The sequence below is a fragment of the Salmo trutta genome, chromosome 20, assembly GCF_901001165.1.
Source record: "Salmo trutta chromosome 20, fSalTru1.1, whole genome shotgun sequence".
NCBI classification, from domain to species: domain Eukaryota; kingdom Metazoa; phylum Chordata; class Actinopteri; order Salmoniformes; family Salmonidae; genus Salmo; species Salmo trutta.
This window is the reverse complement of record NC_042976.1, coordinates 24,697,007-24,769,095: the sequence shown is the minus strand read 5'-3', so window position 1 is coordinate 24,769,095 and position 72,089 is coordinate 24,697,007. Positions and strand designations below refer to the sequence as shown.

Below are 72,089 nucleotides of genomic sequence, written 5' to 3'. Positions count from 1 at the left end.
AAGTAAGCACTAACACTAGTCTGAAGGACCAGTAAGTAAGCACTAACACCAGTCTAAAGAACCAGTAAGTAAGCACTAACACCAGTCTAAAGAACCAGTAAGTAAGCGATGTAAGTAAGCACTAACACCAGTCTAAAGGACCAGTAAGTAAGCACTAACACCAGTCTAAAGGACCAGTAGGTAAGCACTAACACCAGTCTAAAGAACCAGTAAGTAAGCACTAACACCAGTCTAAAGAACCAGTAAGTAAGCGATGTAAGTAAGCACTAACACCAGTCTAAAGAACCAGTAAGTAAGCGATGTAAGTAAGCACTAACACCAGTCTAAAGGACCAGTAAGTAAGCACTAACACCAGTCTAAAGGACCAGTAAGTAAGCACTAACACCAGTCTAAAGAAACAGTAAGTAAGCACTAACACCAGTCTAAAGAACCAGTAAGTAAGCACTAACACCAGTCTAAAGGACCAGTAAGTAAGCACTAATACCAGTCTAAAGAACCAGTAAGTAAGCACTAACACCAGTCTAAAGGACCAGTAAGTAAGCACTAATACCAGTCTAAAGAACCAGTAAGTAAGTGATGTAAGTAAGCACTAACACCAGTCTAAAGAACCAGTAAGTAAGCACTAACACCAGTCTAAAGAACCAGTAAGTAAGCACTAACACCAGTCTAAAGAACCAGTAAGTAAGCACTAACACCAGTCTAAAGAACCAGTAAGTAAGCACTAACACCAGTCTAAAAAAACAGTAAGTAAGCGATGTAAGTAAGCACTAACACCAGTCTAAAGGACCAGTAAGTAAGCACTAACACCAGTCTAAAGGACCAGTAAGTAAGCACTAACACCAGTCTAAAGGACCAGTAAGTAAGCACTAACACCAGTCTAAAGGACCAGTAAGTAAGTGATGTAAGTAAGCACTTACACCAGTCTAAAGGACCAGTAAGTAAGCACTAACACCAGTCTAAAGAACCAGTAAGTAAGCACTAACACCAGTCTAAAGAACCAGTAAGTAAGCACTAACACCAGTCTAAAGGACCAGTAAGTAAGCACTAACACCAGTCTAAAGAACCAGTAAGTAAGCACTAACACCAGTCTAAAGAACCAGTAAGTAGGCATTTCACTGTTAGTCTACACCTGTTGTTTATGAAGCATGTGACAAATACAATTTTATTTGAATGTACTGTTCCATAGCGAGGAGGCTTTTTTTTTTAACTCTCAGTCTTTTTATGGCCCAGCATACAGACAGACACACACTCTTCCTGGCACATCAAACCTCCCAGACTCAGGACAGGTGGCCAGAGAGGAGGGGGGAGAACAGGAGGATACTACCATTATAAAACAGACTATGTGACCCCTCTCACCCCCAGCTACAGACCCCTGGCCCTTGACCTCAGAGGCACCTGCACAAGCTGGCTGTGAAATGTGGTCAACATGTTGCCATTGACTGCTGTCCGCTGACTGGTAGGTCACCACTCAGGCTGCTCTGGACACCGGAGCTCTCTGGGATGACCTCCAGAGACCAGGTGACTGAGCTGTCCATGACACCCTCAACACATCGGCATGCTCTGTATGTGTACACAGACAGTACACCTGCAGTACTGGAGCAGTATTTCACATGGACTACATGTAGCAGCAGTACCAGTCAAATTGGAATTGAAGTAGAATTTGGGGCTTAAACAACTATTTGGATTTAATGAGACATAAAACTGAATACTCCTGAAGAGTCAATATAAAAATGGTTAAAACCAGTCTTTCTCTTTGTTTTAACACCAGTCTAAAGCCATTCATTTGAATATCAGGTTCCACATATCAAATGAATAAATCCAAACAGAGAGGCCAATTCCATTGCCAAGAGACTCCCCGCTGTCTTTCTCATCCCGACTCATTTGGATGTGTGACTGGGAACGAATCAAAGAGAATTACTTTTTACTCAACTGACAGGCATCTCACACGCTCACACTCACACATGCACGCTCATGCTAACACACACAAGTATGCCCACACACATGTATACGTGGTACACCACTAGCTAATGTCTAGGCTGTAAGTGGAGCCTACGTGTTTCTCCAGCAGCAGTCCGATCCCCTGCTGATAGACAGTGTATTTACCTGGCAGGCCTGTTGTCAGAGGTGAGAGGTCAGACACTCATGCTGAGCTGCACAGAGCTCCAGTTTCTAAATGACTTCTCTTCTCCTTCTCTCCTCTTTTTTCTTTTCTAGAGGTTACTCAGGCAAAAAGCAAGTTTAGCTATAAAAAAAACGGATAAAAAACTTGCATCACAGAGCCTCTCCTCTGTCTAAAGATCTAATTTAACTGCACTGTATATATAAATATCAAATCAAATCTAATTGTATTAGTCACATACACCAAATACAACAGGTGCGGACCTTACAGTGAAATATCAATATGTATAGTGTGTAAATAGTGTCTTTCCTTGTTGTCTTTCCTATATATACACTTTAACTCTTATATTATTCTTTATTTTGAATTGAATGTCATATTTTATGTTGTTCTTGTCTATTAATGTTCTGTACTGAGTCATGTATTTGTATGTTTGATGTGGACCCCAGAAAGAGTAGCTGCTGCAAGTGCAGTAGCTAATTGTGATCCTGCTAAACTAAACTAAACTTCCAACCAGTCCTCCATCTCTTTGATGTCAGGGTTGAAGCCCATTCACTGCTAACATGGTAAATTGTCTGTACTCATATCTGTGGCTACAGCCAGAGGGACAGCTGTGCTCACGCATACTCTCTCAAATCTCTCATGAGGAAGAGGCAACTTGTATAAAGTAAAATAAAGAAACTTAGCAAACACGCAAAGATCAAACGCTTGAAGACCAAACTCTTCAAAATGACTTATCAGGTTCATTACAGAACCTTGTGCCACAACTTCACGTTTCCTAAAGCCATTAAAACTGTTACCCGACGTCACCCTCTCATCTCAGACCTTGCCCAATGAAAGACAGACTGTAACCAGCCGTAGCGACTATGCAGCGGGCCCCTTCGGATAGAGGGCGTGATTTTCCACCCTTTTTCCTGAGATGGATTACACACCATGCATTTTCTAGAGACTTTTGGCTCCTCAGTGTGTTCCTGTTGATGAAACGGTGCTGGTAGCTATGCCGTAGGTACCCACTTCCCTCCAATAGTGACTCAGCAAATTCTTAAACACCCCCCACCTACCCCATCTCGAGGTATCACAGTAGGCCCACATGCTCAGACAGGACACAAGCTAACTCTGAGGACACTGCCATGTGGTCATGCTTTCATTTTGGTGTCACGCTGATGTCCCTCACTCAACACTAGGATGATCAGGCACCCTCTCATTGGAAGACGTTACTGGTTTCCCCTGCTATTCCCAAACACTGCTCCATGCAGCCACAAGAAGGGAATGGTAAAATGTCCTTGAAGGAGATGAAGTTGATGTCCCTTATTAATAAGCTAAATGGGATTTGAGGATCTCCAGTCATTGACCCCAACTCATTGCCTGTTACCAGCTCATTACAGCCATGGCTGACTGCTGTTGGTTAATTGAGTAAATTGTCAACCAGTGGACAGTGGGCTGATCAGCTCAGCTCTGAGCTCCCCTGGATGCTGTAGTTGTTAGAGCTTCTTCTCTTGACAAAACCAGCTTGGCCTCTCAGTGGCAAGATAACGATCTGTATGTCTGACAGGTGTGTCGAGATTAGAGAGGGCTGTTCCCTCACTCCTCCTGTACCCCCTCCCCCCATCCCTCGTACAGTAACACCCCCACCAGCCTGCCTGGGCCTGGCCACTCTCAAGAAAGAAAGAGAGCATGTTTGACATAATTAATTGGCTCTCTCTATAAAGTGTGTCAAAGCGATGAGAAGGGTTATCAGGCTGAAATAATGAACTTGGTCCGAATTCACTGACAGTTGGCTTCTCTCAAATAATTCACCTTTTTACATTTTCTTCATTTATGCATTTGAAGAATGAATGGTGTAGGTCCGATACTGGGAAAATGAGAGGAATTGAATCAAATATGGCTAAAAAGGAATTTAATTCATTTGAACCTGAAGGGACGATCTTAGAATGATATATATTTTTACATAGATTATTCTATTATGAGGCTAATGTATTCCAATCAATTCCAAATAAAATAGGAACTTATGAGTTTTAATAACGATGAGGGTGGTTACACACATCTACTCAATTACCATCCATATAGTCTCATACCCATATCTTCTCATCAGAGTAATTAACGGGCTGTGAGAAGGGCTGTTATGCCAGTCAGTGAAAGACCTAGGTATCCCTGCCTGAAAAGGGATGAGTCATTCAGAATGAGAATGAAAGGAGATCAGTTAGGTCGCTGATTTTAATCATTGGCTCTATTTTGTAATTCCCAGAATGATGTGTAAAACTGAAGTGATTTTGCCAATATATTCATTGAAAGACTTTCCAAGTATTTCTTTGTCCATCTTCCGTTTTAACTGTCGTTGATTCAAGATTCATAGGGTAAGTGTGTGTGTGTCTCTGTGTGGGTTTGCTCCATTCTGGAACACTGCTATCACCATTAGCACAAATGATGCTCTTTGTTGAGTGGACAAAGGAGAGGTAATTGAATCCATCAGCACATTTACTGCTTGGAGTCTCTAACACAACCAGGCAAAACACTGCTTGGAGCCTCTACCACAACCAGGCAAAATGCTGCTTGGAGCCTCTACCACAACCAGGCAAAATGCTGCTTGGAGCCTCTACCACAACCAGGCAAAATGCTGCTTGGAGCCTCTCCCACAACCAGGCAAAATGCTGCTTGGAGCCTCTACCACAACCAGGCAAAATGCTGCTTGGAGCCTCTACCACAACCAGGCAAAATGCTGCTTGGAGTCTCTACCACAACCAAGCAAAATTCTGCTTGGAGCCTCTACCACAACCAGGCAAAATGCTGCTTGGAGCCTCTACCACAACCAGGCAAAATGCTGCTTGGAGCCTCTACCACAACCAGGCAAAATGCTGCTTGGAGCCTCTACCACAACCAGGCAAAATGCTACTTGGAGCCTCTACCACAACCAGGCAAAATTCTACTTGGAGCCACTACCACAACCAGGCAAAATGCTGCTTGGAGTCTCTACCACAACCAGGCAAAATGCTACTTGGAGCCTCTACCACAACCAGGCAAAATTCTACTTGGAGCCTCTACCACAACCAGGCAAAATGCTACTTGGAGCCTCTACCACAATCAGGCAATATGATGCATTAGTAAAAAGGATTCAGTACATTTATAATTCTGAAATACCCATACATACTCTCACCTACCCTATCTGAATAATGAAAATGAACCTATTGATCTAAAGCTTGTAATGAATAATCAATCAATTTGTGTTGTCTGCCTGACATTCTTTGCTTTTTTTTTCTTGTCCCTTAAAAAATTGAAAATGACAACGCTGAAAGTCCTATGCCAAATACAAGCATTACAAGCAGTTCTCCCTGTCTTTTGTTTTTTAAACATTTTATTTTTCATTGAACTGCAATCTGGCACTCACTCTGGCTTTTGAGACTAAGAACAGGCCTCTTTTGTAGAGATTCAACCCCAATCTGTTACCATGACTCCATGGGGAGACCCAGTGCTCTCTAGGGGCCCTGCGGAGGCTCCTGGACTAATCAACCAGGACCCAATGGAGGGAACACCCTAACACCCCCTCTCTCCCTGAGGACCACACCTATAACTAAAATTCAATGTTCCCTATAGAGTTCAGAGCTTGTTAAATAATCTCATTAAGTAGGATGGATTGGCCATTATAGGTCAGCAGACATGACACCTAAAACAGTTGGTCCCTTAGTTTCTCTCATAGATGACTCCTAATGGTGACTCAGTCTACCATGACTCCCTAATGTCTTCTTGATGTGTCATTAACATTTATTACACTGTCGAGATACGGGGTCGACATGCACACACACACACACACACACATTTAACATTCTTACAAACACACCCCATGCATGAAGGTCCTGATATATATGGACACGGATAGTCCAATCAGAAGGGAGGTTATTGATGATGTCAGAGGTTTGTTCAGGGTTGTTTTTAAACGGTTAGTGAACACACACACACACACACACACACACACACACACACACACACACACACACACACACACACACACACACACACAATCAATGGGTATGGACTATGAGCATTGATGTATGGTATAGGTGGTCTGTGACACTGTATGTCTCAGTGATTTATTCATCCTGTGTGTTTTCCCCAGACCAGCCCTAAGACCCCCAGGATACCCCTGAGAGTTTGTGTGTGTTGATGGTGCGCTGCTCTTCACAGCTCTAAATCACATTCTCTCCCTCCTCCTTAACAAATTAGAAGCAGAGTTTTGTCTTGAAGGTCTGCAGAGAGAGAGAGGGAGGGAATGGGAGAGAGAGAGAGAGTGTGAGTGAGTGAGTGAGAGAGAGAGTAAGAGAGAGAGAGTGAGTGAGTGAGAGCGAGAGAGTGATGGGAGAGAGAAAGAAAGAGAGTGAGTGAGTGAGAGAGAGAGTGAGTGAGAGTGTGAGAGAGCGAGAGCGTGAGTGAAAGAGAGTAACAGAGGACTAACATGTTGGAGCCGACCAAGCGCAATACATTTCAATATTTTTGTCTTCTCACATGGCTTATCTTTTCAGATACATCATCACGTCAACAGGGTCATTCACCACTGTATAGCCTTATCAACCTAACTGCAATCCATCCAAGGACATTGCTTATTTTGTTCAGGGGAAGTCCTGAGAAGTCCTGAGAACTTGCAGTATATGTTCCCCTTCCTGTGCTGTCTACGCTGGTCCACTCTGTAAAAATAAGTTATTGGATATGGTGTCCTCTGCCAAACCAGGGACAGCAACAACATAAATCCAGATTCATAATGCATTAGTCTTCGGCTCACAATGGAGCCAGTGAATGGAGCTCTGCTCTCTGGAAGTGGCGATTGCTAAGAGAAGATAAATTATAAATTGCTCCATGCTATTGTGTATGGTCATGGTGAGAGGCTGCACAGTGCATTGGCTATGTCATCTTCAGACCCTTTGGTGTGAAATCTGAAGTTTGGGGCGCTAATACGACTGCCAATATGGCAGCTATGGCCGAAGCAGTGTTGGTGTAACCAGTGTCTTGATGTCCACTGACTGGCTGAACATGCATCCAGAAGCAGTATTAACAAGACAGAGAACACATTGAACTCGAAATGAACAGTTCAAAAACATACCTCTCTCATTTCTAAACAGAGACATTGTTCTAGACAATATTGTAACGAAATAACATTTAAAAAGTAACATTAAGATTATTCATGTACAAGAATGTGTCGAGAGAACCCCTCATAGCCTGGTTCCTCTCTAGGTTTCTTCCTAGGTTCTGGCCTTTCTAGGGAGTTTTTCCTAGCCACCGTGCTTCTACATCTGCATTGCTCGCTGTTTGGGGTTTTAGGCTGGGTTTCTGTACAGCACTTTGAGATATCAGCTGATGTAAGAAGGGCTATATAAATACATTTGATTTGAATGTAATTCCAGTCCTAACTCAGAAATGTAGAATGGCTCCGAATATATTTGTCCACGCAAATCAAGACTTGTGCCACTTTGCCAGGCGTTTTCCTTGGGTACAGTCATCCTCAGGGGGAAGAAGACCTCCCAACACAGAGAAAGAGAGAAAGAGAGAGAGATTTTCAGCTGCTGTCAGCGACGCTGTGCCAAGCCTATAAAACAGTACACATCTGCTAATTACACAGACTGCTTCTGTTCACCAGCTCTCAGATTAATATCGCTTGTAAGTGCTTACAAGAAACAACAAATCAATGAAGGGATACAACTATTTTTTGGACGAAGAAAACATTTTTGTTGTTGTTGAAAAAGTCATAAAATGTATTCTAGAAAATTATAAATCACTTCTGTCCTTTTAAGGTTATGATCATGTGCTTATTGTGTCATGTGTCCTATATGTGTGCAGAGAATACATTTAGATATTAGACTAGAATGATGGAAACATTTGGAGCTGCAACATTAATATGCAGTGGGTACATTGTCTGTGTTACATGTGGCCATATTAATTTTTATATAATATATATTTTTTACATTCCAAAAACAAAAATAAACGTATATATACGAACGACAACTTACAGACACACAAACAATGCCTACATCTCATCTGCCCAGCCCAGCCTGCTCACACCCCCATCCCTAGTTTTGTCATATTTATGAAAGATTTTTAACCATGCATTGTGAAATTATAATTTAACTCAATTCATATGGTTGGATAGTGACAACATTTCATTTTATCACCAACAAACATAGATCTGGGAGGATTAAATAGGTGGAAGCAGCATGGTGGCATTTCTACCAAGCCAATCAGAAGGTAAAATGATGCTATTACTACAATCTCCTTTCAGGTCTAAAGTAGTGCCTATAGGTGTAAGGGCTGGGGGTCGGTTTGGAATTTAGCACTAGGCATCTATGACGTGGCAGTGTCTTTTCTTTATATTATAATAGGGTGATTAGAGTAATTATATTGACGTACTAGCAGACTGAAAGTCATACTTCTATGTATTATGTGTCAGTATATTTAGGACAAATCTTCAGATATGCTTCATCGTGTGGCACCCAGTTATTTACTCTTATTTCGAAAGGAAGCTCTGAAAATGAAGTAACACTGTTTGCCTGTCAGCCTGTACATCGCTCCTCCTCAGGTAGTCATGTAACCAACCTGCACCACGGACCCCATAACAAAAGAGCTGTGTTTCCACCTCACAGCACCACACACACGCACGCACACACCCACACACACACTGTGCCAGTTAGAGAGGCATTCTCTCCACGCACGTTTGCCTTCTAATCGGGGGTGTCAGAAAAAGTGAGAGCATCTCACAGGAGACACAGGCTGCACACCGCACCACATGCTCACGGCTTTAACTCTATATATGAGCAGCCGAGTGTCGCAGAGACGAGCTACCTGTCAATCTGGAGGCACCCGCCTGTGTAAGGCTGGCTGTACCGGAGGAGGAAAAGACCATGTGGTCTGAGATCGTTTACACACTCCAGTGAGAGAGACTGGTACGTCTGCAGCTGGAACAGATTGTTATATGTGTGTTCTGAAGGGTAGGAATTATTTGCAGTAGGAATATCTGTTACCTATGCAGCAGTAGCAGCCACGGTTGGTCTAGTTCAGTCCCTGTTCTGAATCAGCTAGCTAGGCCATGGCATCCGTGGTTCACACAAAGGGTTGGTCTAGGTCAGTCCCTGTTCTGAATCAGCTAGCTAGGCCATGGCATCCGTGGTTCACACAAAGGGTTGGTCTAGTTCAGTCCCTGTTCTGAATCAGCTAGCTAGGCCATGGCATCCGTGGATCACACAAAGGGTTGGTCTAGTTCAGTCCCTGTTCTGAATCAGCTAGCTAGGCCATGGCATCCGTGGATCACACAAAGGGTTGGTCTAGTTCAGTCCCTGTTCTGAATCAGTTAGCTAGGCCATGGCATCCGTGGTTCACACAAAGGGTTGGTCTAATGCGGAGGTCCTTCCTGGTTCAATGTTACTAGACTTCTAAATAAAGTAGAAACACAACAAGAGAGAAGAGTTCAAATTGGATGGAGAGCTTCACCACATGTCCTCAGAGAGACAGCAGAGCAACAGACAGTTCTCATCAAGACTGAAATGAACAAGACAATAATTAGATAGGCTTACATTTAAATCAATAGTTGTTGTGTGGCCAATCTCCAAGCTCTACACACACAATCACAATTTTCCAATTACCCATGGTCTTATAAGTGTGTTTCAGTCATCAGTCAGCGAATTAAAGCTCTTGAGTGGTCGGCCATTTTGTACAAGTTATCTGATCAAATGCCTTGTTATTGGCAACATCTGTTGAAGGGTGTATGTCTTAGATATGATCAGGCACAACAATTAGCCGATATGTTTAAAATTTAGGCTACCTCATTGTAATAATTCGTACATTCTGTGAGTCAAGGTACAGATCAAGCCTAGTTAGCAGACAGAGATCTCCCCATCTATCCATCCATCCATCCATCCATATCTGGAGAAAATGATTGACAGGTTGGGGCTTCATTTCCCTGGTGGTACCGCTCCAATCCCCCCATCCTTCTCTCCACTCTCTACAGCCTTATCTCATCTCTGTGCCCTGTTCATAAGGTTTATCTTTTTAATTATGTCAAAGCTAACCGGCTGAAGAGGCTTGCTGAGGGCCTATCAGGCCTATCAGTGGCCTGGTCTCTGACCTCTCTGTCTGTTCTCACCCCCAGTCCCCTGGCACCACTGTTTTTACACATACAGAGCAGCACCTTTATTTTTGGAGATCTATTGACTGCAGATGATCACCTGTCTCTGTCACAACCTCAATTATACAGATTCTCTCTCTCCTATCTCGCCAAACATTCTTAATTGTTCATTTCTCAGAGGGGTGTAGACAGCGTTTCAACCAAAGGGGTGTGGTCAAGGTGCAGACAAAAATGACAAGAACATCAGTAAAGATCGTCAGGACTCTCAGGCTCACTATTAGAAGCTGTTGATTTCATTACACAAGTGTGTGCTACTTGAGGCATTGGGGGGGATTTCACAGCTCACGGCTCACAGTTCACAGCTCACAGCTCACGGCTCACAGTTCATAGTTCACAGTTCACAGCTCACATCTCACGGCTCACAGTTCACAACCTCACAGTTCAGAGTTCACAGCTCACGGCTCACGGTTCACAGTTCACGGCTCACGGTTCACAGTTCACAGCTCACAGCTCACAGTTCACAGCTCACAGCTCACGGCTCACGGTTCACGGTTCACGGCTCACGGCTCACGGCTCACGGCTCACGGCTCACAGTTCACAGCTCACAGTTCACAGCTCACAGCTCACAGTTCACAGCTCACGGCTCACGGCTCACGGTTCACGGCTCACGGTTCACGGCTCACGGTTCACGGCTCACGGCTCACAGTTCACAGCTCACAGCTCAACATCAGTCAATCTGTTCCCTTCAGATACCTCACATTTATGTGGACAAGTTGTGGCTGCGGTGGCACCTGGTTGGTGTAAGGGGATCTAGAGCAGGAACTCAGACTCTGTATATGTGGGCCGTCCCACACAACAACTAGTTCCTGGAAAACGTTACCTATTTTGACCCTGTGTTAATTTCCCTCTCAGCCTGATGATTTGTGGGACCTGCAAAAGGTGTTTGAGCGCCAAGTGAGAGTTGAGGCCAAACTGCTTGCCCATATGTTTAGTTTCAAGGCCTTTTGCACTCACTGGCTCAACGTTTTATTGCCCTCAGCCTCTTGAAAAACTCAAATCACAACCTACTCTATAGCCCTGTCTGCCACAGAGTTCCTACAATCCTCTTTAGACAATATCAATAGATAATATAAACATAATAATGTTAATGGATATATATATATATATAGCACTTTTCCACCAGATGTTCAAAGTGCTTTACATTTTATGGGGGAAACTCCCCTCATCCATTCCCAACATGTAGCCCATAATCTACCCATGCACATATGGTCATGACTCCATGGCTGTAATATTTGTTTATAATAGTATATGACCTTTCATAGTCCATTGTAAGCCTTTCAGTACGTCTCTTTACCTTCAATATTTTGTGTACAACACCATATCTGTAGTCGATAGCACAGCGCACCATAGTTGCACACAATATAAGGGATGAATGTGGGAAGTAATTGATTTGACTTTGGCAGCGAGAGATACCCCAGAGGTTTGAACCTGAACGGAGGAGGAGCAGCCATGTGGTATGTAATCACTTGGTATCCATGACACCACAGACAAAAACCCCTCTTAATAACCCTACTCTCCATTATCAGAGGGTCTGTGTGTGTGTGAACACAGGAAGGCTAAGTAAATGCAGCTCTTTTGTGGAAGCTAAATCGTTTTTTTCTGGGGGATTATGGGAGATTAAGCGGTGTTAAAGGTAGACTCAGCGATATGATGTAGAAAGTAAACAGCATAATGGGTCAATTTTCGCAACAGTTAAGAGTGTTGAAGCGCGAGGCTCAACTTCTCTGCTGTTTTGGTCCCGTAACTACCACGCTGTAACAGCGTGAAGCGAAGCTGTGCACATGAGCAGATACTGTGTGTGACTGTGAAGTCTAGCATCTCACTCATCTCAATATCTGTGATGCTGCTCATGGCAAAGTCATTTCACTGAGTCCACATTTAAAAGTTCAGGAATACCAAGGTATTCATGAATGCAGGACATACACACTGCATGTCAATCTGTGTGTGGGTAACTAAGTAATAGCATGGTAACGCTAAGTGAGAAAGAAGACCACTACCGCAATATTAACATTGCCCATATTTTTCATTTAGAGCTATTAAGAAAATATAACTATGAATTTGTTAACAAATGTTGCACTGTAAGTTGCAGCAGGCCTCTGAGCTCAAGTGCTAGAGTGGACCCTGACTGCTCCTCTTTGCTGTGGGTTAGCTCATCCCATGACCTACGGCCCACACACCACCACAGCTCATGTATGGCTGCTTTAGTACCTCTGTTAGGCTGTGATATGTCGGACCACACACACAGTCTCACACACAGCTAAGTGGATTACACACTGATGATTTGTGTTTGACCAAAAGCATTTCGTCACGGAGCGCACAGCAATTCAAACCCAGGATTAGGATTCTAGCATGTCATCCGTTTGGTCAGCAACCATGGCTAATGGTGGGGGTGATTTAGCATGTCATATGTGTCTGTCATCGTGTAAACTAACAGGATGGGATAGATAGAGACTGTGTACTGTCTGTAATGTATGAGAGAGAGAAATATGAACTCAGTCTGAGGGAGGTTGAATTGAAGTGCTCTGCTCTGGTCTTCAGTTCAAATTGACACCAGATGTAATGACGTGCCGCAAAGACAGAGTCAGTATGAAAAACTCATATAAACTCAGCAAAAAAAGAAATGTCCTCTCACTGTCAACTGTGTTTATTTTCAGCAAACTTAACATGTGTAAATATTTGTATGAACATAACAAGATTCAACAACTGAGACAAAAACTGAACAAGTTCCACAGACATGTGAATAACAGAAATTGAATAATGGGTCCCTGAACAAAGGGGGGGTCAAAATCAAAAGTAACAGTCAGTATCTGGTGTGGCCACCAGCTGCATTAAGTACTGCAGTGCATTTCCTCCTCATGGACTGCACCAGATTTGCCAGTTCTTGCTGTGAGATGTTACCCCACTCTTCCACCAAGGCAGCTGCAAGTTCCCGGAAATTTCTGGGGGGGAATGGCCCTAGCCCTCACCCCCTAATATAGGTCCCAGACATGCTAAATGGGATTGAGATCCGGGCTCTTCGCTGGCCATGGCAGAACACTGACATTCCTGTCTTGCAGTAAATCACGCACAGAACGAGTAGTATGGCTGGTGGTATTGTCATGCTGGAGGGTCATGTCAGGATGAGCATGCAGGAAGGGTACCACATGAGGGAGGAGGATGTCTTCCCTGTAACGCACAGTGTTGAGATTGCCTGCAATGACAACAAGCTCAGTTCGATGGTGCTGTGACACACCGCCCCAGACCATGACGGACCCTCTACCTCCAAATCTATCCCGCTCTAGAGTACAGGCCTCGGTGTAACGCTCATTCCTTCGACGATAAACGCGAATCCGACCATCACCCCTGGTGAAACAAAACCGCGACTCCTCAGTGAAGAGCACTTTTTGCCAGTCCTATCTGGTCCAGCGACTGTGGGTTTGTGCCCATAGGTGACGTTGTTGCTGGTGATGTCTGGTGAAGACCTGCCTTACAACAGGCCTACAAGCCCTCAGTCCAGCCTCTCTCAGCCTATTGCGGACAGTCTGAGCATTGATGGAGGGATTGTGCATTCCTGGTGTAACTCGGGCAGTTGTTGCTGCCATCTTGTACCTGTCCCGCAGGTGTGATGTTTGGATGTACCGATCCTGTGCAGGTGTTGTTACACGTGGTCTGCCACTGCGAGGACAATCAGCTGTCCGTCCTGTCTCCCTGTATCGCTGTCTTAGGTGTCTCACAGTATGGACATTGCAATTTATTGCCCTGGCCACATCTGCAGTCCTCTTGCCTCCTTGCAGCATGCCTAAGGCACATTCACGCAGATGAGCAGGGACCCTGGGCATCTTTCTTTTGGTGTTTTTCAGAGTCAGTAGAAAGGCCTCTTTAGTGTCCTAAGTTTTCATAACTGTGACCTTAATTGCCTACCGTCTGTAAGCTGTTAGTGTCTTAACAACCATTCCACAGGTACATGTTCATTAATTGTTTATGGTTCATTGAACAAGCATGAGAAACAGTGTTTAAACCCTTTACAATGAAGATCTGTGAAGTTATTTGGATTTTTACGAATTATCTTTGAAAGACAGGGTCCTGAAAAAGGGACGTTTCTTTTTTTGCTGAGTTTACATGTACACTCTTAGAAAAAAAGGTGCTATCTAGTAACGGAAAAAGGTTTCTTCCGCTGTCCCCATAGGATAATCCTTTGAAGAACCGTTTTTGGTTCCAGGTAGAACACTTTTGGGTTCCATGTAGAACCCTCCGTGGAAAGGGTTCTACATGGAACCCAAAAGAGTTCGACATGGAACCAAAAAAGGTTTCTACCTGGAACCAAAAAGGGTTCTCCTATGGTGACAGCCAAAGAACCCTTTTTTAAAGGGTTTAGGCTACTGATAGTAGGCTACACCTAAGACAGCAATGCCAATCCATGATGAAAAGGCTGTGCTAATTACTAACCAAAAACAATTCAAAGATGGAATGAAAGCAACAAAATTGTGTCAAGATGAAGTTGGAAATGGAAAACTATCTACAGGGTAAACAAAGTGTCTGGGTTGGAAAAAAATAATCATTTCAAATGGTGTTGTAATTCTAGTTTGTCATGTGTGGTTGCAATATCCCTTCTCATGTGGACCTATTGGGATTGAAGACTAGTTTTGTAACCACTACCCTGCATGCTACCCATGCCTTTCCTACAATGGAGAGCTTTATTTTCCTTTGAAATGTAGTTTGGATCTTTCCTGAGGGAGATGTCGTATCAATGGGACCTTACCTTAATAAAAGTAATTCATTCGATATTAAGGACTGATTCTCTGTGAAATGTTAGGGTGGATTTAAAAAACACACCATTTGTGATGGGCAAACACATTCAATTCATTCAAAGACCTCTGATTGGTTTCAGCTACAGGGGTGGAGTAGCTAGCGCCCCCTTTTCCCTACATCGTTCCAGATGCTACCCGGTTGCCATGACAAAATGGTGCCACATACAGGAAAGCCTTTGATTGACAGACATGCTCCCTGCCAAAGGCAGTTAGCGGCCACAAAACAATACAGGAGGAAGTCAGCCATTAGTCTGGTTACAAGTCTTTAACCTCTCCTTGATCTCTCCAGGGATGCAATGTTTAGATCTAGCTCTGCCTGTGTGTGTGTGTGTGTGTGTGTATATGTGTGTGTGTGTGTGTGATATTATATATGTTATATTATATGACAGCAGCCCATTCACCAGAGTGGATGTGTAATTTATTGATAATGATGATGACAGTGAGGGGAAAGAGAGGGAGGAGGGGGAGGATGACTTAAGATATTTCAATCCACACCATTGGAAAATATATGCTTTCAATATACGTTATATTATTTTATATATTTACAGAAAAATATATAAAAAAGTGGAACAGGTTAGTATGATTTTCATCTAAGCTCATTTGTTTTGTGTAGCCCTGAACAAATGTGACATTTTAAATAAATTAAATGACCTTTCTATACATGGGCCTATATAAATCTATAATATAAACTAGATCTACAGGGAAACAATAATACACACACCAACTTGACAACAGAGCAAATGAGTATGACACAGATCAAGGTTGGTGTAATAATCGTGTAGTTTTGTGCCCCCTTCTGGTCATTCAGGTCCCATTCACAAAACAAGGTGAGAGTAAAATGAATCACTATAATACTAATGGAAGACCATAACATGTATCAACAGATATGGAATATTGTAAGACAACCACACTTGTATCATCCCAACAATGTGTTCATTTTGTGCTCAGATATTTTTGCAGTTGACTTAAAAACCCTTGTATCCATAGCATAATGAAATCAAAACAATTAGTTGCATTCAGAACTAAACATCAACCTATAATGTCCCACTTGACAAGGCCAGTTTTCATAATTTCACTCCCTTGGTTCAAGGCCTCTTAGGAGTCTTTCTTTCACTGCCTTGTGTTACCTTGAAGAGAAGCTGACTAAGCAAAGCCATTAAATTCCATAGCTGTAAATATGATATGCCACAAAACTCTATTATTACCTGTGCTGTCCCTGCTACAGAGCTGCTAGGTAGATGGGAAGAGTGGATCGAGACACTGGTGAAATAGTGTGATTGTGATTGATGGCTTCCCATTAGATAGTGTGTTATCGCTGCAGGTGGAGAGAACCATCCAGCCACTGGGTTATAATACAACACATTACCTGCTACAGTCTCCAGCAGCCTCAGATGTTTAAATCAAATATAGACCCTATCATGAGATCCTCGTTCCCTGCTCCAGGCACTCTGACTAGCTGATTTCACGTCAGCCTTGATTTGCACAGCATTCCCACTCAACAAACACATCTAGTATTCATATTATCTAGCTGGAGTTTCAGTTCCCTGCAGGAGCTCTCAGCAATGTACTGCAGCTCTCTGTTCAATCATCTCAGTCGTGGATAATATCTGGTGTAGCCTACCAATTGTCAAAAAAAAAAATTCTTCCTGGTGCTCCCAGGAGGTGATAGACTGTGACTGGTGCACGGTGTCCTGCATTACCTCAACAAATGATCTGGCCCTCGATGGCAGACCTTGACCACAGAGAAATCAATATCTCACCATTAAAATCTATCAGAGTTAGTGGAACCTCTGACAGCTGCTGCCCTATCACGTGGCCACAACATTGAAATCTTACACTGGCCGTACATGAGTAATCAATATACAGTGGTTCACAGATCATTTGTGGTCACTTTCGCAGCTGTGATGGATGTCTGTGGAGCCCGTGATTCATGTGACACCATTTAACAGGATTCTGCTCCGATTTAGATGGTCATTCCTCAGAGACATACAGGCAACGTGGCAGTGGAGCCCACACACTTTCAATTTCACTGAGACATTATGGATTTTGTGCCCTGCCATGTGTGAAAACACCTCAGTGTGCAAGGTTAAATCTTGTCCTACAGTTTTCAAGTGATGAGCAAATACAACAACCATAGTTAACAGCAGCCTTGCTTTGAGGGGTGTTGGACACAACTGTACCATACTGGATCAGTGTAATATGGTACTACTGGGTTCAATACCAGCTACACTGGTGTCAGAAGTGGGAATAGCTAATATGTGGGCAACGCAAGGTGAACGTTCCAAAGGAACGTGTTATGACAACAGCTCTCTACTGCTCACCATCCACTACCATGCTAATGAGCCTGTTGAATGGTTGGGCAAAGAGCCATCTTACTTTTTCCTTGCAGTGTATTGGATTGCTCTCAAACTTGCCTCCTGACCCTCAGTCTCTGAGAGGAGATAATTACTTGTCAGGAATAAATAGATATTAATGAATTCATTAGCAGGAGGGAGTTTAGGTTTCACAGCACCACTTTCTGCTATGACACATCACGCCTATTGTTTTAGCTAGTAAGCCTTGAACAATAACATTCACACAGTAAATTGCCGCATACAGGACCGTAAAACCCAAGAATAAAACATCCATATATGCTGGAATTTAGCAACCATGCAAACGAAGGCTTCTTAACTCCAGATGATTCCTTATATATGTCTATATTAGCCTGTTATTGTGGGAGGCTGGTGAAGACGGGAGACTTTCACCCACATTAGCAGAATACACCAGTTAGATTGGCCAGCCTTGCCATAGCAGGCACTGTATATTTGGACTGCAGCACTAGTACAGTATTTTCACGTCAATACACATTGATCTAACCACGTAGAATAGCCTAAGCATCATGATGAAGTGTTTCTCTTAGAGATGAAAACATCCCAGTTCAACCAGTTAATCCCTCCACTTCACTTCCTGAAGAGATGCATTAAATAAAACTAGTTCATCATATTTATAGAAAAATTCCCCATAGCTTTAACGCTGACATGCTAGGACATTCAAGTTAGTTATTGTAATATTGATCACGCTCTTCCCTATGCAGTCATTGGCGGGTTGTTCACATTATCATATCCAGTAAAATGAATCTTTTACAAAAACACTGCAGACACACTTATTTCTAAAAACATTGAGCTTCCTCTAATTCAACCCTTCATGTTAAATATCGAATTTTACGGTTTTCCAAAAGTATTATATAAAAAAATAAATCACACATTGCCACAAATTCGAGATATAGGATGCCATCCCTTATTTATTGCTCTCCATTTCCAATAAGACTTGGAAACGAGAAGTGAGGTTCCTCAACTCGAATTCAAGTACAACTGCATACAGGAATGTAACACTGTATTATATCCTTGTAGTATATCTGTTTAATGAATCAAATGTTATATTTTTTTCAATGCAGAAGTCAGTTCAATTATTGTCTGTGTGCTCAATGCGCAGTTTTCCTATAGATAAATCAGATCAAGCTCAAACTGTGCGATGTAGTAGGGAGTTGTAGTTTCCAACAGGCCAATATTCTACATAGTTTAGTGCAGAAAACTTGGTAATTAACTACAATGACCCATTCCACACCTACTTGTCAGGTTTGTGTGTTTATTTTACCCCCGCTATGCTATGTTAGTGAGGGGCAGACACAGAGGGAGAATGGCAATTGAGAGGGATAGATAGCAGTTGCTTCGGGAGGTATCTAAGTGATTGATAGTTGGTATTCAACAGTCATGAAAGTATGCCTTATTTACTTTGATGAACTACTAAAATAGTGAGTGTGTTAGACATCAGCTCTATACAGATGAGATGCTTGGAATGAAATAAAAGTAATCTAATAAAACAAATGTAATAAACACAACTGAAATATTTTTGTAATGTGAGAAAATGTTAATGTGTGATATGCAGTAATGGGCAGCCATCAAGGGACATGTATTATTTTATTCTGTAATATTACAGCATTCAACCCACAACGCATTTAACCTTTAAAAATAATCATCAAAACCGAAAACTTGGGTTTGAATGTAAAAAAACATCCAACTCAATAAGCACTAATAGCTTACCTCTGACCCAAGAACCCACTGCTGATGTGGATACTTGTGTGCACCTGCTGTATGGACAATGAAATGGGAAGCCTGGTCTCTGACTTGAACTGATCAGGGTTTAGGTCAATTCGGTTTTCAATTCAGGAAGTGAAATTTGCCCATAAACTTCTATGAGCATTTTTTTCCCACATTTAAATTAGTTTTTTTTAACAAAACAGCCATTTTAATTTCAATTGAACGGACCCTAAATGGTCAGGTGTAAAAAAGCAGGGGCAAGTAAGGCTGTTTGAAATACCGACAGGACCCTGTATGCCAGTTGCCTTGATATCCCGCTAGGATGTCACAAATAAGTGCAACAACAAACACTTCACCCCTTCTCATGACTGCCAGCAAATAGACATTATCAACATGTAACAAATAACAAAAAACTACTATATGCATGTATATAATTGTACATTTTAAAAGCATGAAATAAATGTATCTATACATATATTGGCTATATAGATTCTACTAATGTATCAAGGATATAAAGAATGGATGAATATAGAAAATAATTCAGATAATCCTGTGTGTAAATCTGTTTGGCACGATGGAGCCAAAAGTTTCACACCACTGGTGCTGAGGTGCCCTGAACAGCAGCAGAGCGACACTAATATTGGTGCCTGTTGAGTTGCAATCACAGATTGCGTTGTAGATTGGGCCTACCTACCACACACACACGACATCGGCAATTCTTGTTATTCCTCTCATTAGGCCAGCCATTGAATGCTTATAATAAAGCTAGCTGTTGTCCGTCCACCTAGGCCTTAAAAGAGGCACAAAGGAATCAACCAATCGAAAGTCTTGTCCTACAGCACTCAGCAAAACAGAAACACATAATTGTGCATGACTGCTCCGCCTCCGCCTAGATTGACCAATCCCCATCAACGCTGCATACAGATGTCCTTTTATATCCTCCTTTTGGCTTTTTGTTGCAATTTTTTAAATATTTTGAGCAAAAGTTTGATATAGCCAGAAGTTCTTTCAGTCTTGATGAGTCTTTCCTGACATACGTTTGCATTCATACTGGAAAAAAGAACAGGGACAATGTAATGTGCCAGTTGAATAGTCAGTAAAAAGCTCTGGTTTTAATGAATATATACAACCTATGACAATTCTTAATTCAGCATAAAAAAAAGATCCTCACCAGGGCTAGCTGCCGTCCTATGTTCCCCATGGTTATCACACCAGCGAAGAAGATGCAAGGCAACCAGGAGCGAATGTACAGGAAATCTGGAGAGGTATATCTGAAACAAAAACAATAGAACAGCTATTAAAACATAGGACAATCCCAAAATGAGCATGAAATTCAACAGAAATATCTCCTGTCTCTTGAAAAACAAAAACATGAATTGCAATTATGTCCCTAAAGTAATATTACATTTAAAATGCAGTGTATACCATACCACGCTTTGATTGTAATGGAGGAAACAAAATTCTCCCAATGTTTAAGTAGGCCAACTTCAATGTTCTTGAAGTTTAACACACACACACACACACACACACACACACACACACACACACACACACTTAAAGCTTCAGGCATTCTAAATTCCCAAAAAGATATTGGCTCTATGGATACAAAGAGCATTTAAACCTGTCCAACAATGCTATGAATTTAACAGAAGAAGACAATAGCTCAGCCAGGTCTAAGTTCATGTAATACAGCTATTATATTTAGCTTACTTCAACATGAACTATTTACAAGATGCGACTACTTGACTTACGATCATTTTCTTAACTCTTTAGACCTGTGAAATAAACAGTAGCTAAATTGAATGGATGTCCTAGTCTGATTAAAATCATTGTGGGAAGTTAGCTAGAGTTAAATCAAAAGGCATTCAGCCATTGCATTGTAAACATTCATTTGGATAGCTAGCTAGCTACTTCTGTACAAATGGTGTTTTTGCTGTTATCTAAAGAAACATCTGGGAATGTGTTTATGGTTGAATTTTCTGTTTTCCTTAAAAATGGTTTCTCTGAACTGGCGCGCATTGGATGTTTGAGACAGACAGCACTACATAACATCAGCTGCCACAGAGTGCAGTGTCCGTGCGGAATAGGGTCCGTGCATAAACACGTGCGATTAAAAAGAGAAATGGAGATCCGATTAACGGCGTACATTTTTTAAGGCATAAAAAATGTAACGCGTTATTAAAGTTATAACAGCCCTTATTATAATATATGTATGTCCTGTAAATTGTATTGTAAGGTACTGTAGTAGTACTCACTGAAAGACTCCGTTGTAGACCAGGAGCTGAGTGGACAGAGTGGCCAGCAGGGCGATGACCACCCCCAGGCCAAAACCGGAGCGAGACCGGTCAAACGTCCACCACAGGCCGATGGACAGGGCTGCCAGTGTCAGGGACAGCTGCACGTTGTTCGCAAAGTCCACTTTCTGAGAGGGCCTGGGTTAAGGACAGCTGAGCTTGTAGTAGGATAGTCCACACAGGAACTATGGTTTCTACTCAGAGTAAGGTGCTTTCTTGTAAACAGAATATCACGTTTAAAAACCCACCCTTTTAGCTTGGTAATCTTATTGTTTTACACATCCTTTGTGTTTTATGCACTTTACTCATCCCCTTTATTGCTTCATTTGATTTTACTTCTTTAATTTGATTGTAAAGTGTGTTGCAATTATAAATACACTTAGTTTTATTTGAATGTGGAAGTGTCATGGGATGCTTTTGCCCCATGGTTAACAGGTTTTTACGTACATCTTGTATTATGGTATGCACATCAATTCAGTGAGTGTCAGACAGGCAGGTAGACCTAGAGGATACAGCGCTGGCATGGTTGATGCCTACGAACACGGCCACACAGCGCATCACACTGGACCACTCCCGCTTGAACTTGTGGGGCTCGCCGAGCCTACTATCAATGCATGGATACAACAGACCGATCATTGCTGGGAGAGAGCGGTAGATGGAGAGAGCGGTAGATGGAGAGAGCGGAAGGGGATTGCAGAGTGAGAGGGAGCAGAAATAGGGAGAGAGGATCAGAGATCAACAATAAGCTTTATTGCTGCAGCAGCAATCCGTGCCGTACATTCCTGTTAGTATTGTTGTGGAGAGAAAGGCTGCCATGCCAGCCCACCACATAGCATCAACGCTATTCTGATGACAAAAAAAAAAAAAAAAAAAACTCTTCAGGTTGGCCCCCTTTGAAAGTTATAGGTTCAATATTACACAAGAACTGTCCAGACAAGTTAAAGTAACTATGTACAGTAAACATGAAGTGCTGCTCTGGTCTTGACTAGTCAATAAAACCCAATAACTACAGCATGATGCAAACAGCCCAGTGTGCAGTAACAGCGGAAACCTCCAACTCCCCCAGGCTGAGCAGTGGAGCACGGGAGTCTCAGTCTCAGGGGGAAAGAGGCCTGGGGCTGTTGTGCCCTTCTACTGGTCCACTAGGGAACAGCAGCTACATCTACTCTCTGTGCTGCAGACCCAGGGGACAACAATTTAATCATTCTAGAAGTCAAGTCTGGCGGGCAAAAACCTGTGTATGTGTGTTCGTCCTACCCGAGGCGGTTCCACAGCAGGGCGGCACCCACCATGCTGATGAGAAGATGCTACTGATGACATCAGGGGGGAACAGAGTGACGTTCCTCTGTACCTGCAGCAAGTGAAAACAATCAGGAGCTACTTTAGTACTCTGTCACCTCCTTCAATGTTTTCTTGCTCAAGAGATGCATCATTAAAAGGACAAAAACAAACATGGTCCACCTGCAGCAGATTGAGCACCAAAGCCAGGAACACTCCTATAGAGAACAGCATGAACCCGCGGATCACCAGATTGGTGTTTCTGTTTGTGATCACCGCGATGTATGGTCCTCTGGAAGGAGTAGTCTGACTGGGTCCGGGCGGCTGCTGGTCGCTGACCACTGTAGAGTCGCCCATGGCTGCCAGGGCCGGGGCGACCGTGGACGCCAGGACAGGAGGAAAAAAGGGAAACGCTAACTTTATCCTCAAGTGATCGTACTGTCCACTGACATCACCAACACCCTGAAACACAAGAACATATTTATGTATTCAAGTGTGGCTACATGATCCAACAACCAACCACAGACAGCCCAGAGGTGTGGACTGTGAAATCTGTGGACAAGAACAGTGCAGATGTAAAGTTTGGTAACAGAATGACAGTTTGTGCTGTTTATGCCATCATTCTGTCACCAAACTCTGCATCTGCACTGTTCAAGTAAATGTATTTTTGTAAAAAAATCAAAAGGAAATATTAAGAGTCGTCCTTGTGCATAGAGTTGTATGGTTAGTCGTCCCCCAAGAAGAAATTGGGGAGGGCACAGTGCATCTGTCTCCATCCAGCCATATGTTAGTCACGCAATCTCATAGCACTGGCACGATGATGACGAAACTTGGGTGAATGATGCATCTTGCCAGAGATCCGGCAACTACAAAATTACACTGATTGGCCAGATGGTGGAGCTATAATAAGTTTTAAAATGCTACTTTTGAAAGGTCATGCCCATCACCCTGATTGACCTAAGTCATGAAATTTGGTACATAGGTCCCTCTTGAATTGAGAAAGAAAACACTTAAAAACTGGCACCTAATGACCAATCTGCACAAACCTTGATATGTTGTATCTAGGTACAAAGGTCTCAATGCAATTTTTTCTAGACTAGTACCTAAAACAGCATCTATTGACCAATAAACATTCACATGGGGGTGTGGTCTGGCACATAAATGCATATAAATCAGTGAAGGATATTCGTATTGTAAGACCCTTTGGTACACGTTGCAAACACTGTCTAGACTCAACATATGCAAGAACATTCTTATGGACCACCCGGTGACGCTATAATGGGCATGTTTATCTCTCTTGATCTGTTTGACTCTGAACGTGGCACACACGCTAAGGGATATGGAGTGTATTTAATCCACTCGATATCAGACACCACTGCCCCGATTTTGACTAAACTTGGATAAATGATGCGTCTTGTCATAAAGAGCTGGTATTTACAAAATGACATTGATTGACCCAAGGGTGCCTTCAGAAGTATTCACACCGCTTGACTTTTCCACATTTTGTTGTGTTACAGCTTGAATATAAAATTGATTAAATGGAGATTGAGTCACTGGCCTACATAATACCCCATTATGTCAAAGTGGGATTATGTTTTTAGAAATGTTTACAAATTCATAAAAAATGAAAAACATACATGTCTTGAGTCCATAAGTATCAACTCCTTTGTTATGACAAGCCTAAATAAGTTCAGGAGTAAAAATGTGCATAACAAGTCACATAATAAGTTGCATGGACTCACTGTGTGCAATAAGTGTTCAGCATGATTTTTGAAAGACTCTGTACCCCACACATACAATTATCTGTAAGGCTCTGCAGTGGAGCAGTGAATTTCAAACACTTATTCAACCACAAAGACCAGGGAGATTTTCCAATGCCTCGCAAAGAAGAGCACATTTAATTTTCCTTTGTGCATGGTGAAGTTATTAATTACACTGGATGGTGCATCAATACACCCAGTCACTACAAAGATACAGGCATCCTTCCTACCTCGGTTGCCGGAGAGGAAGAAAACTGCTCACACGGAACCCAAACCGGCTGTGCACATGCGCTATCGTGCATAAATGTATTTTGTCCCCCTACACCAAACGCGATCACGACACGCAGGTTAAAATACCAAAACAAACTCTGAACCAATTACATTAATTTGGGTACAGGTCGAAATGCATTAAACATCTATGGCAATGTAGCTAGTTAGCTTGCACTTGCTAGCTAATTTGTCCTATTTAGCTAGCTTTCTGTTGCTAGCTAATTTGTCCTATTTAGCTAGCTTTCTGTTGCTAGCTAATTTGTCCTGGGATATAAACATTGAGTTGTTATTTTACCTGAAATGCACAAGGTCCTCTACTCCGAAACTGAATCCACACATAAAACGGCCAACCGAATTGTTTCTAGTCATCTCTCCTCCTTCCAGGCTTTTTCATCTTTGAACTTATATGGTGATGCATCTACACTTTCATAGTATTACCACGACAACCGGCAAAACAGTTTGTCTTTCAATCCCCCACGTGGGTATAACCAATGAGGAGATGGCACGTGGGTACCTGCTTCTATAAACCAATGAGGAGATGGCAGAGGCAGGACTTGCAGCCTGATCTGTGTCAGAAATAGAAAGGAGTTCTATTTTAGCCCGTGGCAACGCAGACACTTGTTGGCGTGCGCGAGCAGTGTGGGTGCAATAATTGATTAACATGGATTTCTAAATTTATTTTGCGACGCTCACGCACGCGACGTATCCGGTCTGGTCAGCATGTCAGGGATTTCACCATAAAGCCAATGGTGGCTTTAAAACAGTTACAGAGTTTAATGGCTGTGATAGGAGAAAACAGAGGATGGATCAACAACATTGAGTACGTTTACATGTGCAGGAATAATTCAATATATAGTCATGTAAACTCCTTATCCTGCTTATCTTTGAATCGGTGTAAGGTCAAAATCAAAGTAAGCATATGCCGATTTAAACACCTGAATTCTGAGCAATCTTTCAAATTATTAGGACATGTAAACACCTTAAAAAAAAACACAAAAAAAGAAAATAATATCAGCGTTCCAGCTGTGTATTTGACCTGCAAATGTGAAAGCACCGGTAGCACAAACCTCCCTCTTTAGCGCGAGTGAAGTGAGTTCGGAACAACTGAATGTCTGCATCTTAGAAATAGTTCTCACATACAAACGTTATATGTCCAAACTCAGAATCAAATATACTTTCCAAAAATAACATGGTCGCTGTGGTTGAATGTTTATTTTGAGGAGTGATTTCCTGCATTTATGAAAGCGCCATCAGGCAGCTGGATTTCAGATGTGTCCATATAAAAAAAATGATTATTAGGGAAATTATTCTTTGTGCAAAAATCTGACTATCCATAATAAATCACATTATGTGCATACAAAATAATGTGGCAAAAAAATTCACTTTTTGTATTCAGGACATAAAGTTATGTTTGGGGCAAATCCAGAAACACATCACTGAGTACTACTCGTCATCATTTCAAGCATAGTGGTGGCTGCATCATGTTATGGATATGCTTGTCATTGGCAATGACTAGGGAGTTTTTCTTAGGATAAAAATAAACGGAATAGAGCTAAGCACAGGCAAAATCCTAGAGGAAAACCTGGTTCAGTCCGCTTTCCATCAGACACTGGGAGACAAATTCACCTTTCAGCAGGACAATAATCTAAAACACAAGGCCACATATACACTGGAGTTGCTTACCAAGACGACATTGAATGTTCCCGAGTGGCCTAGTTACAGTTTGGACTTAAACCGGCTTGAAAATCTCTGTCAAGACTTGAAAATGGCTACTTATCAATGATCAACAACCAACTTGACAGAGCTTGAAGAATTGTTTAAATAATAATGTGCAAATATTGTACAATCCAGGTGTGCAAAACTCTTAGAGGCTTACCCAAAAAGACTCAACTGTAATCACTGCCCAAGGTGATTCTAACATGCATTGGCTCAAAGGTGTGAATACTTACGTAAATTAGATATTTTCGTTTATCATTTTCAATACATCTAAAACATGTTTTCACTTTGTCATTATGGGGTATTGTGTGTAGATTGGTGAAAGAAAAAAATTCAGGCTGTAACACAAAATGTGGAATAAGTCAAGAGGTATGAATACGTTCTTTAGTCACACGCGATCTGACACCACTAGCCCGATTTTGATGACAGCTCGGTGAATTATGTATCTTTCCATAGAGATATGTCATTTAAAAAATTACAATGATTGGTTGCTTTTTCAAATTATTTTTTAATATCATACAACCAGCTGTCATAAGACAAAACGTACTTACCAAGCAGTCACAAGCTGCATTATTCCTGGGGGACAACATGTTTAATGTTGCCTTGTTTAAAATTTGCAAATCATTGGTTTTTGTTTGACAAACATTTTAAAATGAAAAATCTGAGTCTCAGCATCCCTTTTACTGTGGAATTTCCCCTGGCTAGCTAGTCAATTGAGCCCCACAGTGGAGGAGTCGTAATACCCATAAATCCTAGCGGTCAAAACAGAGAAATGGTTCCAATCGTTTTTTCCACCATTCATTTTTAGAAACACTTAAAATAAAATAAGCCTGTATTTCGTGGAGGTTTACCCTGGCGTGACGTTTTGATAACCATGTAAATCTCTCGGAAAATGTGACTTTAATCAACATATTTCTGCTTTATTTACTCTCAGATTTGAAAATGCTATTAGCATCAAAGTAGACATCATGCAAGACTACAAATCCCTGTAAGCTCCAGCATGTCATCTCTCGCAGACAGCTTTGCTAATAGGTATTGTGTCAATTTAAAACTTGCACAAGACGGTTCACAGAAAGGTCCATTTAAAAGAAACGTACCACATTTGGCTAACAGATAGTTAATCCAGAGATACTTACCTTTGCCTCAATTTGGCAGTCTCATCCACATCATTATGGCATTTGTAGTTTATGATAGCCACATTGGCAGCTAATTAGCGTTTCATTTTGTGGGGTAAATACAGAAGAATATATTGATAAAAAAGTCACCTTGTCCTCGAGATTTACACGGTTATCAAAACTTCACACCAGGGTAAACCTACATGGAACACAGCCCTTATTAAGAGTTAACATTTTTTTTTGGGGGGGGGGGGGGGGGGAGTATGGTGGAAAAAACAACTGGAACCATTTCCCTGTTTGACCGCAAACTTATGGGTATTATGACTCAATGTGGTAATCTATGTTAATGCATTAACTACAATATTCATATTCTACAGTTAATTTATTTATAGTCTCAAGAAGAGTAAAATCTAATTGCATTGGTCACATGCACCGAATACGACAGGTATAGACTTTACAGTAATTTGGCTTTACATACACCAAAACACACTACATGGCCACTGGTATGGGGACACCCCTTCAAATGAGTGAATTCATCTATTTCAGCCACACCAGTTGCTGACAGGTGTATAAAATTGAACACACATCCATGCAATCTCCATAGCGAAACATTGGCTTCAGAATGGCCTGTACTGAAGAGCTCAGTGACTTAACGTGGCACCGTCATAGGATGCCACCTTTCCAACAAGTCAGTTCATACAATTTCAGCCCTGCAACAGCTGCCCTGGTCAACTGTAAGTGCTGTTGTGAAGTGGAAACGTCTAGGAGCAACAACGACTCAGCCATGAAGTGGTATGCCACACAAGCTCACAGAAAGGGACCGCTGAGAGCTGAAGCGTGTAGTGTGTAAAAAGTATCTGTCCTCGGGTGCAACACTCACTACAGAGTCCCAAACTGCCTCTGGAAGCAACATCAGCACAATAACTGTTCCTCAGGAGCGTCATGAAATTTCCATGGTCGAGCAGCCGCACACAAGCCTAAGATCACCATGCGCAATGCCAAGCGTCGGCTTGAGTGGTGTAAAGCTCGCTGCCATTGGGCTCTGGAGCAGTGGAAACGCGTTCTCTGGAGTGATTAATCATGCTTCACCATCTGGCAGTCCGACAGATGCATCTGAGTTGACGTCAACCCAATCGAGCACATGAAATGGAACGACGACTGCGAGCAAGACCTAATTGCCCAACATCAGTGCCCGATCTCACGAATACTCTTGTGGCTGAATGAAAGCAAGTCCCAGCAGCAATGTTCCAACATCTAGTGGAAAGCCTTACCAGAAGAGTGGAGGCTGATATAGTCGCAAAGGGGGACCAACTCCATATCAACGCTTATGATGTTGTAATGAGACGTTAGACAAGCAGGTATCTACATACTTTTGGCCATGTAGTGTATGCTTAACATCAGAAAATGATTTAACACATCATGTTTGTCATATGGCTCGCTACTTTAAGACCTAGCTAACTACCTACATGCATAAAACGTTTCATCTACGAACTGAGAGCTGATACAACAGTAACGTGTGTCAGAATTTGCAGAGCAACGTAACATTAGTAAGCTACCTAGTTAGCTAATTGTGATGACCTTAGCTATCGAGCTACTGTAATGCTAGAAGATAGCCAGCTAACTACTGTAGCTAGCTAGCATTATACTTTTCAAAACAATGTTGGATACAAACAATGATTAGTTTACGTTAGCTAACTATATCGTGTAAAATAACAAACGATTTTGTTACTAAGTAATTTGTACATAGCTGACTGACGATAATCAGTAAACACATTTTGTTGATAAGCATAGCTAGCTGACTAGTTAGCTAGTCAGCGAGCTTCGTCAGTCAGCTGATGTGACTGATATCCACAAGCTATTTGCCTTTAAATAAATAAGAAATCTTACCTTCAACTTGTAAAAAGTATATTTTCTAAAATTGTAAAGTACACATTCCACGTTATGTTTTTATGTAGTTAACAGGAGTTTGAGACCTAGCTTCGAAATGAACCTTCTCACTAACTTCCGATGAACCGGATTCAGCTTCTAAAACCAGAGATACTTTCAAGGAGATGAGAAACTTAATTGAAATCATATTAACTTCAACTGTGTGCGTTGCCTGTGCGTCATCAATGGGCTACATAATGCATTCTGGGCTATTCTGGGACAAGGAGAGCTGTCCTTCAAGGGTTGAATGAGAGTCAATTGAGTGCAAGCTCAAAACCCCAACAAAAAGTACAACATTACAAATATTTTTCAAGATATGAGACAATTAACTTGTTCTCTGTAATATTTGCTAGCTTTAGAATTTCTCGACTCATACCCTGACTTTGAGAAGGCACTGCGTGACGACATGCTTAGCAACCTGGTGACGTAAAAACGACAATGGCAACGCGATTGGTCGACAGTTTGCTGAGTGGGGCGTTTAACGTTCCACCAGTCATTGCTCAAAGAGACGTCCATCTCCTTTCTCTAATATCTCTGCATGTATACCATGACGTAACCTCATGTACACATTGACCAACCGACACGTTGTTCTAAAACAATGTTCAGCGCACAGGAGGTTGGTGGCACCTTAATTAGGGAGAACAGACTCGTGATCTTGATTGGAGCGGAATAGGTGGAATCGTTCCATTTGCTCCGTTTCAGCCATTATTATGAGCTGTCCTCCCCTCAGCAGCCTTCAGTGGTTTAAGTACTTAAGTAGTACTTTCAAGTTTTTTTTACTTAAGTAGTTGTTGAGGGTATCTGTACTTTACTTTGCTATTTATATTTTTGACAACTTTTACTTCACTACATTCCTAAAGAAAATAATGTACTTTTTACTCTGTACATTTTCCCTGACACCCAAAAGTACTCATTACATTTGAATGCTTAGCAGGACAGAAAATTGAAATTGTCAAATTCACGTGCCTATTTATTATTATTATATATATATTTTTTTAAATGTTCACCTTTATTTAACCAGGTAGGCTAGTTGAGAACAAGTTCTCATTTACAACTGCGACCTGGCCAAGATAAAGCATAGCAGTTCGACATACAGCAACACAGAGTTACACATGGAATAAACAAACATACAGTCAATAATACAGTATAAAAAAAAGAAAACAAAAAGTCTATATACAGTGAGTAGAAATAAGGTAAGATAAGGGAGGGAAGTAAATTACAATATAGCAATTAAACACTGGAATGGTAGATGTGCAGAAGATGAATGTGCAAGTAGAGATACTGGGGTGCAAAGAAGCAAGATAAATAAATAAATACAGTATGGGGATGAGGTAGTTGGATGGGCTGTTTACAGATGGGCTATGTACAGGTGCAGTGATCTGTGAGCTGCTCTGACAGCTGGTGCTTAAAGCTAGTGAGGGAGATATGAGTCTCCAGCTTCAGTAATTTTTGCAGTTCGTTCCAGTCATTGGCAGCAGAGAACTGGAAGGAAAGGCGGCCAAAGGAGGAATTGGCTTTGGGGGTGACCAGTGAGATATACCTGCTGGAGCCCGTGCTATGAGTGGGTGCTGCTATGGTGACCAGTGAGCTGAGATAAGGTGGGGCTTTACCTAGCAAAGACTTGTAGATGACCTGGAGCCAGTGGGTTTGGCGACGAGTATGAAGCGTGGCCAGCCAACAAGAGAGTACAGGTCACAGTGGTGGGTAGTATATGGGGCTTTGGTGACAAAACAGATGGCACTGTGATAGACTGCATCCAATTTGTAGAGTAGAGTGTTGGAGGCTATTTTATAAATTACATCGCCAAAGTCGAGGATCGGTAGGATGGTCAGTTTTACGAGGGTATATTTGGCAGCATGAGTAAAGGATGCTTTGTTGCGAAATAGGAAGCCGATTCTAGATTTAATTTTGGATTGGAGATGCTTAATGTGAGTCTGGAAGGAGAGTTTACAGTCTAACCAGACACCTAGGTATTTGTAGTTGTCCATGTATTCTAAGTCAGAACCGTCCAGAGTAGTGATGCTGGACGGGCGGGCAGTGATCGGTTGAAGGGCATGCATTTAGTTTTACTTGCATTTAAGAGCAGTTGGAGGCCACGGAAGGAGAGTTGTATTATCAAGAGAACAACCCTGGTCATCGCTACTGCCTCTGATCTGGTGGACTCAAATGCTTTGTTTGGAAATTATATCTGAGCGTTGGCCCCTGGCTATCGATAAATAAAAACTAGACAATTGTGCCACTTGGTTTGCTTACCATATTCAATTTGAAATGATTTATACTTTTACTTTGATATATTTTAGCAATTACATTTACATTTGATACTTAAGTATATTTAAAACCAAATACTTTTAGAATTTTACTCAAGTAGTATTTTACTGGGTGACTAACTTTTACCTGGGTCATTTTCTATTAAGTTATCTTTACTTTTACTCAAGTATGACAATTGGGTACTTTTTTCACCACTGAAAATGTTCATAATCAAGTGGGAAGGCTTAAATTCATCTTCTTCTTCTTTGGTATTATGGCAAACAAATATTATAGGTGCATGTATTGTCTGTGTATTAGCCTATTATTCTGTAGTATGAATTCAGTACACTTTGTGAGAAAAAACAAACATATTTTAACTGTTCTGCTGTAAAATCTCGTACACTCAATATCTTCTCTGCAGATACCACCACAACATCTATCCTCTGCGGTTTACATTCCATTCCATGCGGTACAATTGACAACCATGGCCATGAACGCCAAAAAACAACCCTACAGAAGCACATGTTATTCCTATCACTCTCCATTGGCCTCTGCCTCTTAAATTAAGAGGATCCCTCTCCCTGGACCCATCCTCTTCTACTACTCTCTTCAGTGCCTCAGCATATGACACCTTCTGTACTACTCCCATCCTGGGAACCTCAACCTGCTTTTCTCTCACCTGACACCTCTGATCTCCAGCACCATGGGTACCCCTACAGTTTACACACACACACAACTTTTTCCACCGATACCACACAATCCTTTGTCTCATGTCCTCCTGCACACTTCTCACATCTAGGAATCTCCTTCCTACACACTGCTAGCACATGACCATAAGCTTGTCACCTAAAACACCGTAATGGATTCAGGACAAAAGCTCTCATGGGATAACTGACACATCTTAACTTGACTTGATCTGGTAAAGACTGCATCACAACTCAGTAGTACAGACAGTGTCTTCTCTGCTTCGCCATGCTCTCCACCACGTCTGTGTCGCATGAAACAGCAGACGTCACAGACCCCAGGAACCTTCAACTTAGGTTGATCCTCCTCAACACTTAATGCAACTCCAGTTATCACTCCTTTCAATGGAACCCTGCTCTATAGAGGAAAGCAAGTCACAGTTCTTGTCCCCAGTTGCGCGGTGCACACACTCCCTCTGGATGGCAGAAATGCAAAAAATCATCACGATTCCACTTAGTTTCACTTTCCCCGGCTCAACATTTCCCAACCTCTTCTCAACCCAACATGACACCACATATGGATCTGCCAGAAGGCAAGGATCCATTCTCTCCAAAAATCTCACTCCCACTGGGCCAGAATCATCTTTGTCATCACCAGGACGAGGCTCAAACTTGGCAGTCTTTACCACATCTGCCACCGTAGTTAATTCATCCTCACTCTCGTCACATTAAATTTCCTTCTGTAGCTCTTCTAAAAGTTCTGTGTGATCCACCTCTCTATATTCACTGAAAACATGTTCCACATTACTCACTTTTTTCCTGTCCGCCATATTCTCCATTATCAGATCTTCCAGAAGGCTTGTGCATTCCCACATTCCATATTTATTTATAATATGTTCCACTTTTCTCCTTTTTTTCCTGTCCACCATCTTACCCACACCTCATAAGGTGGAAATTACCAGTTGTGAAGTCGTAAATACCAGTTGCATGCACATGCTTTGAACTTGTTGAGAAACGCCGATTGGCTAATGTCCAATAAGCTCCGTCGTCAACCATAAACTAAAAGTACAGCTATTGTGTTTGTTAATAAATTACAGTGTTCAAAAAACATATTAATATAATGCTTTAAAAAAACCTTTAACTGCTGAAAATGCTGTTATCGGGGTCATTTCCTGAGTAGGTGACATCAGAGGTCAGCATGTGATGCTAGTGGGAACTAGTAAACTCATAAATGTCCAACTTGTGATTAACTACAACCAGTTAGCAAGTCAAACATTTCCCAGTTTCCTAGTTCTGACTAGCGTGTGAATGCGGCATTAGAGAAGCTGGAGCTCAGGGATGATAAACGAGTTTCCCACTAGTAGCTAATTACCAGTTGGAGTGGCGTTCAAATGGATTTTTCCCAGTCTTATCTGGTAAATACCACCTTCCCACTTGGTTTTGAATACAGGGAAAGCCCAAGCTCTGCCCAGGTAGGATAAAAGCAAAGCCTGTCTTTGATATATCACACAAAATACACAAAAGTGGTTTAAATTAAAATACATACAGTACCAGTCAAAAGTGTGGACACATCTACTCATTCAAGGATATTTCTTTATATTTTACTATTATAGCTAAGCTATTAAAACTATGAAATAACACATATAGAATCATGTAGTAACCAAAAAAGTGTTTTAGATTTTAGATTTTTTAGATTTTAGAGAAAAATAGATTTTAGATTTTAGATTCTTCGAAGTAGCCAACCTTTGCCTTGATGACAGCTTTGCACACAGCTTTTGACAGCTTTGGCATTCTCTCAATCAGCTTCACAAGGAATGCTTTACCAACAGTCTTGATGGAGTTCCCACATATGCTGAGTACTTGTTGGCTGCTTTTCCTTCACTCTGCCATCCAACTCATCCCAAACCATCTCAATTGGGTTGAGGTCAGGTGATTGTGGAGGCCAAGTCATCTGATGCAGCACTACATCACTCTCCTTTGTCAAATAGCCATTACACAGCCTGGAGGTGTGTTTTGGGTCATTTTCGTGTTAAAAAATAAATGATAGTCCCACTAAGTGCAAACCAGATAGGATGGCGTATCACTGCAGAATGTTGGGGTAGCCATTCTGATTAAGAGTTCCTGCAAAGCACCCCCACACCATCACACCTCCTCCTCCGTGGTTCATGGAGGGAACCACACATGCAGAGGTCATCCGTTCACCTACTCTGTGTCTCACAAATACACAGCGGTTGGAACCAAAAATCACTAATTTAGACTCATCACACCAAAGGACAGATTTCCACCGGTCAAATGTCCATTGCTCTTGTTTCTTGGTCCAAGCAAGTCCCTTTTTCTTATTGGTGTCCTTTAGTTGTGGTTTCTTTGCAGCAATTCGACCATGAATGCCTGATTCACACAGTCTCCTTTGAACAGTTGATGTTGAGATGTGTCTGTTACTTGAACTCTATGAAGCCTTTATATTGGCTGCAATCTGAGGTGCAGTTAACTCTAATGAACTTATGCTCTGTAGTGGAGGAAACTCTGGGTTTTCCTTTCCTATGGCGATCCTCATGAGAGCCAGTTTCATCGTAGCACTTGATGAAACTTTCAAAGTTCTCAACATTTTCCGAATTGACATGTCTTAAAGTAATGATGGACTGTTGTTTCTCTTTGCTTATTTGAGCTGTTCTTGCCATAATATGGACTTGGGCTTCTACCAAATAGGGCTATCTTCTGTATACTACCGCTACCTTATCACAACACAACTGATTGGCTCAAACGCATTAAGAAGGAAAGAAATTCCACATATTAACTTTTAACAAGGCACACTGGTTAATTGAAATGCATTCGAGGTGACTACCTCATGAAGCTGGTTGAGAGAATGCCAAGAGTGTGCAAAGCTGTCATCAAGGCAAAGGGTGGCTACTTTGAAGAATATCAAATGTAAAATCTATTTTTTTTTGTTTAAAACTTTTTTGGTGTTAAACAAATTTACAAAATAGTAAAAATAAAGAAAAACCCAAACACAACAAAAGTTCCAACCGCCGTGTGGGGGTGCTTTGCTGGTGACACTGTCTGTGATTTATTTAGAATTCAAGGCACACTTACCCAGCATGGCTACCACAGCATTCTGCAGCGTTACACCATCCCATCTGGTTTGCACTTAGTGGGACTATCATTTGTTTTTCATCAAGACAACGCCCCAAAACACACCTCCAGGCTGTGTAAAGGCTATTTGACCAAGGAGGGCTATGGGGTGCTGCATCAGATGACCTGGGCCCCACAATCACCTGACCTCAACCCAATTGAGATGGTTTGGGATGGGTTGGACCGCAGAGTGAAGGAAAAGCAGCCAACAAGTGCTCAGTATATGTGGGAACTCCTTCAAGACTGTTGGAAAAGCATTCCTCATGAAGCTGGTTGAGAGAATGCCAAGAGTGTGCAAAGCTGTCATCAAGGCAAAGGATGGCTACATTGAAGAATCTAAAATCTAAAATATATTTTGATTTGTTTAACACTTTTATGGTTACTATATGATTCCATATGTATTATTTAATAGTTTTGATGTCTTCACTATTATTCTACAATGTAGAAAATAGTCAAAATAAAGAAAAACCCTTGAATGAGTATGTGGGTCCAAACCTTTGACTAGTACTGTCGTTCAATTTATATATCTTAGCAGTGTTGATTAAATAATGTATTTAATATAGATCACATCTGACTTGTCATTAGGGACTATTTACATGGTTGGTCTATCCATTGCATGAAATCCAGAGTTGTAGTATTAAACATAACAATAAATCATAGTAAACCGAGTGAGCGTGGATGGTCTGTGAAACTTTGAGAAGGCATCATGAGAGGTGTATAATCCTTTAAACCCCAGCATGAGCACTAGGCCATGAATACTGAATACCAAATTCAAGTGTAAATGTGATTGGGGATTGACTATGATCCACTCCACACTGTGACTGCCTCACCTCCATAGCATAAGCCTATTAGATCACATGCTGGAGCAAATCGAATGTGTTGAGTGAACAGTGATAAGAAACTTGAGAGGAGAAGTTGTGCAGCCATCTTGAATGAAAGATGACAGGGGAAAGAAGGGGATCATGTTACTGATTGAGTATGCAGTGAGGAGCAGGACAGGGATATTTGTCTGCTATACTTTGGGGGACACAACAGCCTTTTGACTTATTTGACACAGAGATAGTTGAAAGGATTTAACAAAAAAATTCTCACATACAGTAGGAAAAGCTGTCACTAAACTACTTTCCAGCACACCAGTGTAAACACTTTCAACATCAACAGTATCTTTTCCACTGGATGGCTAGAACATAAAGTCACATAGAGGAGAAGAAGAAGAGCACGTGGTTAATTCATTTAGAACTGTTATCATCTTGGGTTTTCTGGATTCAATTGGGTGACTCTACAAGTCCCATCCACTTCAGCAGTACCAACAATCCCCAGGGAGATGTCCTTAACCCTAATAATCAGAGTGATAGAGGGAGCCTGCTAGGTACAGGCAGGATGCAGAGGGGGTTTCAATTAGTTGTCAACGGCTATTTGGAGGCCCCGTGATGCTGAGAGAAAATGGCTGGGGACCCAATTCATCATCCTGACTGGCTTAATGTTAAGGACATTTTCATTACTAGTCCCGTGTGTCCCAGTCAGACACAACCATGGTATAAATGTGACTGATGGGGAAGGTGCAGGGTGGGGTCAGCTGTCGCCTCTCTTTAAAGTCACCCCCTATTGGCCCGTTACAGATCTCAGCTCAGACATAATAGGCCCCCTGACCTTTCTGTTGTCTCTAATTAACCCCTAACCCCCTCCCCTCCCTGACTCGCCCACCAATCCCCAGACAGGGATAATAGATGCGTTTTGCAGTGCCACCGTAACTCTCAGGCTCTCAGAGGTGTTATTTAATACTGAAAACCACTGAGGGCAACAAAGTAAAATGGCTGAGTATATGTGTTTCACTGGGGCTGCCTGACCAATAAATACATGTAACATATTTTATGCCGTTGCGTGTGGGGGACGATGGTGGTTGTCTTCAATCATTTGAAACATAATATTACTAAAGTTGTTGTCTAAATGCCATAGAGAATTGAGAGTATTATCAAACATAAACTAAATTAATGAAACGCCTTATTTGAAATTCCACCTATGCACATCTGTGCCAAGAAAAGTCTGTGTTTTTGAAAACATGTTTGCTTGTTCCAGCATGTCCCCAGGTCCCCAGGGCTCACAGTGTGGATCAGGAATAACTCACAAGGGCTTGACATATTGTCTCTCTCTGTGCCTGACTGACATTCTGTGAGTCTCCATGAACATCTGTACTGTGTTGTGTTCAGAAGACAAGCCAGGAATGAATAGAGAAACGTGCAAGTACCTCCCTCAGAAGGTTTATTGACATTTACAGCAACAATGAAATACCAACCATCACATGTGTGGTATTGCCTAATGAACCAGAGTAATAATGGAATGTAAAATCCTCCATAGTTGCATTCCGTGAGGTTTTTAAGGAGCAAGGTATGCAGGCACACAGGGACACACAGTGCTTTCTATCATTCTAAATAAATGAGAAAGAAACACAGGATGGGAAAGAATATATACTGAAACTTTAGAAACAGAGGGTAGTTATTTGTGGTTACAAGTCTACTAATTCATCATTGTCGAGGAAAATTATTGCGTCTATAGGCAAAATGCTAATGTTATTTAGCTGGTAAAACAGAAACACCAACACCAGCATGTGTGTGGCATCTTGAATGATAATGACAAAGCATTCCGTATCCCTTGTGAGCAAGTCTGTGGAACGCTGATTACAGATTGGCCAGTGTGTCCTCACCCCTATGAGGACCAGGATTCTAATGCTAATCACTGTTGGCTCCCATTGAAATATAATGTTTTCCATGTAGCTTTAAAGCACGGAAATAAAGTGGAATACACCAGTTACACTATTGTACAAAGCTCTGTGTGTTTTGTCATTTTTATCCCTACTGCATTTTGTATCCCACTTGCTCACTGCCAATTTTAACCAATTGCACCATCTACTGGCCCCATAATAGAACTAGCCTGTTTTTGTGATAAACCAGTCACTGGTCAGACCTTTCAAGTTGAATGTACATGCTCAGATTCTAACAATAGGAAAGTTAAGAGAATATATGAGGAGTGCTATATGATGATGCTTATTCACGCCTATAGTATATTTACCAGTCATCATACAGGTATCATCAGTTCACTCTCAATTTGTAATGCCCTACATGGGATTCATCATCAATTACAAACTGTGAGACACTCCATAAATATCAGACAGCAGACACTTTATTTTCATTCAGGAGAAACATGTCGGAGCCGAGCCCAGTGATGCTTAGCCCAGTGATGCTCAGCTGCACATCTAATATAGGTTAATTGAAAGGAGGGAGATTCAGTGCATCTGTTCTCATTGGCTGACTGTGTGCAGCTCCTCTGTAGCACAAACTGTCTGTATTAATCAGCAGCCATCTCTTAAACAGCGGCCATGGCTATCAGTGAGGTTAGTCCATTGCTATTCAGGACCGAACAGATGATAAATCATTTGTACATAATTAGTGCTCAGCAAGGTTACAACTGACACAGATTTTCATCTTAATTAGGTGGGAAATTTGTTCCATTAATTTAATTTGGTGTGCATGAGCAGGTTAGCGCCTAACTAAGTTAATCTTACACCTGTCAGTGTGGGCGAAAAGAGGGCCTTGGATGACGGGTAAACGAAAATTCTTCTTCTATGAACTGGCTTGTTTCATATGTATGCTACCATTGTGAATGTCGACTGTTTTCAGTACTGTTTCACAGTAAGTCATAATATTCTAATCACCCTAAGAAAAACATGTAGCCTATTTTGTTATTCTGTTATAAGTAACTTGCAACATGGCTCCAACTTATAAGAAAAACCTTTGGCCCAAAACACTGTTTTGAAATGGCTGAAGTCTACACACCTCTTGTCAGGTGATGTACTGTTGTAAGCGTCTTATGTTTGAGTGAGAGACACTGCCTGTAATGGTCTCAGCTGGGTGGGCATGGGTAAGTCCAAGGACTAGGTTTCTTTTCATTGTTGAGGAGGCAGGGGAGTAGAGTGTATGAAGCTGTAGTAATTACCTGACAGAAGCAGTTCAATACACAGACAGAGAGAGAGAGAGAGAGAGAGAGAGAGAGAGAGAGAGAGAGAGAGAGAGAGAGAGAGAGAGCGAGAGAATGACTGATTTAGGAACTGTGGGTCTCTAATGGAATCCTCCACCTGGGCGCTTAACCTGACAACTGTTACCTGAACTGATGCATAGTCCATTATGGGATCCTCCACTTTAATAGAGTGTCCATCATGTGAAATACAGAGATGTCGGGTGCCAAAGGACTCACACCTATTCGAAGGTGTAACCCGCTCTGTAATGGTGTTCTTTTAGACAATGCTGCAGCACTACTTACAAATATGGTGAATCTATTCTTTGAGACAGAGGGAAATGGGAATTCAAACACAGGTTTTTAAATGTGAGTGTTAAATTGTAATGTTCTCTTTCTCCCTCCCTCCCTCCCTCCCTCCCTCCCTCCCACACACACACACACACACACACACACACACAAATCTCAAGTTGTATGATTTTGTTGTCTCCAAGAAGATTGACAACCCTGTTCAAGTGAAATATACTGATGTTGAAAGGCTTCAGACCTAGAGCTTCATCTTGTGCACGAGAATACTTTTCCATAGAATATTTTGTGGCATTAGCTCTCTCCACTGGACAAAAGTGGTATTGCAACTTTTAGAACACTTGCATCGCTTCAAATGCACCATTCGTGTTACCTCAACCCTCACTTTATCATCTCTCTCATCACTCTATTGTGGCCGTGGTACAGTCGATATTTAGCTGAGTTTACCCTACTTGTTGTATAGAAATCGTAAACACAATTTCTCACGGAATGAACAAAGTCATATGCTTTCGTCATGTGACGGCACACCACATCGGTCCAACATGGCGGCCACGTCTGTCTTCCAGAGAGTGAGAACAGGGTCGAAAATAGGAGCTCAATATGATCAAGAAGGAAATCTTATTCAGGTAACATACTTAAATATTACGCTGTAGTCTTTCGTTTGTCCAAATATGGTGCGGTTTGTGTCATTATAACAATACAACATTGCAAGGTAAACATGGCTGGGTTTGCCAGTTAGCTAGCTCACCGTTTGCTATATAAACCAACTGATGTTAGCAACTTTGGCTTGCAGGTTGAAACACGGGAGGACGAGGAGCAGAGTGTCAAGCTAGCAGAAATCCTGGAACTTCTGCTTGCTGCTGGATACTTTAGAGCCCGAATCAAAGGACTGGGACCTTTTGATAAGGTGAGTACCAGCAACTTACGTAGGGATGGCCAAGGCCAACCCTCCTCCTTGTTAGCTGCAGACTCCTTTCGATTCCCGGTATATCATCTCCTTGCTACCCTGTAGATGACACATCTATATTTCTTAGTCCACTTCCCTGAACCATATATTGTAATAGGTGGTTGGAGGGATGACATGGTGCATCACAACATGTAACTTCGACATTGACGTGGATCTACTGTTCCAGGAAAATTCAACTATTGGACAGAAAATGTAAGTAGTTCCCAGCATTACTGTGTTTTCTGTTAGTGATGTTGCTGGACCAGTGTAACTGATGTATATTGACCTTGTGTTTCTCATTGCAGAGCTCTCACAGAGAAAATTGTGTCTGTTCTGCCCAAAATGAAGTGCCCTCACCGCCTGGAGCCCCATCAGATCCAAGGGCTGGATTTCATCCATATATTTCCAGTGATACAGGTGTGCTTTCCTAGACATTAGAGTTTTGTAGTAGAGTACTGCACTTAGTTTGTGATCTCATGTCTGTTTCATTGCCTGTGTTGTATGGTCTTCAGTGGCTGGTGAAGAGAGCCATAGAGACGAGGGAGGAGATGGGAGACTATGTGAGGGCCTACTCTGTCTCTCAGTTCCAGAAGACACACAGCTTTCCTGAGGTGAGCACTGTTATTGTAGGGTGGCTCCATAGCAGGGCTATTAAACTCCAGCGCTACTCATTACATTTCTAAGTGCAACGTTCTGAACGTTTCACTGAATAAACCCGTCTTATGCACCCTGTCTGTATTGTCCCTCCATCCTAGGATGAAGACTTCCTCCAGAGAAAGGAGAAGGCTGTGAAAGCAGTCCTAGATGTATCGGTGAGTGACTCGCTGACACATCATTTCTGGGTCAAATTATCCGATGTCCCTTCACAATACAGGCCCCCCTTGTTATAGTATAAAATCACATAAACAGCATTTGTTTTTCTCCTATGGTATTGACAGGAAGTGTATAAACCTCAGAGGAAGTACAAGAGACAGGTTGAAGCAGGAGAGCTGTTGGATGAAGAGTCCAGGGTTCACTCCACCTTGCTGGAGTATGGAAGGTAGGCTACCTCTCTACCTCACTCTTTCTTTCTCGCGCTCTTTCTCCGTATTCAGTTCTTCATATCCAACTTTCTCCACAGTTCATGTCATTTTCACATTGATTATCAGAACCAATGTGATCTCATCCATTTGATAATTGTGTTCCTTCCATTTTCCTATCCTTTTCCTGCTTATCATCCATCCTTGTATTAGAATGTCAGATTACCTTCTGTAAGTATGTAAATGGATTCGTTCACTGCAGGGAGTGCTTTTCACATGAATGCTTGTTATGTGTGTTTGAATACAGAAGAGAGTACAAAACACTTAAAATAAGCATGTAGTCTCTCTCTGTGTGTGTGTGTGTGTGTGTGTGTGTGTGTGTGTGTGTGTGTGTGTGTGTGTGTGTGTGTGTGTGCGCGCATGCATGCATGTGTTAGTGTGTTCCTTATAATGTACCAGTATCTTAAGTGATTTAATATAAGCACTTATTTCTCCTTGATTTTAGACGATATGGATTCAGCAAGCAGACAAAACAGGACAAGGTGAGCCTCATTGAAATCGCATGAAGTTACAAAAATCTCTTTCATCCCTGACATGTGACGTTAATTGTAGAATTATATGAATTGAAAGCCTAACACTACAGCCTTCTACAGAAAGATACATAAAGGGACAGTAGGTTGATCATTTCATCCATTATTACAGGGATGGAAACTGGTGGATTATAGGTGTTCTGTCAACTGTAGCTGTAGTAGAAAGTGAAACCTTCATAATGAAAGATGGTTTCCCCCTGTTCCTTACAGACAGAGGATCGGAAAGCCTCGTTGACCCCGGGCTCTCAGGCCACGCCCCAAGGGATGACAGAGGTGTCGCAAGAGGAGGAGGACCTGCAGGCAGCAGAGGAAGTAAGGTCACGTCCCACGTGTATCGCTCTAAACCCAACCGTAGCCACATGTCCAATACTTCATGAATGCATCCCTCTGTATGATGATGTCCTGTCATATTTCCTCTCAGATGCGCATCAAAACACTGATGACCAGCATGGCTGCCATGGCGACTGAGGAGGTAGGCACGACTTTAGTTCTTCTCTTTGCCTGCACCTTTACTGTGTGGTTGATTTGTGTCAAGGTTTTTTATTTAATGTGCGACATCAATATATTGTGGTCATGTGTGGCTGTCGGTAGAGCATTGCGCTTGCAACACCAAGGGTTGTGGGTTAAATTCCCATTCAGGCCACCCATAATCACGCATGACTAAGTCTCTTTGGATAAAATGTCTGCTTTATGCCATATATTATTGCATTGTGTTTGCCTGCAGGGGAGGCTAACAGCTAGCACCGTGGGCCAGATAGTTGGGCTACAGTCTGAGGAGATTAAACAGATAGCATCTGAGTATGCTGAGAAGGTAAGCGACTCTCACATCAGGGCTCACTTAAATGGTTAACCGCAATCAACAGGTTTCTGTCATATTTTAAAGGATAAGTCAATGCCACATTGTGTAGTTAATTTGTTCCCACACACGCATTTCCAGCAGTCAGAGCTGTCTGCAGAGGATCGTCCAGAGCGGTACGGGCCAGTCCAGCAACACCGAAGGATGGTGACCTCTCTAAACAAACAGATCCAACAGAAAACCAAGCAGTTGGAGGAGGTGAGGACTGGACTCTCTGAACTTTACTGTACTTTATTGTGAAATAGCCATGTAGTTCTCTAATGGAAGGATACAATGCTCTTTCTTTTAGTGACAGAAGTAAATAAAAGTATGTATTTTGTGTATTTTCAGCTACAAGCCAAGCGCTTGGAGGTAAAATCAGGGTGTGAGCAGGCTAAGAGCAAACTGATGGAGGCCACAGAGCAGACAGAGAGACTGGAGAAAGAGCTGAGTGCCCTGGAAGAGGCTGAGGGACAGGCTGATACTGGGTGAGTACTGCACATGCAGACCAACCATAGGGCATTCATTCAGCGGTTGTTAGTATAGAAAAACCCTGAAATTATAAATGTGCTTTGGACATTTCTCATCCTCCCTGTGTGTACCGCAGTCTGTTGGAGAAGCTGAGGGCTCTGGTAGGCATGAATGAGAACCTAAAGCACCAGGAGCAGGAATTCCGGACACACTGTAGAGTGAGTCGGCACACTTTCCCTAATACGTCATAATAGTCCATATGACTGGTTAGACATATTTCATAGATGTACAGTTGAAGTCGGAAGTTTACATCCACTTAGGTTGGAGTCATTAAAACTCGCTTTTCAATCACTCCACAAATTTCTTGTTAACAAACTATAGTTTTGGCAAGTCTGTGCCTTTTTAAACAGCTTGGAAAATTCCAGAAAATTATGTCATGGCTTTAGAAGCTTCTGATAGGCTAATTGACATCATTCGAGGCAATTGGAGGTGTACCTGTGGATGTATTTCAAGGCCTACCTTCAAACTCAGTGCGTATTTGCTTGACATCAAGGGAAAATCTAAAGAAATCAGCCAAAACCTCAGAAAAAAAATGGTAGACCTCTGATTCATTCTTGGGAGTAATTTCCAAACGCCTGAAGGTACCACGTTCATCTGTACAAACAATAGTACGCAAGTATAAACACCATGGGACCACGCAGCCATCATACTGCTCAGGAAGGAGACGCGTTCTGTCTCCTAGAGATGAACGTACTTTGGTGCAAAAAGTGCAAATCAATCCCAGAACAACAGCAAAGGACCTTGTGAAGATGCTGGAGGAAACCGGTAAAAAAGGATCTATATCCACAGTAAAACGAGTCCTATATCGACATAACCTGAAAGGCCACTCAGCAAGGAAGAAACCACTGCTCCAAAACCGCCATAAAAAAAATCCAGACTACGGTTTGCAACTGCACATGGGGACAAATGTACTTTTGGAGAAATGTCCTCTGGTCTGTTGGAACAAAAATATAACTGTTTGGCCATAATGACCATCGTTATGTTTGGCGGGAAAAGGGGGAGGCTTGCAAGCCGAAGAACACGCTAAAGAACACCATCCCAATCGTGAAGCACGGTGTTGGCAGCATCATGGTGTGGGGGTGCTTTGCTGCAGGAGGGACTGGTGCACTTCACAAAATAGATGGCATCATGAGGGAGGAAAATTATGTGGATATATTGAAGCAACATCTCAAGACATCAGTCTGGAAGTTAAAGCTTGGTCGCAAATGGGTCTTCCAAATGGACAATGACCCCAAGCATACTTCCAAAGTTGTGGCAAAATGGTTTAAGGACAACCAAGCCAAGATATTGGAGTGGCCATCACAAATCCCTGACCTCAATCCCATAAAACATTTGTGGGCAGAACTGAAAAACCGTGTGCGAGCAAGGAGGCCTACAAACCTGACTAAGTTACACCAGCTCAGGAGGAATGGCCCAAAATTCACCCAACTTGTTGTGGAAGGCTACCATAAACATTTGACCCAAGTTAAACAATTTAAAGGCAGTGCTACCAAATACTGAGTGTATGTAAACATCTGACCCACTGGGAATGTGATGAAAGAAATAAAAGCTGAAGTAAATCATTCTCTCTACTATTATTCTGACATTTTAAATTCTTAATATAAAGTGGTGATCCTAACTGACCTAAGACAGGGAATTTTTACTAGGATTAAATGTCAGGAATTGTGAAAAACTGAGTTTAAATGTATTTGGCTAAGGTGTATGTAAACTTCCGACTTCAACTGTATTTGATATATTTCACTAATTTCCTGGTAAGAGCACCACAACTAATATGGAGTGCTATTTGATTCCAGGAGGAGATGGTTCGCCTGCAGCAGAACATTGAGAACCTGAAGATTGAGTCAGGAGATGATACGGAGGATGAGAAGGTAGCACACTGGCCCTGAGAGGAGCCCTCCCAAGACCAGCTAACTCTTCTTTGTCTATGTTTAACTCTCTCTGTGTCTCTCAGGAGAGGAGTCAGCTAATAGAAAAGCAGTACAACACAGACAGAGAGAAGCTACAGAAAATCAGACTACTGATGGTAAAATCTCCAACACGTGCTGCTGGAGCAGGATTAATTCATGCTTATTCAGTTTGAATTGAGTTAGGCATTTTGTTTGGATCATGCAAATAGTGGTTCTCTTACCACTTCCATTATTTGCTCATGACCTGAGGTCTACTCTGATAGGCTCGTAGGAACCGTGAGATCGCCGTGCTGCAGAGGAAGATAGACGAGGTGCCGAGCAGGGCAGAACTGACCCAGTATCAGAAAAGGTTCATTGAGCTCTATGGCCAAGGTGGGTGTCTTAGCCTCATCCTCTGTTTTTGGCATATTGTTTAACAAATTCTTGCATCAAACGCAGTTATACACAGTGTACAAAACAGTAGGAACACCTTCCTAGTATTGAGTTGCACCTCTTTTGCCCTCGAAACAGCTTAAATTCGCCAGGGCATGGACTTTAGACAAGGTGTCAAAACCGATCCACAGGGATGCTGGCCCATGTTGACTCTAATGCTTCCCACAGTAGCTTCAAGTTGGCTGGATGTCTTTTGGGTACACACAGGAAACTGTTGAGTGTGAAAACCCAGCAGCGTTGCAGTTTTTGATACACTCAAACCGGTGCGCCTGGCACCTACTACAATACCTTGCTCAAAGGCATTTAAATCTTTTGTCTTGCCCATTCATCCTCTCAATGACACACATACACAATCCATGTCTCAATTGTCTCAAGGCTTATAAAATAATGATTTAATCTGCCTCCTCCCCTTCATCTATAAGAGACCATAGCTTTCACCTGGATTCACCTGGTCAGTCTGTCATGTTTTATACACTGTATATTTTTTGTGTTTTCAAGTTTATTTGTCATATGGACAGGATACACATAGTATACACAGTCCATAGCAGCAGTCAGGATGTGTATGTACCATGAATGTATATGTGTGGTTGCATGTATGCCAAGAGGCAGAGAATCAGTGCAGGTGGTCAGTCCAGTTCAAGGGTTCAGCAGTCTGATGGCTTGTGGATAGAAACTGTCTCTGAGCCTGTTGGTTCGAGACCCGATTCTGTCTGCCCTGCGGTAAGGGAGTGAACAGTCCGTAGCTGGGGTGTGTGGGTTCCTTAATGATGCGGGGTTAATAATGTTTGCTTTTTCGTCCTTTAGTTTCAGCAACACATAAAGAGACCAAGCAGTTCTTCACCTTGTATAACACATTAGATGACAAGAAGGTTTACCTGGAGAAGGAGGTAAGAGAAGAGGGCAAACTATCTCAATCAATTTCATAGAGCCATTGCAGTTGAAATCAGCGGTTTACTCATCATAGTCATCCTCTGTCTTGATCTGTTTCTTTAGGTGAACTTGCTGAATTCCATCCATGACAACTTCCAACAGTAAGTATTGTCACAATTAACCCTCTCTAAACCTATCCTGCATTTGGTATTATGGGTAATGGAGTCCAGCAGATTTACTTCCTGTCCAAGCTGTGGTTTTTCTGTCTTGCTCAGGGCGATGGCGTCTTCGGGGGCCAAGGAACAGTTCTTGAGACAGATGGAGCAGATAGTCGAGGGAATCAAACAAAGCCGCATCAAGGTAACCATCTATTATTATCTTTACTGTCTACTGCGTAATGACAGCTTTCACTGAACATGCCAGGTGCTCACCCCCTGGCCCTAGTGACACATAAATTAGACAGTGATGTGGAAGTGGGAAAAAATTAGGCAGAGCGCATATTGGTAATGTGATGTGTGTACAGATGGAGAAGAAGAAGCAGGAGAACAAGATGAGGAGAGACCAGCTGAACGATGAGTACCTCGAGCTGCTGGATAAACAGAGGCTCTACTTCAAAACTGTCAAGGACTTCAAAGAGGTGAGGCCTGAGAGAAAACAATGTTCTGGGTCTGTACAGTAAAACATAAAGGAACTAGTTAACTGTTTTATGAATGTATTTTATTGTAGTCTCCCAGAGCTGAATATTGTTTTCTGAACTGTTAAAGAAAATCACTGAGGTTGTTTACTGATCCAATAGTCTTTCTTACAGGAGTGTCGGAAGAACGAAATGCTGCTATCCAAGCTGAGAACCAAGGGAGCTTCGTAACTCAAATAATCTCTTATTGTTTATAAAAACTAATCTCAAAACAAATCTCATCAGTCAATGACTTTGTTTTGCTGTCTGCATTATGTATTCTCCTCTATTGGAGGTCATCATTGTTTTGTCTTATTCTGCCTATTGTGTTTTGAGATTCCACGTTTATTTGCAGCTTTTGGTTAGGGATGTCACTCGTGGCAGGGCAGAGGGATTCTTCAGAGAGGGACATTAACTGCCCTGTGCACTGTGACATGAGGAATGTTCGCTCTACTTATGTGCCAATTAACTGTGCCCGGCCCCTGTGGCATTAGCCATTGCAGTAGACCTAATGTTGTAGATAGGTACTCTGTGAAATCCCAAGTGTGCAATTGGCACTAACGTGCAGGGCTATCTGTACAGTTGTATTCATTAGCTTTCTCAGATGTTGATTAGAGTGTAACAGTGCAGAATGAGGCATGGTTGACACTGTTACTAAACTACAGCATTTCAAATTAATAAATGCTATGCAGAAATATGGTTAACTTTTATGCTGACAATTTTTTCAACCAAAATCAAATGTTTTACCCGTGTCTTATTCTCTGTCTATCCTTTCCAACAGTTTACTATCAAGTTGGCACTTAATAAAATAAACTACGCACAGTCAGTAAGATTTCCTGCTGTTCAATTCCTGATCAATTCAGAAGCTACATTTAAAATGCTTTATGATCTTAATATAACGTGATGTAGCTTTAATCCAATCAAAATCCAGGATATGAGTTGTTGTAGTAAATCAATGTACCCGCTAGTTGGCTCTTTGATAGGCGCAAGGTGAACAAGCCAGTATGGCGGAGGAGGAAAGTGATTTGGAAACAGACAGACTAGAATTGAAACTGGAGACTTTGTACATATACTCTAACGACAACTGTTCAGTACAAAGCAAAGAATATTGCACTGAGTTTTGTAAGGTAAGCTAAATCAAGGAAATTTCTGGTTTTATCTGGGAGAGAGGCAAGGAGTAGTGTGCTTCCGCCAAGCTAACGTTAGCTAGCTAGTTAGCCAGTTGCTCATCAGTACAAGCAAGGTACAGTAGCCCAGCTAACTATTTAACGTCAGTAGCTAAAGTAGTTATCTAACTTAATAGCTAAAAGCTACATATACTAGCTAGCATTAATAACACATTCAGTCAACCCACGCCGGCCTATAGTTACTATTTTATTTAGCTAACTTAACTAGCTAACTTTAGCTTGCTAACGTTCCTATTTCAATGTGAAGTTACAAGCTACTATAGTTAACTATACTTACTAGCTAGCATGCACATGCAAAACTGTTTGCCTATTAGTGCGAAGTAACGTTAGTCTACTGATTGTGTCTCCTAGATAACAAACTGGAATAAATGATAACCAAGGCTCTAATAGGTTTTTCCTCGCTAGCATGCCAAACCAGTGTTTACATTTAGCCAGTTGGCTAATGATAGGCTAGCTAGTGCAGCTGTCGCATTGCATATAATATCGTATACTTGTTTGCAAAGAGAGCTAACTAGTTAGCAAGTTGTGTTTAGCACTCAGGAGGACCGGTTGAAATCTGCAACTATCTAGCTAGCAACAAGCAATGAACCCCAATTCCAGCTAGCTACCATATAACGTTCCACGACACTTCACCGAAGCGTTCCTGTGACATATGGCTTCAAATTCAGATAGCTAGCCAGCAGCCACACAGGTCTGCGCAGATCTCTACAATACCGCACCTGGAAAAAGGTTGATCATATCAGTATTCAGGAACCATATAAAAAATAATCTGGACAGGAATTTGTATCTGAATCACACCCCCTGTATCTGTCTGACTGTCTCTCTCCCTGTCTAGCTGGTGGAGGAGCATACAGAGAGATGGCAGGTGCCGCTGCCCCAGCTGAAGGTGCTGCGGACAGCTCTTACCTGCTTCACCAGAGCCACTGCTGCCTACCCCGATGACTGTCAGCATGTCAGTTACGCTCTCAGCAGTCTGGCCTTGTAAGCACTTATTTATATGGTTCTTACACTTTCATGCAGACTCAAATTGTACTGTGTTGACTTGGATATTTATTTTCTACATTGTACAATCCTGCATGACTCGTTTCTAAAATCGAGCTGAACTGGCCGCATTACATATGTCACATTTTCAGGAGCTTCTTTGAGCTGATGCTGTTCTTCGGTAAAGAGGAATACCAGGAGGCCCCCTTGAAGGACATATTAGCCTCTTTTCAGGTGAGGCCAAGCGTGATGTAGCCTATTTGATCATACAGAGTGAAACCGTGCTGATCCATGTGGTGTGTTAACATGAGTCCCGTCTCCTCCTCTGTAGGCCTGCCACCGCCGCCTGCTGAGACACAGGAACGTCTACCTGCTACAGGTGAGGCAGGTGATCAAAGATGGCGGCCCCTGGGAGAGACCCACTCTGCAGGCCATCCTGAAAGACACAGTCCTCACACAGACAGAAGGTACCTACCCTACTTTTTTTAGCTTGTGAGTTCTCTATGCATTTCTTATTCTCTCTCATCTCCTCACTCTCTGCTCTCACTTTCCCTCGCTCTCCCCGGTACAGTGGAGAAGTATCTGAGCTCGGAGAAGCCAGTGTTCTTTGAGCTGCGTGTGCGATACCTGCAGGCCTGTGAGCGCGTGCAGGAGGCCATGGCCCTGGCTAAGAGTTGTCTGGAGCACCCCGAGGTGGGGAGGCACCTGTTCTTCCACCAGGCCTACCTCACCTGCCTGTACAAGGCCTCGCTGCATGAACACCTGCTCAAGGAGGTACAGTCACTACCTAGAACTACCTTTCACTCTGTATCTTCAGATAGACTCTCTAATCAGAGTGGACTGAAAGACAATAAACATCATCAGAGAGGATTCATGGTTGTGTTTCTTCCATCAGGTGGCTGAGATAGATGGAAGAGACGCAGTAGAGATAATCTGTAACGCAGAGAGCCAGGAGAAAGAAGAGCTGCTGCTGTCTCTTTGTAAAGCCTTCCTCAGTCAACAGCTAAACAATGGAGACATGTACTACATCTGGTCAGTAACACTGTGATATATATATATTACATGTACTACATCTGGTCAGTAACACTGTGATATATATATATATATATATTACATGTACTACATCTGGTCAGTAACACTGTGATATATATACTACATGTACTACATCTGGTCAGTAACACTGTGATATGTAGTACATGTACTACATCTGGTCATTAACACTGTGATATAATATATATATATATATATATATATATATATATATATATATATATATATATATATATATATATAAAATGTACTGCTTCTGGTCAGTAACACTGATATATACTACATGTACTACATCTGGTCATTAACACTGTGATGTACTACATGTACTACATCTGGTCATTAACACTGATATATGTACTACATCTGGTCATTAACACTGATATATGTACTACATCTGGTCATTAACACTGATGTACTACATCTGGTCATTAACACTGATATATGTACTACATCTGGTCATTAACACTGTGATATATATATACTACATCTGGTCATTAACACTGTGATATATATACTACATCTGGTCATTAACACTGTGATATACTACATGGGCTACATCTGGTCATTAACACTGTGATATATATATACTACACGTGCTAAATCTGGTCAGAGCTCACCACTTTAAACAGGGCTCCATGATAACACAGTACTGTAACATAATATAATGTTGCGTTGATACAGGGATCTGGTGTTCCTGTGGAGCAGACTGCACCTCAGGGCCCATCCCACTAAGCAGGGCTTCCTGTCTGAGTGTCACCAGCTGATGCTCTCCGCCATCAACGCCAGAGCCATCTTCCCCTTCATCAAAGTCATCACAGCAGAGGTGGGTGTATAGCCAACCACCATCAAGTTTACCTTCATTTAGAAACTTTGTTCTGTCATTTACACAATTCAATGTAACACATTGTTCTTATTTCTTTGCCAGATGGGTAGTGAGGGAGTGCCGCTGTGTGTGGAGCTGTGTACTGCAGCGTTGCAGACAGACCTCCAGTCTGACCCTGTGACACGCAGCCTGTTGTGTAAGACCATCGCCTTTCTGCTCCCCCGCGACCTGGAGGTGTGTCGCCTCTGTGCCCTGCTGGTGTTCTATCTGGAGCGCAGTGTGGAGGCCTACAAGACCGTGTATTTGCTCTACACACACCCAGACGAGGAGCCACACCCCCTCCACACCCCTGTCAAAACCAACATACGCTTCTATATCTTACAGGTCAGAGAGGCACCGGGTAGCTCGGAAATATGATGCCAAAGACTTTTGCTCAATTGCTAAATACGGTATCTATAAAATACAATAGATTATTGAAATATATACTTTGTCATAAAAAATACTTTTCTCTCTTGTCGAAATGACATAACGATAGACTGTTGTCCTGTATTTTGACCTGGCTTTGAATCTCCTCATTGAGGATGCATCTATTAATAATGTATTGTCTGTAACTGAAACTGTGCCTATCCCTGGTCCAGGTGCTGAAGGAAGGGCTGTTCTTCGACCCAGAGTTCTGGAACCTCCTGACCCTGAGAACCCACTGTCTGGAGCTTATGACTGACAAGGCCATGAGGGAGGCTCTCAACGAGGTGAAGGAGGAAGAGGAGTTGGAGCAGGTGGAGGAGGAGTGGATACCAAGTTACTGGATGGAGGAGGAGACATGCAGAATACACACAGACGCCTCCCACCTCCAACCACACACTAACACAGCACTGGAGAAATCTGAGACTGCAGGGCAGGAGCATGAGGAGGGAGAGTATGGGGATGCTCCTGAGTCACAGACAGAAGACTTCCTAGTGAGGAGGAAGAGAAGGTGTAGGTCTGATGTTGACTATGCTGACGACCCAGACATTAAGTACTCCCTCAGACACAATCACAGTTCTGAAAGCTCCACCAAGCTACCGGCCAATCGGCAGAGGGAATACCTGGCCAGACACGTGAAGAACAAGATCCTGAAGAGACGCGGCAGGAAACCAAGATGGCTGCTCCTGGAGATGACCAGACAGACGGAGAATGTGTCCCCGGGGAGAACAAGGGCAAGAGGGAAGGGAAGGGAGGGAATGAGAGAGAGGGGTGAGGGTGAAAGAGAGAAATGGGAAAGAGGAGAGTGTAAGAGTGAGAGATGGGAGAGGGGAAAGGGGAAAAGAAAGCGAGGAGAAGGGGACGAGGGTAAGAAAGCGAGGAGGCAGGGAAGGGAAGGTAAGAGACCTTACCGCAGAACTATACGTGGCATGGAGCTATCCTTCCCTGAAAATGAAGTGCCTGTGGACCAGGAGGTGGTAGAGAAACGTGTAGAACCCAGTATTGGTGTTGCACTGCAGCACAATGACGCGGAGACCTATGTCAACATGGGACTGCCTAATGGCCTACATGGTGAGAGACCGTTTGAGTATGAACCAGAGACAGAAATAGAGTTTTCAGAAGTAGATCATTCAGTGGTAGAGCCTTCAGACGTAAATCCTTTAGACTTAAAACCTTCAGTAGTAGAGCTTTCTGTTGTAGAGCCTTCTGTTGCTGAGCCTTCAGAAGTGAAGGTTTTCGAAGGTCCCAGTGAGCAGACCGACCCAGAGCTGGACGGCCCAGCCTTGGACATGGAGGAGTGTCCACTAACACTGTTCCACATCTATGCCAAATCCTCTAAAGGGACAGATGCTAAGGAATTACAACCTTTGACGGAAGGTAGTGATGTCACAGCGTTGGAGGCAGGACCGGACTCAAACACTCAGGTTAGTGTTATCTGAGGCAACGTTGTTTTGAGAAATGAATGATTGAAGCTTAGCTACTGCAGCTGTCCTATGAATATCACCTGTTAACAGCTTGTTTCTCCTACTCCAGGGTGACGACACAAAGCCAGGCAAGGCTCCAGTCCGCTCCAAACACCTGCGCTTCCACTGCAGCCACTGCCAGAAGCTCTTCAAGGGAGGCAACGTGGTGAGACACACCCTGGCCCACCTGAAGCTGAGGAAGACTAGGCTCAGCTGTGTCTTCTGTGGCAAACACTTCCAACGGTACAACCGTGCCAAGGAACACGTTCTAGAGCACGTAGAGGAACTGAGAACCAGCACGCTCAATAGTAAGATCAAACCTGCTGTCAATGGAGATGCAGAACCCTCGGAGAACGTTAATCACGCTTCGGAGAACGAGACTAAACCCACTGAGAATGTGACAGAGCCCCCTGCTCCGACGGATCAGCCTCCCAAACCCAAACGTGTTAAAGCCAGGCCAGAGGTCAGCAAGCAGAGTAGAATCATTCAGAACCTGAGAAACCTGATCAGAAAAACCCAGAAGTGGAATACGGACCCGGACAACCAGGTGTCAGTGGAAGTGAAGGATGAACAGGTGACTGTGAAGGATAAAGTGGTGATTGTGAAAGAGGTGGTGCCTGGGGAGGAGACTGAGGGAGGAGAGAAGAATGAGTGTGAAGGAGGAGAGCAGGAGGGGAAGCAGAAGCAGTACCACCTGTGTCCTGCGGAGGGCTGTGACAGCATCTTTATGAAGATAGGCCCATCGATGCTGAGACATGCAGTCAACTACCACATGGAGGATGCAGCCGTCCTGGAGAAGACCTTCCAGTGGGGGAAGGGGAAGTGCCAGATCTGCCAGAGGTAAGAAGGGTCTTTCCCCACATATTATTTTCCAGGTCAGGTACGAAGGCACTCTGAACAACATGTAGGCCCCACCTAGACCAAAATTGTCAATTGGAACCAATAGAAACTCTCTAAGGTGGGTTTTCACTGATCTCGGTGGGGGGTTCTTACCGTACAATGGTGTCATTTTATATCTCCATCTTTTTTGTTGTGCCCCAGGCACCTGTTGGTGTTCGAGCACTACAGAGACCACATGAAGCTCCATGATGCTCCTCTGAAACAGGCGTGCCTCCACATGAGCTGTGGCCAGTGCTTCAAGACCTCCCAGGAGCTCAAAGACCACATGGACACCCACCAACCACTCCAGGCCCCCTGTGGGTACTCCGGCTGTAGGGAGATCTTCTTTACCCTCCCCTCTCTCCACGGCCACGAGTGGAGACACTACACCCAGCCCCAGTCTAAAGATGAGCTGGAGCAGGTCGCTACCAAAGAGCTGAGCTCTGAGGGTGAGGCCTCCTGGAAACAGAGGGTGAAGAGCCATAATGTGACAGTGCACGGGTGGAGGGAAACGCCTTTTCCCAAATCCAGGAGCTCTGATCCTCATGTGAAGTGCATTTACTGTAACAGGTAAAAGAGTGAGACTCTATACACTGCTGTCAAATGATTTTTATCACAGCAGCATTTCAACCACGAGGTCTTCATTATGCTAAGCCTGAGACACGACTTGCAGAAGCTAGTGAGAACACCCAATTGTTACTGCTCTCCAGTATTAGGTTTCATCTGTGTCTGGGGAACTAACCCATAGATGGTGTTTGTCAGACCATAGAGCTGTGTTTGTCAGACCATGAGACAACCCGAAAATAGGTCTTCTCACAAAATCGTCTGTAGCATCCGAACGGTTTGGCCTACAAACTATAATGACCCCTCTATGATGAGACTCTCACTAAGGTGTTCTCCGTTTTGCTTTACGACCCCCACAAGCGTCTTGGGACTCGTCTGAATTTGGTACAGCCATTCTGCCAACTTCTGTCTGTAGCGTCCGAACAGTTTGGGCTTCACACTAATACGAACCCTCTGTGTAAAGGTGAGACTTTCACGAACACGTACAGTACCAGTCAAAAGTTTGGACACACCTACTCATATCACGGTTTTTCTTAATTTTTTACTGTTTTCTACATTGTAGATTAATAGTGAAGACATCAAAGAGAACCCTTAAATGAGTAGGTGTGTCCAAACTTTTGACTGGTACTGTACATGTCGGTTTGTTTTGATCTAGGACACCCACAGGCCTCACAAGACTCGTCTGAAGGTCCCCCGGTACCAGTCAAATTTGTTTAGATGTATTTTTCTGGGGGGGGGACTGTTGTTCCATGTAGTGCATCTGTTATTCAATGTGTTTTTATGGGCTAATAGCAGTATAACAAAATAAACATTTGCATAAAATAATGAAAAAATACTTTTGTGGGGCTACTTCAAGTGGTCTTAAAATTCTAAATCAGATCCTTGGTTTGACCTTCTTTAAACAATTCCATATAGCTAAGTAATACCCACCCCACCACCCGCTCAGTTTAAATAGAGCGTAGAGTTTTATGGCTTAAACCCTGGTGAAAATGTTGTTGCTTATGTCCATATCTTTTTTTGTTCCAGGTACATGTGGAACTACCAGCACTTCCTAGACCACATGAAGATCCATGATGATCCTCTAAAACAGGTGTGTCTCCATCAGAACTGTGGCCGGCGCTTTTCCAGAACCCACCTGCTCTGGGAGCACATGGAGACCCACCGGCCTCTCCAGGCCCTCTGTGGGTACTCTGGCTGTAGGCTGATCTTCTCTCGCCTCCCCTCTCTCCATGACCACGAGTGGAGGCACTACACTCAGGGCCAGCCTGAAGATGAGCCGACAGAGGAGCAGAGCGCTACCAAAGAGGGGCAGACTCTGGAATCAAACACCAACAGTAAAAACAATGACGGCCCTTTGGCGACTCCAGGCACTGGTGCTGTCACCAGACCTCCCAGTGACTGCACACACAAACTAATCAATGGCCATGATGGAGAGGACAAGAAAGACCAAGCCCCTGAGACAGATGTCCCTGCCACCACTATCACCTCCCCCACACAACCCCATCCCAGTCTCGTCCAAAACCTCACTGAGCCAATGACCATGAGGGATGTGGACAATATCGTCACTTTGGCTCAGGTGATGATTTGCGGAGAGGAACCAGTTATTGCGGAACACAAGACCTTCAAACCAGAGGATCCTTCCTACTTACCCCTGGCCAAAGCCCCCCTCATCCGCCCGCCCCCCTCTACATACCTGACCGAGGCAGCCCTCAGCATGCGCAAGCGCAGGAAACCCAACGAGGTCACTTCCTGCGGGGCTGGCAGGAAGAATAAGGCTACAGTAAAGAGGCGTGTGGTGGGGAAGAAGAATGCGTTGCAGAAGGAGGTGGCGGCTGAGAAGGAGGTAGAGGAGGAGGCCCCCCCTCAAAGACAGCGCTGCTCCAAGTGTTTCTCCTCCTTCCCTAGCCCAGAGGAACTGAAGAGACACCTCTCCCAAAACACCTGCTCCTCCCTCTTCAACTTTGACTCTGACGATGACAGTAAGTAGCACACATAGGAGTCTTATTCACAGAATTTGTGGAGGAAAAAAAACATGTATTTTTTGTTGGTATGTTAAAGCTTTATTCAGAAATTAAGGGAATTAGGTGGAAGGAAATTAAAGAAATTAGGTGGGGAGACAGGCAAGTGGAGAAAATGTGAAGGGTGGATGCAGGGATTGAACCCTGGTCTCCGATGTGAGCTTGCACATGTGTTGCATGTGCCAGGGAGTGTTACCACTGCATCACGGTTTGCACAAGAAATCTAAATTCTTACAACAGAATATTGAAAGGGAGAGTTTTGAAACGCATCAACTTGGTCAACAAACATTTCCGCTTATTTGTAGCAGCTGCTTATATAAATAGCATTTGCATAGTGATGCGACACCTTTTGTTTGTAAAGCAACTATTTGTTTATGCAAATATTTATTTAAATATTTTCCTTTCCAGGTTAGTGGTAAAGAGGAATGGGAGTGAAATGTTCTTCATGATGATCAGAAAAATGTTTTGTTGGTGTTCGAGCACTACAGAGACCACACGACACTCCAGGATGCTCCTCTCAGAAAACAGGTGGAGACACTTGTCTATCTGTACTCTCTGAACTGGGCCTAACACAGGCACTGTTAGCACCCAGTCGGCTCTGAGAGCTGTAGGGCCAGTGTCATGGCACACTATAATACTGGCAGCCGGTCACTAAAAATACAACACACAACTCTGGAGTAAGTGTTATTACCACAATACACTGTACATAGGTCTAGACTGAACAGTATTGCATTTGTCATTGCCACGACTTTGTTTCAATAAGTCTTATTTGCTTTAAAATCATAGTATGAAGAATCACACTAGGTTACTAATAGTGTTTCAAAAGTACTTCTAATTATGTTCTGTTTGGCATACATTTTTGTTCAGTATTTTAACAGAATTTTTCTAATGACAAAAGAGATGGTTTCACAATGTATTAGAAATTGGTAATCTATGCATTTGATGACAAATATTTTGTAAAAGAGCATCAAAATGAATTTGAGAATAAAAATCACTGAAGAACCCATAATGTGATAAACGATGTGCACTTACCTGCATTGGTCGTTTATTTATATGAACGAATGTTGATATATTTATTAGGTTTGTACTTAATGTAAATATCCTTCTCAATTCAACTCTATTTTTCTTAAAGAAAAATGTATGACTTGTTTTCAATAAACAATTTACAGTATGAACCAAAGAAGTGGTTAACTGCTGGTTATTTACTAACAGGTTAATACTATCTGGGTCAATAAGGGAGAGAATAGCAACCAGTGAACTATAAGAAATTATTTATTTCAGATGACAAATTGCATCATTTCCATCTTATAATTATTGCTTTAGTTTTTGGTCATAGTTTGATCCAGGCAAAAGCCATGACAGTGTTGATCTCTACAGGTTTGCATCATATTGTCTTTTCTGACAAGTGCAAAGACCGATGAGTTGAGTTTAGGGAAGTAGAGTAGTGAGAGTAGACTGAGCTCTCCTTTTAGGGATTGCTCCAGAGGTCAAGCTCATTGCAGAAAGATGAAACACCACTAAAGCAGTGTCCATTACTGCTCCTGGAGCTACTGTAATCAAGGTCTTGTTAAGAAGCTGGAACAGATATGGCAGGGCTAGGACAAAAGCTAGTAGTATGGAGTACTAGTAGCTGTGCCACAACAGGCCCTGTGGTTAGGAGTAGTTGGAATAGGAGAGCTAGCTATAGATGTGGCCAGGGTCTGAAATTCTCTTTCTCAGGGTTAGAAACAAATTGGCTAGAGAACAGGGTCCTATCATATCCTAACTACAGGCTTCATGATCAGAGCATACAGTAATACATGCATCAAACTAACACATTCCAGTCATTGTAACATGCATTTCAGTGAGTGAATGAAACACTAAAAGTAGTAACGCCTAGTAATAATTATAAACAGTATCTAGGGTTGGCTTTGACCAGTTGAGTTATTCCTCTCACTAGACTAAAGACTGTTTCACTAGAGGTACAGCAAGTCTCTCACAGATAGAAACCCAACAAACAAAGCCAAACATAGGAGTGGGAGATGGAGCAAATGTTTACTCTGTATTAGCATTTGACATAAAAATAGTACAGTACACTCTGCAGGTCTGTGAATGGTACAGACAGTACATGTTACAGTGATATCATGTTTTCCAGATTTTGCTCACACAGGAAGCCCTCCTCCCATTGCATCATTGTGCAGCTGACCAGAGATAAAAACAAGTGCATTGTGTGAAGCAAGGGAAACATACCACTCTGTTGTTGTACCGTGGGAGAGTTCTCTCTTTCTAGAGAGCAATGTACTGACAGTGAACTGGTACCTGGCTATACAGAAAGCAGCAAAATCGGGTGTACATTAAACAATTTGGGATAAAAGTTTTACTAAACAGTTAGATATTTTTTTTATAGATAAAGTCAACTTTTTTCTCTTGTTAGAAAAAGTACAATTGTGTCCAGTAAGTGTTCAATTGGATCATAGACGCGCATTGAATTATTCGAACCTTCTTGTCAGATACAGTATCAGGAAATATATTTATCATCAATGCTAAAATGAATTTATAATAAATAGGTGCATGCTAAAATGCAACATTAGCACTTTAAAGGCTTGAAATGGGCGACCCATTAAGATGAAGTAAAACCAGGATAAAAGTATGCAGTGCATTCGGAAAGTATTCAGACTCACTTTTTCCATATTTTGTTACGTTACAGCCTTATTCTAAAATCTATTCAATAATTTTCCCCCCTCATCAATCTACACATAATACCACATAATGACAAAGCGAAAACAGGTTCTAAGACATTTTTGCAAATGTATTAAAAATAAAAACAGGAATAACTTATTTACATAAGTATTAAGACCCTTTTCTATGACACTTGAAATTGAGCTCAGGCGCATCCTGTTTCCATTGATCATCCTCATGTTGCGCCTTCTTCACCACACTGTCTGTGTGCGTGGACCATTTCAGTTTGTCGGTGATATGTACACTGAGGAACTTAAAACTTTCCACCTTCTCCACTGCTGTCCCGTCTATGTGGATAGGGGGTTGCTCCCTTTGCTGTTTCCTGAAGTCCACGATCATCTCTTTTGTTTTGCTGACATTGAGTGAGAGGTTATTTTCTTGACACCACACTCGGAGGGCCCTCACCTCCTCCCTGTAGGCTGTCTCGTTGTTGTTGGTAATCAAGCCTACCACTGTTGTGTCGTCTGCAAACTTGATGATTGAGTTGGAGGCGTGCATGGCCACGCAGTCGTGGGTGAACAAGGATTACAGGAGGGGGCTGAGAACGCACCCTTGTGGGGCCCCAGTGTTGAGGATCAGCGGAGTGGAGATGTTGTTTCCTACCTTCACCACCTGTTCTGCCCATGCTCTGAGGACGCGGTTAGGGATGCCGTCTGGGCCGGCAGCCTTGTGAGGCTTAACACGTTTAAATGTTTTACTCACGTCGGCCATGAAGAAGAGGTGCCCACAGTCTTTGGTAGAAGTTCATGTCGGTGGCACTGTATTGACCTCAAAGCGGGCAATGAAGTTGTTTAATTTGTCTGGAAGCAAGACGTTGATGTCTGCGACGGGGCTCTTATTCTTTTTGTAATCCGTGATTGTCTGTAGACCCTGCCACATACGTCTCGTGTTTGAGTCATGGAATTGCGACTCCACTTTGTCTCTATACTGACACTTTGCTTGTTTGATTGCCTTACGGAGGGAATAACTACACTGTTTGTATTCAACCATATTTCCAGTCGCCTTGCCATGATTAAATGCGGTGGTACGTGCTTTCAGTTTTGCGTGAATGCTGCCATCAATCCACGGTTTCTGGTTAGGAAAGGTTTTAATAGTCACAGTGGGTACAACATCTCCTATACACTTCCTTATAAACTCACTCACCGAGTCAGCGTATACGTCAATGTTGTTATCTGAGGCTGCCTGGAACATATCCCAGTCCATGTGATCGAGGCAATCATGAAGCATGGAATCCGATTGGTCAGACCAGCATTGGATAGACCTAAGCACGGGCGCTTCCTATTTAAGTTTCATGGTCACGGTCAGATTTGCCAAAAGGAAGGCGGGGGAAGGCCTTGTATGCATCGCGGAAGTTAGAGTAGCAATGGTCAAGCGTGTTACTCGCTCGTGTACTGCAGTCGATATGCTGATAGAATTTAGGTAGCCTTGTTCACAAATTAGCTTTGTTAAAATCCCCAGCTACAATAAATGCAGCCTCAGGATATATGGTTTCCAGTTTGCTAAAGTCCAGTGAAGTTCCTTGATGGCCGTCTTGGTATCCACTTGTGGAGGGATATACCTGGCTGTGACAATAACGGGGGAGAGTTCTCTTGGGAGATAATACGGTCGGCATTTGATTCTGAGGAATTCTAGGTCAGGTGAACAAAAGGACTTGAATTCCTGTGTGTTGTTACAATTACACCATGAGTCAGTAATCATGAAACATACACCCCCTCCCTTCTTCTTACCGGAGAGATGTTTATTCCTGTCGGCACGATGCACTGAAAATCCTGCTGGCAGTACTGACTCCGACAGCATGTCCCAAGCTAGTCATGTTTCCGTAAAACAGAGTATGTTACAATTCCGGATATCTCTTTGGAAAGCAACTCTTGCCTTAATTTCGTCAACTTTGTTAACTAGGGACAGAACATTAGCGAGTAATATACTCAGAAGCGGTGGGTGGTGTGCATGCATCCGAAGCCTCACTAGTGGCACTGACAGAGCTCCAGAGTTCTTCTGTGGAGATGGGAGAAATTTCCAGAAGGACAACCATATCTGCAGTACTCCACCAATCAGGCCTTTATGGTAGAGTGGCCAGGCGGAAGCCACTCCTCAGTAAAAGGCACATGACAGCCCGCTTGGAGTTTACCAAAAGGCACCTAAAGGACTCTCAGACCATGAGAAACATGGTCTGATGAAACCAAGATTGAACTCTTTGGCCTGAATGCCAAGCGTCACGTCTGGACGAAACCTGGCATCCTCCCTACGGTGAAGCATGGTGGTGGCAGCATCAGGCTGTGGGGATGTTTTTCAGCGGCAGGGACTGGGACACTAGTCAGGATCGAAGGAAAGATGAACGGCACAACGTACAGAGAGATCTTTGATGAAAACCTGCGCCAGAGTGCTCAGGACCTCAGACTGGTGCGAAGGTTTACCATTCAACAGGACAACAACCCTAAGCACACAGCCAAGACAACACAGGAGTGGTTTCGGGAAAAGTCTCTGAATGTCCTTGAGTGGCCCAGCCAGAGCCCGGACTTCAACCGATCGAACATCTCTGGTGTCATGACTTTCCTTCCTGGTTGAGGATCAAAGAGAGTCCCCCCCCTCTCACCCATCAGAGAGGAAGGGGGGGAAGTGGGCCAGTCTTATGACTTTAACGACCGGTCGTAAATTCTCTCTGGACCTGCAGTACTGAACAACGGAATCTGATGTGTGTAGAAAGATTGGGCATTGGAACATTAGTTTTCAAATACAAACATCTGGAATGGTTGGTTGAGATCCAAACAATAAATCCTGTCAAAAGTTTGTTTTCTGATATCATTAACCTCTTGGGTCTAGGGGGCAGTATTGAGAATTTTGAAAAAAATATGTGCCCAATTTTAACTGCCTCCTACACCAACTCAGAAGCTAGGATATGCATATTATTAACAGATTTGGATAGAAAACACTCAGAATTTTCTAAAACTGTTTGAATGGTGTCTGTAAGTATAACAGAACTCATATGGCAGTCAAAATCCTGAGACAGTGGATATCTGATGTGTTGAATTACTTTTAAGCCTATGCCATTGAAACACACAGGGACTTATTAATCATTGAGCACTTCCTACACCATCCACTAGATGTCTTCACCGGAGAAGACTCAAAGTGGTTTGAGTCTTCTCCGGTGAAAACTGACCGAACGAGAGGCTTGGAAAGTTGGTCATAAGCGGATGGCCTATACTACTCTGGCGCGCGAGTGCATGTTTGCGTACTCTCGTTCCAATACGTTTTAAAAGAGAATGCAATCGTCCGCCTTGAATATTATTGAAGTTCTGATTGAAAAGGCCCTAATGATTTATGCTATACAACGTTTGACATGTTTGAACGAACGTAAATATATATTTTTTCCCTCTTTGGTGAAGACAAGTCCGGCGGGCGACGGTCATGTTTTTGAGTAGCCTACAGGACGCGCAACACAGAGTTTTTAGGACATAAATTATGTGCTTTTTCGAACAAAACTACAGTTGTTATGGACCTGGGATTCCTGGAAGTGCCTTCTGATGAAGATAATCAAAGGTAAGGGAATATTTACATAGTATTTTTGATTTTAGATCTCCAACATGGCGCCTAGTCTGTATCGCCAAGCCTATTTTTATGAGCACAGCACCTCGTTTATTGCAAAGTGTGATTTCCCAGTAAAGTTATTTTTAAATCTGGCAATGCGGTTGCGTTCACGAGATGTTAATCTATAATTCTTGGAATGACAATATAATATTTTACCAATGGTTTCGAATAGTAATTATTTAATTTGTTGTGCTGATTGACTGGCGGTATTGTAGGGAAAATATTTTCTCAACATCAACGCCATTGTAAAATGCTGTTTTTGGATATAAATATGAACTTGATAGAACAAAAAATGCATGTATTGTCTAACATAATGTTCTAGGAGTGTCATCTGATGAAGATTGTCAAAGTTTAGTGCATAATTATAGCTGGTTTTCTGCTTTTGGTGACGCCTGTCTTTCCATTGACAAAACATTACACACAGCTATTTTCAATGTACTGTCCTAACATAATCTAACTTTATGCTTTCGCTGTAAAGCCTTTTTGAAATTGGACAACGTGGTTAGATTAAGGAGATGTTTATCTTTCAAAGGGTGTAAGATAGTTGTATGTTTGAGAAATTTGAATTATGACATTTAACCTCTCTGGCGCATGTGGGACGAACTCGTCCCACCTACGTAACAGCCGATTTTTGAATCGTTAGAAATACTATTACTTCAATTTCTCAAACATATGACTATTTTACAGCTATTTAAAGACAAGAATCTCGTTAATCTAACCCCACTGTCCGATTTCAAAAAGGCTTTACAACGAAAGCAAAACATTAGATTATGTCAGCAGAGTGCCCAGCCAGAAATAATCAGACACCCATTTTTCAAGCTAGCATATCATGTCACATAAACCCAAACCACAGCTAAATGCAGCACTAACCTTTTATGATCTTCATCAGATGACACACCTAGGACATTGTGTTATACAATACATGCATGTCTGTTCAATCAAGTTCATATTTATATCAAAAAACAGCTTTTTACATTAGCATGTGACGTTCAGAAAAAGCATAACCCCCGCAAACTTCCGGGGAATTTACTAACAGTTTGCTAAATTACTCACGATAAACGTTCACAAAAAGCATAACAATTATTTTAAGAATTATAGATACATTACTCCTCTATGCACTCGATATGTCCGATTTTAAAATAGCTTTTCGGATGAAGCACATTTTGAAATAATCTAAGTACATAGCCGGGCATCACAGGGCTAGCTATTTAGACACCCACCCAGGTCAGCCTCCACCAAAATCACATTTCCTATAAGAAAAATGTTCTTACCTTGCTTGTTCTTCGTCAGAATACACTGCCAGGACTTCTACTTCAATAACAAATGTTGGTTTGGTCCCAAATAATCCATCGTTATATCCAAACAGCGACGTTTTGTTCGTGAGTTCTAGACACTATCAGAATGCTACATCACGGTCTCGCGCATGGCGCATTGGCGTGACAAAAAATGTCTAAATATTCCATTACCGTACTTCGAAGCATGTCAACCGCTGTTTAAAACCAATTTTTATGCCATTTATCTCGTAGAAAAGTGATAATATTCCGACCGGGAATATGCATTGAGCCTAAACAGCCGAATAAAATTTCTCCTCAGGAGCGAATCGTGCACGCGCCTCATTCAAAGGTCCTCTGAGCCGCCACTTACCAAAGGCGATAATGTGTTTCAGCCTGAGGCTGCCTCGTCAACCTTCAGGTATTTCCCGGGTTCTGAGAGCCTATCGGAGCCCTGGGAATTGTCACGTTACAGCTAAGATCCTTACTTTTCAATAAACAGATGCAAGACGCACGACTCCTTGTCAGACAGGGTACTTCCTGCTTGAAACCTTGTCAGGTTTTTGCCTGCCATAGGAGTTCTGTTATACTCACAGACACCATTCAAACAGTTTTTGAAAATTCAGAGTGTTTTCTATCCAAACCTGAACAATAATATGCATATTCTAGCTTCTGAGTTGGTGTAGGAGGCAGTTAAAAATGGGCACATATTTTTTCCAAAATTCTCAATACTGCCCCCTATCCCAAACAGGTTAATTGTTTTCAAATTTGGCTCCCTTGATATTTCACCTGCTGTTGATAGGGTGTACCAGGGGTGGGACGCTGAAAATATACATCCCAGTTATCAGATTTACATTTAAATGTTGTAAAACTTATATGGTTAAATATGAAACTATTTGTGAGAAGATGAAATGTGATTTTAGCCTTCTAAATTAGATAATTGTTTTTCATATACGTTTTTGCTGAGTCAGTGACCACACCCATGTGGGCATATACATTTTGGCAACGTGATGGAACCGCCCTCCAAGGCGAGTGCTTAACCTGTTTGGTATAGGGGGCAGTATTGAGAATTTTGGAAAAAATATGTTCCCATTTTTAACTGCCTCCTACACCAACTCAGAAGCTAGAATATGCATATTATTGTTCAGGTTTGGATAGAAAACACTCTGAATTTTCTAAAACTGTTTGAATGGTGTCTGTGAGTATAACAGAACTCCTATGGCAGGCAAAAACCTGACAAGGCTTCAAGCAGGAAGTACCCTGTCTGACAAGGAGTCGTGCGTCTTACCTCTTTTTATTGAAAAGTAAGGATCTTAGCTGTAACGTGACAATTCCCAGGGCTCCAATAGGCTCTCAGAGCCCGCGAAATAACTGAAGGTTTACGAGGGAACCTCAGGTTGAAATATATTATCGCCTTTTGTAAGTGGATGCTCGGAGGACCTTTCAATGATGCGCGTGCATGAGTCGCTTCTGAGGAGAAATTTTATTCGGCTGTTTAGGCTCAATGCATACTCCCGGTCGGAATATTAACACTTCTCTACGACATAAATGGCATAAAAATTGGTTTTAAACAGCGGTTGACATGCTTCGAAGTACGGTAATGGAATATTTAGACATTTTTGACACGCCAATGCGCCATGCGCGACACCGCGAAGAAGCATTCTAGAACTCACGAACAAAACGTCGCTGTTGGAATATAACGATGGATTATTTGGGACCAAACCAACATTTGTTATTGAAGTAGAAGTCCTGGCAGTGTATTCTGATGAAGAACAAGCAAGGTAAGAACATTTTTCTTATAGGAAATGTGATTTTGGTGGAGGCTGAACTGGGTGGGTATCTAAATAGCTAGCCCTGTAATGCCGGGCTATGTACTTAGATTATTGCAAAATGTGCTTCATCCGAAAAGCTATTTTAAAATCGGACATATCGAGTGCATAGAGGGGTAATGTATCTATAATTCTTAAAATAATTGTTATGCTTTTTGTGAACGTTTATCGTGAGTAATTTAGTAAAATCACCGGAAGTGTTCGGTGGGAATGCTAGTTCTGAACGTCATATGCTAATGTAAAAAGCTGGTTTTTGATATAAATATGAACTTGATTGAACAGACATGCATGTATTGTATAACACAATGTCCTAGGTGTGTCATCTGATGAAGATCATCAAAGGTTAGTGCTGCATTTAGATATGGTTTGGGTTTATGTGACATGATATGCTAGCTTGAAAAATGGCTGTGTGATTATTTCTGGCTGGGTACTCTGCTGACATAATCTAATGTTTTGCTTTTGTTGTAAAGCCTTTTTGAAATCGGACAGTGGGGTTAGATTAACGAGATTCTTGTCTTTAAATAGCTGTGAAATAGTCATATGTTTGAGAAATTGAAGTTATAGCATTTCTAACGATTCAAAAATCGCGCCACTGGATTGAAGTGGCTGTTACGTAGGTGGGACGAAATCGTCCCACATAGCCCAGAGAGGTTAACCTGTTGGGGATAGGGGGCAGTATTTTTACGGCTGGATAAAAAACGTACCCGATTTAACCTGTTAGGGTATAGGGGGCAGTATTGAGAATTTTTGAAAAAATATGTGCCCATTTTTAACTGCCTATTACACCAACTCAGAAGCTAGAATATGCATATTATTGTTCAGGTTTGGATAGAAAACACCCTAAAGTTTCAAAAACTGTTTGAATGGTGTCTGTGAGTATAACAGAACTCATTTGGCAGGCAAAACCCTGAGACAGATTCTGACAGGAAGTGGATACCTGATGTGTTGAATTGACTTTAAGCCTATACCATTGAAAAACAAAGGGAAGGAGGAATATTTTGGCACTTCCTATTGCTTCCACAAGATGTCCCCAGCCTTTACAAAGTGTTTTGAGTGTTCTACAGTGAGATCTGACTGAAGAAGAGCCATGGAACGTGATGGCCCATTAGACACCTGGCGCGCGATTTGATGGTGGGTACTCTCATTCCGAAACGTTTTAAAAGAGAACCCAATGGTCCGCCTTGAATTTTATTCATATTCTGGTTAAAAAAGGCCCTAATGATTTATGCGATACAACGTTTGACATGTTTGAACGAACGAAAATATATTTTTTCCGTTCTTGAAGTGAAGTCCGGCTGGCTTAGATCATGTGCTACAACACGGAGGTTTTTGGACATAAATGATGAGCTTTTTTGAACAAAACTACATTCGTTATGGACCTGGGATTCTTTGGAAGTGACATCTGATGAAGAGAATCAAAGGTAATGGATTATTTACATAGTATTTTCGATTTTAGATCTCTCCAACATGGCGGTTAGTCTGTATCGCAATGCGTATTTTTCTGGCGCAGTGCTCAGATTATTGCAAAGTGTGATTTCCCAGTAAGGTTAATTTTAAATCTGGCAAGTCCATTGCGTTCAAGAGATGTAAATCTATTTCTTTGAATGACAATATAATATTTTACCAATGTTTTCTAATATTAATTAATTATTTTGTTGTCATGACTTGACTGCCGGTATTGGAGGGAAACGATTTCCTGAACATCAACGCCATAGTAAAACGCTGTTTTTAGATATAAATATGAACTTGATAGAACTAAAAATGCATGCATTGTCTAACATAATGTCCTAGGAGTGTCATCTGATGGAGATTGTAAAAGGTTAGTGCATAATTTTAGCTGATTTTATGGTTTTGGTGACGCCTGTCTTTGAATCGACAATACACTACACACAGCTATTGTCAATGTACTCTCCTAACATAACCTAACTTTATGCTTTCCCCGTAAAACCTTTTTGAAATCGGAAAACGTGGTTAGATTAAGAAGATGTTTATCTTTCAAAGGCTGTAAGTTAGTTGTATGTTTGAGAAATTTGAATTTTTACATTTATTTGGTTTCAAATTTGCCGCTCTTGAAATGCACCTGCTGTTGATAGGGTGCGCCACGGGGGGCACGCTAACGTCCCACATAGCCCCAAGAAGTTAATCTGGTTACTACTCCTGCCCAGAAACTAGAATATGCATATAATTTTTAGCTTTGGATAGAAAACACCCTAAAGTTTCTAAAACTGTTTGAATGGTGTCTGTGAGTATAACAGAACTCATATGGCAGGCAAAAACCTGAGAAGATTCCAAACAGGAAGTACCCTCTCTGACCATTCCTTGGGCTTCTTGCCTCTGTTTATTGAACATTTAGGATCTTTGCTGTAATGTGACACTTCCTACGGCTCCCATAGGCTCTCAGAACCCGGGAAAAAGCTGAATGATGTAATTCCAGCCCCAGGCTGAAACACATTAGCGCTTTTGGCAAGTGCTCTATCAGAGGGCCATCAGACTGAGGCTCGTGCATGAGTGGATCCCATGCTTTTACTTTCGCTCTCTTTGTAATAAAAAATGATTTCCCGGTCGGAATATTATCGCTTTTTTTACGAGAAAAATGGCATAAAAATTGATTTTAAACAGCGGTTGACATGCTTCGAAGTACGGTAATGGAATATTTAGAAATGTTTTGTCACGAAATGTGTCGTGCTCATCACCCTTATTTACCCTTTCGGATAGTGTCTTGAACGCACGAACAAAACGCCGCTATTTGGATATAACAATGGATTATTTGGGACCAAACCAACATTTGTTATTGAAGTAGAAGTCCTGGGAGTGCATTCTGACGAAGAACAGCAAAGGTAATAACATTTTTCTTATAGTAAATCTGACTTTGGTGAGTGCTAAACTTGCTGGGTGTCTAAATAGCTAGCCCTGTGATGCCGGGCTATCTACTTAGAATATTGCAAAATGTGCTTTCACCGAAAAGCTATTTTAAAATCAGACATAGCGAGTGCATATAGGAGTTCTGTATCTATAATTCTTAAAATAATTGTTATGTTTTTTTGAACGTTTATCGTGAGTAATTTAGTAAATTCACCGGAAGTGTTCGGTGGGAATGCTAGTCACATGCTAGTCACCTGCTAATGTAAAAAGCTGTTTTTTGATATAAATATGAACTTGATTGAACAGACATGCATGTATTGTATAACATAATGTCCTAAGATTGTCATCTGATGAAGATCATCAAAGGTTAGTGCTGCATTTAGCTGTGGTTTGGGTTTATGTGACATTATATGCTAGCTTGAGAAATGGGTGTCTGATTATTTATGGCTGGGTACTCTGCTGACATAATCTAATGTTTTGCTTTCGTTGTAAAGCCTTTTTGAAATCGGACAGTGTGGTTAGATTAACGAGAGTCTTGTCTTTAAAATGGTGTAAAATAGTCATATGTTTGAGAAATTGAAGTAATAGCATTTCTAAGGTATTTGAATAACGCGCCACGGGATTCAACTGGCTGTTGAGTAGGTGGGATGCAAGCGTCCCACTGGCCCAGAGAGGTTAAGTACTTTAGTCTAGTAAACTCAACTAAGACCACCGCGTGTGTACCTCTGATGTATTCAGTCTAATGAACACTCGAAGACAAAGAAGCCTTCTATAACTGAGGACATTGTGACCTCTGGTGGACAACCAGAGACTTACACAACCAGAGACTTAAATCGAACTACTCGCCAAAGACGGACGAGTGGTTTCAACAGAGAGATGACAAAGAAATACAAGTGTAAATATATGTGTTGCATTTCTTTTCGAATGAGCGGTCGTTCATGTGCAAAGTATTAATTCTTCATGAGCATAGCTTCCACATGTATGTACCAGCCCACTCTCTTTGTCTCTCCCGCTCTTTCTCTCCCCACCCCTTTCATTGTGTAACAAGCCGTCATATCGGGTTAGTCCACTAGGGCTGTTTCATTGCATTATGTTAGTAATCAATTCAACCTATGCTGTGTGTGTTTATGTATTTCTGTGTGATTATTTAGTTAGTTAGTAAATAAATAATTAAGCCAATTTGTGCATCGCTGAATCATCATTTAGACTAGGGTTCGTGCACATTTATGAAGTCAACGATATTCAGAATGAGACTGATATGAGGTAATAATGATTAATGGATGACTGGTATGATAACGATATATTCTTGAGTTAATTCAGGAAACGATAATTCATTAAACAAACTTTTTTTGTGGTGTCATAAGTTACTAATGAGTTAATTGTTACATGATAAATTGAATCACATAATTAAACATAGTGAATTGATTTGATAAAATAGCCATCATCACATTAATGGTAGTCACGTCACAACATTGGAGAGACTTGTTAATAGCTGTGCAGTGACGTTCCCTATTCACCCTAACATAGTTTGAGAGGATCTGCAGAGAAGAATGGGAGAAACTCCCCAAATACAGGTGTGCCAAGCTTGTAGTCATACCAAAGAATACTTGAGGCTGTATTCGCAGCCAAAGGTGCTTCAACAAAGTACTGAGTAAAGGGTCTGAATACTTATGTAAATGTGATATTTTTTATAACTTTGTAAAAATGTCTAAAAACCTGTTTTAGCTTTGTCATTATGGGGTATTATGTGTTGATTATGAGGCACAAAATGTTTATAAATCAATTTTAGAATAAGGCTGTAACGTAACAAAATGTGGAAAAAGTCAAGGGGTCTGAATACTTTCAGAATGCACTGTATGTTCACATAGTGTAGAAGTGCAGAGGGGGAGAAACAGGAAGAAAGGATTAGGTTTAGACACACAGACCTCTTTACTGAGGATAGAAGTGTCTGCAGACGAAACGGTGTTTTTCTGTGTTGCTGTGTGTTTCTATGGCTTGTTGCTCTGCCTTAGTGAAAGCTGCTGGTGCTCCAGTTTTAGGACAGGTACAGTAGGTGACTTTGATCTTGCCAGGAGAGGACACTCTGAAGGCTGGACCTCTTGAAGACTCCCCATATGCTCCAGGATCCTGTTCAACAGCTGAAGGAGAGACGGGGCAAGGCTGGGTTAGGACAGGAGACTTAAGAGACTGTTCAGTTAAAGGTGAAAGGTCAGTGTTGAGGTGCCTTCTCGTCCGTGCCTCCGAAATCTGCCTTGTACCACTTAAAGATCTGTCTGAGACTAACCTCTCACTTCCCAGAATCCACCACACAGCCTTCATCGATCACCAGGAAGGCCTCGGCCGCCGTGCGCAGCTGACCATCGATGTCCTGATTTGTCAGAGAGGACATCATGTGGCTTTACTCACACAACTCCATTTTCAGAAAATACTGACCCTGGTCTTTAAAACAAATTCATCTGTGCCACTACATGTACAGTATTTGCTGTGTAAAACCCTAGTATGTTACCAGTGGAGTCTATGTTTTGATGGGTGAACAGTTCTTAGCTTCACAATTCAGAGCAAAATGGATTAGAGGCTCAGCATCTGGGAGAGCCACCTAGTGGACAAGCAGAAATCAACCACAATCACCAATGCAACCACTGCCACCTATTGTTCCTAGAAAAACACATTTTACCAGTAAATCAGAGAAATAAATGGAGCCAGAGGAATGATAATGAGTTGAGCA

At 42.2% G+C, this 72,089-nt stretch overlaps 3 protein-coding genes and 1 pseudogene across 3 annotated transcripts; 2 read left to right on the top strand and 2 right to left on the bottom strand.

The window, feature by feature from the left end:
- Positions 1–18,317: 18,317 nt before the first annotated feature.
- Positions 18,318–29,718, bottom strand: LOC115155744 (insulin-induced gene 2 protein). Its single transcript, XM_029702658.1, has 7 exons — positions 29,458–29,718; positions 22,893–23,171; positions 22,689–22,782; positions 21,945–22,069; positions 21,393–21,559; positions 20,309–20,408; positions 18,318–20,187 (listed from the first exon to the last, which is right to left on the bottom strand). The coding sequence occupies exons 2-7, from the start codon at positions 23,064–23,066 to the stop codon at positions 20,146–20,148; spliced, it is 702 nt and encodes a 233-aa protein (XP_029558518.1). The 5' UTR covers positions 23,067–23,171; positions 29,458–29,718; the 3' UTR covers positions 18,318–20,145.
- Positions 29,719–40,203: 10,485 nt separating this feature from the next.
- On the top strand, positions 40,204–48,499 carry ccdc93 (CCC complex scaffolding subunit CCDC93). Its single transcript, XM_029702657.1, has 22 exons — positions 40,204–40,495; positions 40,663–40,776; positions 40,934–41,028; positions 41,121–41,232; positions 41,328–41,426; positions 41,571–41,627; positions 41,754–41,854; positions 42,340–42,376; positions 42,635–42,736; positions 42,846–42,896; positions 43,149–43,235; positions 43,362–43,478; positions 43,611–43,747; positions 43,867–43,948; positions 45,584–45,658; positions 45,742–45,813; positions 45,961–46,069; positions 46,934–47,016; positions 47,123–47,160; positions 47,275–47,359; positions 47,523–47,636; positions 47,808–48,499. Exons 1-22 carry the CDS (start codon positions 40,373–40,375, stop codon positions 47,862–47,864), a joined length of 1,947 nt encoding a protein of 648 aa, XP_029558517.1. The 5' UTR covers positions 40,204–40,372; the 3' UTR covers positions 47,865–48,499.
- A 130-nt stretch (positions 48,500–48,629) lies between these two features.
- LOC115155742 (uncharacterized) lies at positions 48,630–58,282 on the top strand. The gene is made up of 13 exons (XM_029702656.1): positions 48,630–48,799; positions 49,695–49,840; positions 49,993–50,074; positions 50,172–50,307; positions 50,412–50,614; positions 50,736–50,872; positions 51,572–51,713; positions 51,816–52,097; positions 52,352–53,599; positions 53,709–54,478; positions 54,680–55,087; positions 56,108–57,060; positions 57,508–58,282. Exons 1-13 carry the CDS (start codon positions 48,677–48,679, stop codon positions 57,510–57,512), a joined length of 4,635 nt encoding a protein of 1,544 aa, XP_029558516.1. The 5' UTR covers positions 48,630–48,676; the 3' UTR covers positions 57,513–58,282.
- Positions 58,283–71,372: 13,090 nt separating this feature from the next.
- The window catches only part of LOC115156345 (uncharacterized), a 15,222-nt pseudogene continuing 14,505 nt past the window's right edge, over positions 71,373–72,089 (bottom strand).

Bases quoted from the DNA above. Each gene is read 5' to 3' on its own strand.
- LOC115155744 (XM_029702658.1), bottom strand. From the start codon at position 23,066: ATGGGCGACTCTACAGTGGTCAGCGACCAGCAGCCGCCCGGACCCAGT. The intron at 22,070-22,688 runs GTAGGACGAACA...GCTCTCTCCCAG, and splicing joins CTGCTGTGGAACCGCCTCGG to CAATGATCGGTCTGTTGTAT. The intron at 21,560-21,944 runs GTATCCTCTAGG...AGGCCCTCTCAG, and splicing joins GCATCAACCATGCCAGCGCT to AAAGTGGACTTTGCGAACAA.
- ccdc93 (XM_029702657.1), top strand. From the start codon at position 40,373: ATGCTTTCGTCATGTGACGGCACACCACATCGGTCCAACATGGCGGCC. The intron at 41,855-42,339 runs GTAGGCTACCTC...CCTTGATTTTAG, and splicing joins ACCTTGCTGGAGTATGGAAG to ACGATATGGATTCAGCAAGC. The intron at 45,659-45,741 runs GTAGCACACTGG...TGTGTCTCTCAG, and splicing joins ATGATACGGAGGATGAGAAG to GAGAGGAGTCAGCTAATAGA.
- LOC115155742 (XM_029702656.1), top strand. From the start codon at position 48,677: ATGGCGGAGGAGGAAAGTGATTTGGAAACAGACAGACTAGAATTGAAA. The intron at 50,075-50,171 runs GTGAGGCCAAGC...CCTCCTCTGTAG, and splicing joins ACATATTAGCCTCTTTTCAG to GCCTGCCACCGCCGCCTGCT. The intron at 54,479-54,679 runs GTAAGAAGGGTC...GTTGTGCCCCAG, and splicing joins AAGTGCCAGATCTGCCAGAG to GCACCTGTTGGTGTTCGAGC.